Raw genomic sequence first — 64772 nt, 5'->3', positions numbered from 1 at the left:
CACTTTTCCCTAGACCACTTGGGAAATTTCCTACTGCTTGGTTTCTCCCAGTCTTCTCTTTGCTCCCAAGGGGATCAGTGGTATATTGAATACAGTCAAGGCTCCCCATTTTGCAGTCTCATGAGGAGAGAGGATGGAAAAGCAGGTGAGTTAGGGTCAGACAGATGGGATCCTGGGCCTTGGAAGTAGCCTTAAAAGATCATGTGGTTCATATACGTGCCTTTGGGCAGAGGAATGAATGAGTTAGGGAGAAGCTAAACCTCTAGTCCTGAGGCCCCACAGCCAGACTGAGAGGGCCTTGGGTAGGCCTGAAGCTTCAACAGATAGCAGTGACTGGACCCTGGCCATTCTTGTGCCTCAGTTCATTGGTAGCCATTTGGCTCTGGACTCACACTGTCTGATGTTATGTCTCTGCCATCTTTTCTTAACCTTTGCTTGAGCCTTTCCTTGTATCCAGCATGGTGTTGAGCACATAGTGAGTTCAGTTGTTTGAACAGAAGAAAGAGAGAAGAGGGGGAGTCAGGAATGCAAAAGAGACTTAACAGGGAAAAAACATGTGGGTCATAGTATCATCTATTTATAAAGCTGCTGATAAAATGCCTTCATGTTCCATCATCATAAAAGCCTATGAGGCAAGCAGAGCAGGTGTTTATTTCACAAATGAGAAAACTGGCTAAGAGTTGAGCTTCCAAGAGATACCACAGATTGAACTAGAGTTTATGGTTCTGAGTCGTACTCCCTCTACGCAAACACTTTATGTTTGTGTGGGTGATGCCCCCTTTCCATCCGGTGGGTTTTGTGGTTAGGAGGGCTCGGACTCACCTTTCACCAGTTCACAAAATGGGTAAGGTTCATCCCTCGTACCTCTCTTTTCCCTGTGCTGCCTCTGTGAGGCCACACACACTTGGGACAGGCCATTGCTATCACTTGGTCAGATTGATGTAAAATTGACTCATGAGAGACCAGCTTGGCAGCTACTGCTTTGGCTTCCAGATTAAGGAGTCTGGGTTTTGCCTCCCTCGTGAATTTTTTCCTTCAGGTTTTAAAGCCCCCCAACCCCCCTGATCCTTTTTTGGGATTGAGAAACCTGAAGCTAGATAGTGATGGAGCATTTAAAAACAAAACAAAGCAAAACACTTTTAGAGTTAGAGCAGCAGAAAGGCTTTGGAATGAAGCTGATCGAGGTTTCAGACCCAGCTGTGCCGTCTATTAGCTGTAGCTCCGGACAAGTCCATCATCTCTCTGAACTGATTTCTTCATCCCTAAAATTAGTAGTTCCTCTGTTGTAGGGCTAGTGGGAACTAGAGCTGTGTGCACAGAGAATGGCATGTAGTGAGTTTTCATTAAATGTATGTTATTAGTGTTATCTCCTGTGTGCTGTCAAGGGATGCACCGTCCCCTGATGGCTTTGATGAGCTGAGAACAGGAACCCCCAAACCCAGACCTGGCTCTTGGGAAGCTCACCCCAGGGCTGTAGAATCTGATGCATTTGTACTTTCCCAGGAGAAGGGAGAGGATGTCTTTAAACTTCTCACTGGCTGCTGGGCCCTGGGACAAAGAGGAGACAAGCCCCAGGGCCGAGACAATCATGTCTTTATTATCTCAGATGTCTCAGGCCTGTCCCCCACACAGAGATATATGGCCGGGAAGGCTAGCTCCATGGCCTCGGCGTGACTCCAGCTTCTAGGAATGTCTGGCTGTTTTATAGCAAAACAGGATCACGCACAACAGCCTAGCATCCAGGCATCTCTGCCCCAGCAAGCTCATTCTATCCGCCAGCTTGTAAAACAGTGGGACCTACAGCAGTGTGACACAGGCTCCGTAGCTCTTGAAGTCTCAGCAGCCTGGTACGGGCATCAATCCTGAGCCATGGCAAACCCATCTTAGGCTCCAGACATAGGGCCAGCAGCTGTGGCCTGGGCATACCCCAAGAGCCACCTTTCAGACCAGCCCTGCCTGGCTAGTTTTTCACTTTAAAGCCATGGGCTGCCCCGATTCTAGCTTTCCCTCCCTTGACCCCCTTGGGGAGCAGCTGCGGGGAGCCACTGAGAAGGCTTGTTTACAGATGCACTTGGCACAGGATGGAGAGACTAGCAGTGATGAGTCCTTGAGTTCCAACTTGCAGCTGCTTCCAGGTGCTGGGGGAGCCTTCCACTCTGGGCCCCAAAACGAGTCCACACTGTTGTCTTTGGCTGAGGCTTCAGGAACTTGGGGATGAGGAGACTAGAAGACAGTGTGTCATATGGTTGTTCAGGGCATCATTTATAACAAAGCCATGTGGGCTGGCCTTCTAGGGAGGCCTTGTGCAGGGACCAGGGGTCGTGGACTCAGATCGAGGCTCTTCTCTGGGGCCTTGAAAGGGGAATGAGGTCCTGAAATCCAGGGACTAGTTGTGGGTGGAGATAGTTTAATCCATTCCCTGTCTCCTTTATTCTGGAAAAGGAAGAGCCCAGAAAAATAGCCATAGAGCTGTAGAGTTTCAGAGCTTTAAGGGAATTAGAGCTCTCTCTCTGCTACCTTTTATCAGGAAGTTAGTCCACCTTGTACCTATCTAGTGCTTTGTAGATGGTTGGGATGAATTTTTTCTAGCTTGCATGCCTCAGTTCACTTGACATTTTTCAATGCTTTCTGCTCTCTAGGCACCTATGGTAGGAGGTCCAGATCCCATCCTCAGGGAGCTCAGCATCTAGAGGGGATACCAGCATCTGGGCAGCAATAGTGTATGTGATGCAGTGTGGCGTGGACCTCAGAGGAAGCACAGGGTCTGTATAAGGGATACCAGGTCTTTTTTCTGTGAAGTATGTCCTCTGCCCAACTGAAGTCTGGTTTGCCTACCTTGAAACATCTGCTGGCTTAGAATGGGAGTTGGGGCAGCGGCAGGTCCATTCTCTGATGTTAGTAACAGCATTAGTGATAGCTGATGACTGAGCACTGGCTGTATGACAGGCAGTGTGCTAAGTGCTTTATATGCTTTATCTTCTCGATAGCTCCGTGAGATAGGTACTATTTTTATTCATATTTTAATAACTGAGGAAGCAGGTTAAATGACTTGCCCAGGGCACACAGCTAGGGAGTGGTGGAGCTGGGATTCTAACTGAGATTGATTCCAGAGCATTGAAACCACTAGACTTTCCTTGGCGGCGGTGGGAGTGGGGGTGGGGTTAAGTATTAGACTAGCCAGTGGGCAAGTGATGTGTATAATTTGAAAATGCTTATTTTGACATCACTGTTGCTTTGATTTGTTTTTAGTCACAAGATGTATTTTGAAATGTCAGAATTAACAGAAAGCAGGGGTTTTGCATTTCTGAGGCAGGGGGCATAGACTAGATGTTGAGAAACTCTTTCTTGTTAATGAACTGATGCCCCTGTGAGTGAGCTGTACTGAGTGCTGACCCTTGAGGGCATATTGGAGAGAATGAGCCCTGCTTTTCCCCTCACTATGCTGGGGTCACCTTATCAAATTGAAGCTCACTATGGTTGAAAATCAGTGCCTTCGTAGCTTGAGGACCAGAAGTCATATGCCATATTGAGTATACCCTAGATTCTTAGAGGAGAGGGTTGGGGTGTGTGTGGAGTGTTGTTGGTGAATGTCTGGTTATAGTAACTGCTCCAGATGGAAAGGGGAGAATGCCTGTTGCAGGTCAAAGTGAAGGGAATGGGAGAGGGAACTATTTTTTGGACATCCTCGTGCATTATGGCTCACATCTCACAAGAGCACTTTGAAGTGGTACAAATGGGGAGGCTGAGACTCAGAGGGGTTAACTCATATGAGGTTACACAGCTAGAGACGGACCTACAGGGGCTCATCCCCAGATCTGTGTGATTTCAGCACTCTGGCTTTTTCCACCATGTCATGACTGCACTTTTGAAGAGCAAGTCTCAAGTCCCCTCCTCCTCCTCCCTTCGATTTGAATGATTGAGCTGACCTCCTCTCAGCCTCCTCCTTTCCAGGCTGAAGCAGTCCGGATTCACAGCGGCAGCCCCACATCCTCTCGGTCACTTCTCTGGATCCACTCCAGCTCCATGATGAATCAGGGGCAACAACTCGCCCTGTCCTGGCTACGATAACCATCAGCCATTCCTGAAGCTTCCCAGGTGGCTCCAGCCACTGTCCAAGAAGATGGGGGTGGTGCTGGAAGGAGGGAGGAGGGATGGGGACACTCAGAACACACCAAGGAGAAGAGTGACCCAGTAAATTCGGGTGTCCTCCAAACCTCATGGAACCAAGAACCAGTCTGAACCTACAGTGCCCTCCTGCACACCTCTCACATTCCCTCACTTTTAAAGAGCCAGGAATGCTGGCCGATGACTCCCATACCATCCCTTACAGCCCTTCCCAGGCCATGGAGCCCTTCCCCATTCGGTGCTTCGCTCATCTTCCACTGTCCCTAATGTGGGTGGCAGGGGAGGAACTTATATAGAGTGGAGGCTTTGGCATTAGAGCTGGGTGCAGTCCTGGCTCTGCCATCCCTTCCTCTCTGTTTTTTACAGACAGGGTCTAGAGGGAAGTTAACTTGCTCAGGCTCCACAGGCCATCAGCAGTGGAGCTGGAATGAGAACCCAAGTCTCCTGATGCCCGGAAAGAGGCTTTATGAGGAGAGAAGGGAGAAGCAGCATCTACAGGGCTCTGGTTAGGTGTTGGTTAAAGTCCTACTGCGGAATCTGCTTGTCTCTGTGTACTCATGATCTGTTTATTTTCCTTCAGTTTCCTAGTAAAAGATCTATTTGAAAATTACCTCCCTTTTTTGGCTGAACTGAAGGGGAAAAGATCTCATCTACACATCTATACCTTGGTCCAGGTTAGCTGTTCCAGGCTAGAGCAAGGTGTGGGAGCAGTCCAAAGAGGGTTCAGACTGAATTGTCAGCCCCTTCCTGCTGTGGGCAGGAACCTAAAGTCTGTCTGGCAGGCTCAGAGCTGGGCCAAAAGTCATCTGCCACACCAGCCAGGGCAGGGGATGGCAGGGAAGGCTGCTGTTTCCAGCTATGCAGGTCCAGCCTTCCTCACCCTCCCCTAGAGAGGAAGCTGTGTCTACGAAGTGATATATAGGCCCAGCAGGGGAGCAGAGTTCAGCTGAGACCCACTGGACACAGGCAGTGCTGCTTTGTGGGGAGTGGGGGAGTGGGCTTAAGGCTCTGAGGCCCTTTGGCCCAGGAGGCAGGGCTGGGCTACCAGTGGGCTGAGGGGGATGGAGAGGCTTAGGGCCGGGAGGAGGGGCTCCGGTGGCACGTTACATCTGAAGACCTGGGCTCTAGTTTTAGACACCTGCCTCTCAGCTGGTTTATTCAACCAGAAATATTTATGTTTGGCTATTTGCTTGTGACCATGACATGGAATAGTGCTGGTAAAGTGGAGGTTTAGTGTGGGTTGGACCCACAGTTGGTAGGTGCTCAGTAAATGGTACCATTGAATACTGATGAAGCCACTCAAGGACAGCTTCCCAAAGTTGAAGTTCCAAGGAGGCTCTAGTTCCTGGCTTTGCTCTAAAGTCATCTTTATCGTTAGCCCTGGCAGGAGGTCTGTGAGGACCTGGAGAGCAAGGAGAAAAGGGCTACCTGGGTAGGTGAGGAGCCAAATTGTGGGTAGAGAGTTTGGGTCAAAAAGGAGCTGCCCCTGGACTAGGGCTGATGAAGGTAGAATTGGTCTGGCATCAAGAAAGAAAAAGCATGAGGAGGGTCTTGTCTGGGGTCTGGATTCTCCCAGTGTTTGCTGAGTTGAGCTAATTAAGCCAGAGGGGTCATTAACTGGTCAAGGACCTGTCTGAGGCAAAGCTCGTTCCGGGCCCCTCTTGCCTCCCTTAGCATCGTCTCCCCCATTTGTTAATCTGTGGGTCTCAGTTTATTTCCTCTCCTGGGTCTCCCTTTGCCATCTGTGTGTTGGGGGTTCTACCTCAGCCTTTCCAAGTCTGGAGGGTGCTCACTGGGTCGAGGGACTGCCCACAGTCTGCCCTTGCTAGACTGTGAGCTCCTTGAGGGCAGGGTCCAGGTTTGAATTGCCTCTGGGCTTCCATGTCCGGAATGAAGCCTCTGATCCTTGGGTCCTGACCAGAGAGCCCAGCCCGCCCTGGCCTCAGTTGATAGGCTGGCCAAGGTGGGCCAAGCCTGAGTTGGGCCCTTTCCCTCACAGGTGGCATGGGTGGGGGTGGGGTGTATGTGCTGATTCAGAATACATGGTTCCTTGTCTGGCTTCCTCTTCCTGGCTGGCCCAGGGCTTAGGAACAGTGGCTGTCTTTCTGGGGCAGTCAGGGCGCATGGCCAGAGTGTGCTCTGTCGGGCACTGTCAGCTCTTCAGCAAGCCCTGGTCCTCCTCTTAACCTGGAGAAGGCCCCGGGTTATTGGTGTTGTTCTTGGCGGACCACCGGTCCCTCAGCAAACAGGGAGGTGAGTGTGCACCCGGCCCGGGCCTGTTTGTTTTGGCTTCACCAGGCGGGGGATTAGCTCAGCTGGGCTGCTAATTGCCTCCGAAGTGCCGGCCGGGATGCTGACAAGGGCTGGGTCTCTATTCCCCTCCTCCCCCAGCAGGCACTGTGCCAGGCTTGGGGGCCTGGCCCAGAAGGGCCCCCCTTTCTCCCCTGTCAGCGCCTGCTTGGCCTAGACTCTTGAGATGCGGGCAGGGGGTCACCAGTGCTGGTGGCTTAGAAAGGAGTGGGGGAGATGCCTATGAAGTCATCACCTGGACTAGACCAGGCCACGCTCCCCACACCCCTCCCCCATATCCCTGAGAGCACCCCCCACCCCCCTTCCTGAATCAGACTTCACTTACCTCACACCTCTTGAAGCTCACCATTTTCCTCTTAGGAAGCTGCTGGGCTCCCCTGCCCAGATGGCCCTCCACCCTAGTCACTGCCCCTAGGTCCCTCAGCCTCCTTGTCTTTCTCCCTCTTTGTTCATCTGTTTGTATTCCTACCCTCTGCCTTTTCCACACTCAGATTTCTTAGCCTTTCTTGCCTCCCTCCTCAGTTGCTTGGACCCCCATGCTTTCCCTTTTGCCTTCCATTTTCCTGTGTTCTTTGGCTCTTCTTGGTCTGTGATTGACCTCGACCCTGCCCCTGGTTCCTCCAGACTTCCCTTGGACTTTTTGCTGTCAGGAAGAGGCTGTGGGAAGGAGATTGTCTTCATCACTGCTCTCCTAGGGACCTTTGGTCCTGAGCCCTGAGGACGGCTGTCAAGGACGGAGCCTCTGCATCCCAAGTCTGGCAGCCTTGAAATCTAGATGTCGTCTGGGCTCCTTCCGTCCTTACAGGTTGGAGCCTCTGGACCCCGCTACATGCCCTTCCTAGCTCTGACACTCCCCCTCCACTTCTGACTATGCTCTCCTTGGCCCTACTCCCTGTCCTAGCCCTGTGTCTCTCCCCCACTGGGACCTTGGTTCAGCCCCTCCAGCTGGTTCCTAGGGGCAGCCTTGCCATAGACCTGCACGCCACTGCTGGGTATCCTCACCTCTGGGATTCTCTGCTTTTCTCCGTGGTGATTTCTGCCCTGAGAGATCTTGCTTCTGCCCCCTGGGATGGGTCCAAAGTGGGACCATAGTCTGGGCACTGCCTTCAGCTCCTAACCTGTTCCACAGTCTCTGCTGTTCTGCTTTTGACCCCTTTAATCTTATAGCTACCTTAACTGCTAAATTCCTGAAAAGGGAATAATATCTATACTAATAGCTTCCACTTCTTGAGCTCTACATATATTATCTTATTTGACATCCCCAAGAAATAGGTTCTCCTATTATTTAGCCTCCTTGAAGATGTGTGTGTTGGGGGGGTGGGGGGGGTGGGGGCGGCGGCTGTATTACAGATGAAGAAAATTAGTCCCAGAGAGAGAAAACGGGTTGCATTAGTTCCACATAGTGAGGAAGTTAGCATAAGATTCACACCCAGCTCTGTCTGATTTCAAAGTCTGGATCCTTTTCAGTTCTAGAAAATGGTTGAGTATAGACATCTTTACCATTTTGCTCCACAATCTGGACCCTCTACATCACCAGTCCCCTTTCTCTGCCTTTGACCTCTTGATTTGAGGATGAGGTGTCCTTTTCTGTCCACCTGTATGCACTCTAGAACCCACCTCCTCTGCTTGCTGTTCTTCCTCACCTCCCCATTCTTCACTAACTCATGTGTGCCCCCTGCTGTCCTGAAAGCACTTTTTCTTCAGCCCTTTTACCCTATTAAATTTTTGGAAAACCAAGTACACACAGCCGCCTGTTGGGCTTCATGCAGCTAGCTGTTCCCAGGTTGGTGTGGATTTACTGGAGGGGGAGAGGGCAGGCCATGGTCTCCCTTGGTGAGGATAAAGACTTCACTCAACTGGAGGTTCCTGAGAAGCCACTCTGGGTCTCCTCATCGGCAGGGAGTCCACTGGCTGTGGCTTGTGACTTGAGTTATGTGATGCTCTCCACACAGACTCCTCATCCTGACTGGGCTCTAATTCTGGAGTTTACTTCCAGCCACAGGCATTGGATCCCTCTATCCATGGGCAAGAACTAAGTTCTTTTCCATTGTTCCCTACCTCCCGTATCAGCACCCACTTCACTGGAACCTCCTCTGTCATTTTATTTGTCCTTTCAACATCACTCAAGAGATGTTTTGATCTACTCAGTTCAGGCAATTTAAATAGCTGGGCATGGCTCAATGAGGTGCTAACAGTGGAATTTCAGATGCCATGCAGGTGGTCTTTTCCTTTGTGGTCCTCAAACCAGTTATTCAGAAGAAACAGCAAAGGAGGTCCCATGTTTAAAATTTTCTATTCTTTATCTGTTTTTCCATGTCTTTCCCCAAGTCTTTTTTCCCCCTTATACAAGAAAAGTCACTGCTGCAAATGCAGGATAAAGAAATAATCATTTTATCGTGCATCACACTATGTCATGGGGATGTCACAATGGCAAGGAGCTTAGTATAAAAGTTGGATGATGGGATGGGAGCAGCAGAGAGAGGTAGCAGCATCCAGAGCTGGGGATTGTCCACCCCTAGGCCTCAGAGGGAAGGCATCACCTTTGCCTTGGGATAAGATCAGTGGAGAGTTTGTGGGCAGGACCCTCTGGCCAGCTTCTGGGCCCCTGTGAGACCCAAAAGTTGTGTGCTGTGTCTGAGGCCTATGCCAGTTCCTCCTGCCCTTTATTTGGCTGTTTGGAGCTGTGTGTGTCCAAGGAAGCACCATTTTCCTGGGGCTTTGGATCTGTTTTGACCTTTGAGGTGGTAATGGTGGTAGAGCTGGGCTGGGCAGAGGTTCCAGAATTGGTTTGATTAACACAGGCCATGACCCTTCAGAACCCCTAGAGGGTCAACTTTGAGGATTCCCCCAGGGAGCCAGAAAGGTGAAGGCTAGGAATGGCACAGGCACCTCTCCCTACTTTGTGGGGCAGTGCCCATCACAGCAGCATCCAGCCTGGACCCACTGTTCCCCCCACTGCGGGGACAGGACTTGGGGATGGGGGAGAGTGGCTTAGCCCTATTCTCTGGAGGGGAAGGGTCCGCACTTCTTCCTTTGTCTGGGTCTGGCCTCTGCCAGTGAGTGGTAGTGTTTTCCCTGGCGCTGAGCAGACAGCTGAACTGAGCCTGCCAGAGGAGCAGAGGGCCCAGCTGGGTAGCTGCGAGGACACTTGGTGGCTCAGCTTTCATCCACATTAGAACAGCCTGCCCTAAGATTCTCCCCACATTCAGCCCCAGCATCTCACTTGGTTTTGGCCTCCTTCTTGGATGGACATTGAGCAGAGAGCTTGGCTGGGGTCCAAGGATGTTGACGCTCTCTTCAGTGGGAGCCAACCCAGGAGGCACAAACCACAAGGCCTCGAGCTGAGTTTCTGCAGGCCAGATCCTGTATTCTGAATCTGGGACTTTGAACTGAGGCATTAAACCAGGAGTCCAGAGCACTAATGTGAGGCAGTTTGGAGACTGGGTTGGGGTGAGCGGGAAGCTTCCCTGATAGCAAGTTCCCTGGTGAAGGGGAAGTAGTTGGTCATGGGTTGGGCCTTTGTTCTGTACATCCTGCTCCCAGAAGTCTGGGCTGGGCTCCTGATGGTTGGGCTGGTGCACAGGGGACCCTTCAGTACCCATGGTCCCTGGGGGGTCCTGAGGGCAGGGGAGGGTGCTCAGCTGCTGAGACCTCACCTCCTCAGCCTTCCAGCTGCTTACCTCACCTTCAGGGCCCATCCTGCCCCTGGAAGCACATGGCTCCAGCTCAGCCTATGGTCTATGGCTCCTGCTGCTTCCCTGCCCCTTTTCCTTCACCTTGGGCTCCTTCCCAGGTTCAGACCCAGGGACACCTGCAGCTCCTTGTCCTTGAGTAGAGGAGCCAAAGGAGGAGGCTTGGCTGAAGGGCTTTTCTGGCTTTGCCTTTCCATTTAGTTTGCTGAGTGACCTGGGTAGCCATTGCCCTCTCAGCTGTAAAATTGGCATAAGAATCTCCTACCCAGGGCTGCTGTGATCATCAAATGAGATGCTCAGTCCAGGGCCTGGAACATAGTATTTGCTCAGTAAATTTGTTAAGTGAATGAAATAATGGGTGGTAGAGGACTTTTTTTTTTTTTTTTTAACATTCCTTTTCTTCTCCATGTGTATGTTGGTATGTGTGTGAGACTTTCTTTTTCAGTTTCACAGAGGAGCAGCACCGTGAGGAGGCGACTCGGATGGGGAGGGGACATCACTGTGAAGGCCCAGCTGGGACCTCTGCTCCAGCATGGCAGCCTCTGCTCCCAGCTGGGAGGGCCTGGGGGGTGGGAGGAGTTTCCCTCTCTGAGGGGGGAGGCTGGGCTCTGGATTGGACTATAGTCTTCTCTTGCCCCCCACCCCAAATGCCCTTCCTGCCTGGAAGGCCCTGCAGAGATCAAATCTCCAGCTGCCTGTGTGAGGGCTCAAATTGACCGCTTGCCCTTGACCTGGTAGCTGCTCATTCCTTTTCAGGGGGCTAGAGAGACAAGGCTCCCAGGCTCAGGCTGCCAGGGGTACATGTATGTGTGGGTGTGGAGAGTTGTGAGCTCTTTTTTTCAGGGAGTTGCACTTCCATCATGATGGCACCAATTTCCCTGCTGTTTGGCCACCTCCTTCTCCTAGAAGGCAGGGTCAGTAGCCATGTGGCTGAATGCTTCTCATTACCCGCCTTAAGTCTGCAAGTAGAAAAATGGGGACAGGTAACAACTGAGTGGTCAGCAGCAGCTGCCTGTGGACAGCCAGAGGCATGAGCAAGGTCCCTTTGGTCAGTGACAGCCACAAAGGCCCAGGCTTTGGGGAGGCCCTGGTTGGTTCCCTTGGGGCTGCCTGCCTGGTTTTGGCAATAAATAACAGGAGGGCCCAAAAACCAAACCAAAACAAAAAATACAACCAGTATCTTTTGGGGTGGGTGGTGGGGGATTGTTTAAATTATCCGCCTTCCCCGGGCTGCTAGGTGGTTGCTGGGTACATGGCTGGCAGGCAGTCATCGGCACGTGTGCAACTCTACGAGCCGCTGACACTGCCGGCACTTGACAAAGCAGCACCAGTGGAATTTGCAGCTGCAGCGTTCAGCCAGCTCTACCTGTGCTGTGTGGAAGCCACGGCCACAGCACAGCAGCTCACAGCCATCAATGGCCTTGGACGTCTTGTTGCATGTGCGGCCCCTTGTGCCCAGCACGCCGCTGCGCACGTCCTGCTCGCAAAAGTCTGGGCTGGGCTCTAGGTACACCAGGTCCTCATCCGTATGTGGCTTGAACTGTGCGTTGCGCGGCACAAGTGCTTTGGAGGAGCCCACTCGGCGTGGCTCCACTTCAGTGGCACCATCAAACTTCTCCTTCAGCGTGTGGCCCACCTGACGGAAGGGTGGCACGGCTCGCCAGCATGTCTTTACCTCACAGGAGCCTGATACCCCGTGGCACTTGCACTCCACCCGCATGTGTGTCAGGATGGCCTGCGGGGAGAGGTAGGGAGAGGGGCCATCAGGAAATGTCAGCAGAGGCTGGGGAGGGGCCCTTGGGGTTGCCTGCCTGGTTTTGGCAATAAATAACAGGGCCCAAAACAGACAGTGTGGCATGCTGTAGAAATGGAGGGAGATTTACTCTTATGCTTCCTTTGTATTAAGCATCTACCATATGCTGAGCTGGGCTAGTAGGAAGTGTTGGGGACAGATGAATGAGATGTTGTCCCTGCCTTTGGGGAACTTGAAGTTGAGGGAGGAGAGAGATGTTAGAGGGCAGTGTCATATGAAACAATGAGTGACAGGGACATGGTGGGGAAGAACATTACAGCTTTAGTCTTCACAGGAACCTTGAAAAGTAGGTATTGAAGAGGCAGATGGCGTCATGGTCAAGCACATGATCTTTGTGCTGACACAGAGGGTTCACATCCTGGCGGCTGCTCATTTGGGGTGTGTGTGGTGTGTGTGTGAGAGGGAGAGATGGATACACATTATGTATATGGTGCCCATACACATAAATATACATATATATATTTATGTGCATGGGTGGGGGCCAGTGGGTGGGGCATGAGTGCTGTGCTGAGGCCACCTATGCTGCTCTGTAACCTGCTCACCTGTCTGCTTCACCAACCCTGCTCTGTCCGTACCCCACTAGTCTGTGGCCTCCTTGCTGCCAGGGTCTGGGACGTGGTCACCATGTGTCCCATTTCCCAGCCTACAGGGGTGCCTAGTGCTGGTAGAGACTGAACGAAGGTTTTCCGAGTGGCCGTGTATATGGGTGAGGGGGTGGGGCCCTGCCCATACCCACCCCTACCCCAGTGGCGATGGTGGTGGGCAGGAGAGCCACACTACCTTCCTGCCGGCCTCATTGTTGTGGAGGTTCATGAGAGCCCGGCTGGACGAGGCCCCTTTGCTTCTCTCCCGCACGTCCACAAACGACTGTGAGAAGGCCACGCCATAGGCGATGTTGTCGGAGCATCCTGACCACTGGAAGCCTGGGCGCGGCGGGGCGTAGAGAGGGCCACGGATTAGTGAGGGCCAGGGCCTGGGAACACTGGCCTCCCACACCACCCACCCCCTGCACTCACCTTGTGGGCTGACTCCTTGTACTGTTCGGTCACAGCCGCACTTCTCCAGCTCCCCGCTGCTGCATGCTCGTGTCACTGCAAAGGCCACACCTGCTGAAGAGATGGCGTATACGAAGGCCGCCTCCCGAGTCCCTGTGGGGAGCAAGAGGCCAGGGCTGGGTCCCAGTGCTCCTCCTGCACACCCTCTTTTTTAGAGGGGGGAGGGTTTGTGAGGCCTGAATGGTGGAGGGCCATGGAGAGAGCAGGGCAGGCGGGACTTGTGCCAGGCACCGTGCTGGCATTTGTTCTCATACCAGTAGCTGAATATCCTTACTATCTGCTCTCGGGTCCTCATAAGCACCGATCATTTAATCCTCAACCACCCCATCAGGTGAACACTGTTCTTAGCCCCGTTTTACGGAGAGGCTAGGCAGCTTGTCCAAGGTCATAGAGTCTGGCTTCAGTGCCCGTGCTCTTAGCTACCGGGGAATACTGGTCGCACAACTTCTCCAGAAGATGAGAAGGAAGACAGAACAGGCTTGGAGGGGTGTTGGGAATTGATTTACCCAAGACTTCAGAGCTATGAAGTAGTAGAGCTGAACTATAAACCCAGGCCTGGTTTCTTCTAAAGCCTGTGTTCTTTCCCCTGTCCCTCAGCTGCCTTCCTCCTGAAGCTGGGCCCATTTCTGAAAATGTGTTAGGTGTCCTTCTAACAACAACTTCTACCACTTCCCACAACTACTGCTGATTGTCGGATGCCTATTGGCACAAGCCCTCTACCACCAGAGCTTTACCAGCCCCATTTTACAGATGAGGAAATGAAGGTTCGGAGAGTGGTAGAACCAGGACTCAGTGCACAGGTCTGTCTCGGCTGCCTGTCCCTTCCCTTCTCCATGGCTCCTTGATTCTATATTGGTGTCTGCACCCCCTACTCCCGCACCACCTGAGTAGGTGGCTGTGTCCTCCTAGGAACTGCCTGTGCAGAACTGTGCTCGGGGGGAGTAGCTGCTGTGGAGTGTGTGCGCGCGCGCGCCGTGCATGTACATGTGCATGTGCGCATGTCTGGCTGTGTGACCAGACAAGTCCTGCTCCTCTCCTAAGCCCTGTGAGGGCCTCTGTGTGCCCGTGACTGTCCTTCTGTCTTTCGCTGGAGCGTCTGTCCGCAGGAGTGGAGGGGGCAGGTTTTGGCCTTGTGGTTCGCAATTAACTCCGCGTCACCCAGGCCTGTGCTCTCGGCTGCTCCCCCAGGAGCAGCTACTGTGGTCAGATGGAAACAATCACCTCCTCTGTGCCCATGTCTGTGGACAGAGACAGCAGAAGCTAAGCACTAGGGTGGGAGGCAGCACCGTCTCCAACGACTCGGGACTCCCTCTTCTTGGTTCAGGTCTTGAGCTGGGGATGCTGCCTACCACAACTCTTCATTGCCCACACCGTCCCAGCCTGGCCACTTTGGGTCGGCAATGGGGTGCATGGCTGGAGCAATGGGGCCTTGACAGCCTGAGACTGAATCTTCTCCAAGTTAATTGAGGTTAATAGCAGGATCATGTTGGTTGGTTTTGTGCTGTGGCCGCCCAAAGAGAGGCGACTTCAGTTTCTGGTATTTCTGGTATTTCCAGGCCTGAACCAGCACAATCTTTGCCCCAAAGACCAAGGGGGAAGGGAAGTAAAATCAGGAGATGTGGCTGATGGGACCCAGTGGGGTGGCCCAGTTCTTGGCCTTGCATGGTTCTGTATCCCTGCTTCCCTTGGCTTTCAGCAGCCCCGGGTCCACCCCCAGCTCAGGGCTGACCTCCTCCCCTGAGCTCTGGTAGCTGCTGAGGTGCAGGGCTCCCTGTGTCCCTGTGAGGTTGCTTAGGGAGCCCTCTGCCTCACCCCCTGAACCAGTATCCGTCTGCTGGACTTCAGGTCTCCCTTGGCCTGACTCCTTGGTCAAGGACAACATGGTTTACATAGTTTGGGAGTGGGCCTGAAGAAAAGATTCTGGAAGGAAGATGATAGTAAGAGCTAAAGCTCTAGAAAGGTCCCTATGCACTGGGCACTGTAAGCACTTTGCTTATATTAGTTTATATATTCTTCACAACAACTCTATGAAGTAGATACTTTTAACCCTCATTTTACAGATGAAGAAACTGAGGTACTGAGTGGTTAAGCAACTTGTTCAGTAACACCCAGTTAGGAGTGGTGGGGCCAGGATTTGAACTCAGTCTGGCTCCCAGAGCTTTCAACCTCGACATTATCCTGCCTCATGGAGGCCTGAGCCCCCCGGGAATACACAGGCAGTTGATCTCTTCCACCTCCCATGTATGAAGTCGAGAGAGCTTCCTTAGGTCGACCCTAAATCCCACGTGCTGTAGGACAATCCCAGATTCTTTTGTGGGTTCTTTACTGGGGGATTGTGAGTATTGGCCTCTGTGTCCAGCCTGGGAGGCTCCAGAAGACCTGGAGAATGTGGTCAGGCCACGTAGCCCCTAAAGCTGATGAAGTGGCTCCTGTGCTCTTTTCCACCTGGTCCTTGATCCCCGCCTTTGACTCCAGTGCTGGGGCTCCTTCAAGCTCCTCACCCCTGCCTGGAGTCTGGGTGCCCAGGCTGAGGCCTTGCTTGCTCGTGGAGGATCCTGGCTGGGCCTGCTTTCCTCAGAGGCTGCTCAGATGTAGAAAAAGGATTGTGATATGCCTGGGAATGTAGCAGTGGGGAGTTCCATGGCGAGGTGGCAGATGACTCCTCTTTGGTCAGGGGCCTTCCCCGTAGCAACCACAGGAGGAGGCTCTTGTCTTTTCCTGGGATGGTAGAGCCAGGCCAGAGTAAAGCAGAACTCTCTAAGGTGCTAGCAATCACCCTGCAACCTTCTTTCTTTTCCATTAAGCCATTTGTCCCTCCCCATACGCAAATCCCTTCTTCTTACTGTTTCCTCTTCCCAGAGCACCCCCCTTCCCTGGCTCCACAGGTCCAAATCCTGTGCGTCCTCCAGTCCCCCTTCATTGCCATCTTTTTCAAAGTACTGCCTGGGGCTGGGAATTCAGAGTTGTCCTATTGATCCAAAAATAGTTACTCTTTCTGGGAGCCTACACTGTGCCAGGTCCTTTCCATATTTTGTCTAAGGCTCACAACAACCTGCAACCAACTCTCTCCAGCTCTACTCTATAAAGGAAGAAAGTGAGGCTCAGTGGCTTGCCCAGAGTCCCTTGGCTGGTAAGTGGCCAAGTAGGAACTGGAACCCAGGCCCACGGACTCAAGGCCCAGGCTCCTCTGGCACGTTGCATGTGATGTCTCTTCCTGACGTTGGAAAGTAGGACATTTGAGCAGAAAGGAACGTTTGGGGGAGAATGGGCTGAGACTGAGTTGGACTGGCAAGAAACCCATGGACACGCTGACCCCCTAGGCATCAGGACAAGTGTTCCAGTGGGAGTGAGGCAATGGGCATAACTTGGGCTGTTTCTAAAGCAGACCCTGTTGGAGTCCTAGGGAGGTGGGGCAGGACAGGCTTTGGTCTCAGAGAAAGACCTTATCTCCCATCTTTTCCCCACCCATGCCCCCAGCCTGTTTTCCAATTTCTGTTGCTTTTCTCTTATCTGCAACATCCACCTTTTCTTCAAAGCAAGTTTAGGAAGCCTCTTTGGATTTAAGAGGCAGTGTAGGACAGGGCAAAGAGTAAAGGCTTTGGAGGCAGACCATGCCATACTAGACTCTTACTAGTGGTGTGGATTTCCTCCCCAAGCCTCATTTTCCCAACTCTACCAGGGGGGCAATGATGCTGCCATGACAGGCCAGGCCCTAGCACTCCTTCTACATTTCCTCCCACCCCTACAGACTTCCCAGGACCCCAGGCGCTCTCCTCACTGTGCCCACCCTACTTGATCAGCAATCGGGCTGCAGACTCTTTATTTTCTACTTGTCTTATCTGTTTGTCTGGTCTCTGCAGCCAGACTGGAAGCTCCTGGGCCAGGCTGTCCTTCAAACTTCTCCCCTGGCCTCCCAGCACAGGCTGGGCACAGAGCAGAGCCTTCACAGCTACATAGAGACAGAATCGGATATTGGGAGAGAGTTCAGGTGCTTAGCCAGGCAGGCCTGCATTCTACTCGAGTAGCTCGCTTTCTAGATGTGTGATTTCAGCTTTCTTGTTCATAAAACAGGGCTAATAATAGGACTTACCTCATCAGGTGGTTATGAAGACTGAATGAGATAAAATATGGAAAATATTTAGTCCAGTCCCTGGCACATAGTAGGCACTTGATACATAGCAGCTATTGGGATTATGGCTGTGGCATTTTATTCATTGGTAACCAATATTGGCTGGGCATACACACTTTGAGGATCATCAAGTTGACCATGTCTTTGCCATTGGACTATAAACTTCCTTAGGGCAGAGTTACTTCCTCCCTCACTTGCTTGCTCCCTAACTGAACATTTATGATCACAATGGTGAGAACACAGATTTTAGTCACAACCCAGGACTGAAAAGCACTTACTTCTTAACTTCAGCCTGGTGTGTCCTAGATGGGTGGCCTGTGGGAATAGAAAGAGGTGGGGCTCTGGAGTCAGAGATAGGCCTCCCAACCATAGCAGACAGAGCCTGGAGGGGCCTTAGGGCTCTCTTGGGACAAAGACTTGATCAAGGTCACAGTGTGAGACAGCGATTGGGCAGGAGGAGGTCCAGTGCTGTCCACTGATGGAAGACAGTGAGTTTCTATCACCTTTCTCACTTCTCCCTGTCCTGCTCAGGCCAGCGCACTCTGACCCTCAGCACACCCTACTCACCATTACCCTTGAACCCCGGTCAGGCTCTGTGTCTCCTCCCACCCTCAAACCCTTTCATTCATTCAACAAATATGTACTGATTATCTGCTATGTGCAGGAACTCTTCTAGGCACTGGGGTCAAGCAGTGACTAAGCCACACAAAGGCCATCTCACACCTGGCACTTAGTGCCTGTCACCTCCCCTTTCCTGACTGCCCCAGATGGCATCTCTACCCAGTTTCTGGTAGTTTTTCAGCCTAAAGCACATGGTTTGGCCCTAAATTACATATTGGCCTCATCACTCACCATTACTGCACTGTCTGTCTCACCTCTGTAGGCCAGGAGCATGGGTGGCCTCCACTGTTTGGGAGTGGAGGGAGCATGGAGTTGGAGGCTGGGACTTGGGACAATGCCCCTGCAGAGCATCTCCTAGGCATCATCTGTCTGTATCCTTACTGGAATCCTAGGATTGTCCCCATTTTATAGGAAGGCGGATACTGCGGCTTTTAGAGAGGATGCACCTTGCCCAAGATCTCATAGCCAAGAAGCGGCAGATACAGGATCTGGGTGTGTCACTACCCTCTCCTTGCTAAGCCTCTTTTTCCAGCTGTCATAGGGGAATAATATTTCACTTCACAGAGCTGTGAGGATGATTTGATGCAAGACAGCATAGAGTAGGCCCTCAGCAAGTGGTGGCTCCTTTTCTTCTCTCAGGCATGGCCCTGATCCTGGGTGGGATCTGTGAGTTCTGTGCTCGTTCATGGTCTGAGGCCATGACCCCATCCAAATAGCTCATGTATGTGGGCTCTGGCCAACCCCCCAACCCCAGGAGCTGGGTGTGTGTGGGGGTTGGGGGGGTGGGGGGTGGCAGTGAGAAGTCTGCCCAGGCTGGCTGTTGCTGCTGCTGCCAATGACACTGCCGAGGATGATGACAGCAGCTGGCAATCACTGGCAGCTCTTCTGGGGCAGGGTCTACTCAGTGCTTCACATGCATTGTGCCATTGGATTTTCATGGCACCCCTATGAGGTAGGCACTCATGCTGGCATCGTTGATAGTAAGGACACCAAGGCTGGAAGGAGCAAAGTCACGTGCCCAAGGTTATGCTTGCCCATGCACCCCTCCATCTTCCTCATCAACCCCTGGGCTTTCTGAGAGCCTCTACTTTGTCCTCAGGCCTTGGGATGGACAGGTGAAGAATTTTCCATGAGGAAGTTTATCAGAGAAGAAAACCAGAAGTACAGAAGTGGGGAGATGGATGGGTGAATGGGCAGAGCTTGGACTCCTCTGCCAAACACAACTGATGTCTGCCTAGGGTGACTGGGCTGGCCTCAGGGTACCCTGACTCAGCTCCAAGGGGACTGGATGCTTGATCAAGCCACTCAGGCTTTAACCTGGGGCAGTTCCAGCCTGGCCTGGCAGGATTCTCAGTGTCTCCCAGAACTTGCTGAGCCAGGGGTGGGCACCCTTTCCTTGGTTCTTGCCCTCACAGGTAAGAAAGGCATTTCTCTATGGGGTCCTGTCACTGCCTTCAGGCCAGCACTGACCTATGTATCCCCTTTTTTGCCCCTTCAAGTCCTTGTCCCCAACCTTGCTTCATGTCAATAGATGACAGCAATTGACTGTCTCCTCCATGCCAGGCTCTGCTATGTTCTGGAATGGGTCCTGGGCCTGGTGCTGGCTGGAGAAACAGGTAAATGAGACATTGCCCTTGTCTTCAAGGAGCTCAAAGTTTAGTGATGGGGCAGTGGTGGGAGTGGGGAGGCAGGTTTCACAGTTCAGTCCACAAGGTGTAATAAAAACAGCACGAACACAAATGGCTTAGACAGAAATGTGCGTATATATAAATACATGAGTGAGAATGATAAGGCAAATGGGCTAAAATGTAAACAGTTGATGAATCTGGGTGAAGCCTATGTGGGAATTCTTTGTATTAGTTTTGCAACTTTCCTGTAAGTTTGAAATTATATCAAAACAAAAAGTTACAAAAAAAAAAAAAAGCAAGGACAAAGAGCTTTAGAGCCCAGAGGAAGAAGCAGGCACCTGCCTGCAGAAGCCAGGAAGGCTTGTGGAGGAGGGAACTGCTGAGCTGGTAGAGAAGAGGGGTGGGTACTTGGGGCAGAGGAAATGGCATGTGCGAAAACATGGAGGTGGGAAAAGCCTGGCATGTGAAACCCTGCTGACTTATCCACCAATCCATCCAGAACACATTCACTGAACACCTACTGGCCTGTGTTGAAGGGCTCAGTCATCTGAGCCTAGTATCTGGGCCTCATCAACTGGGCAGCCATGAGTTCTCGGCAGTGGGCACCACCATCCCAGGAGATTCTCCACTACCAGGCTGTTTGCTGGGTCTCCACTTCTTTTTCAGAGCAGTGATGTTAACAATGCCAGGCATGATCAGGCCTTTTTGGCCCCTGCCAACTCCCAGGAGAATGGCTTCCAAATTTCTATCACAGTTGGTCTCCAACAGCATTCAAATGGCATGCCACAAGTCTGGCAGCCCTCACCGTCTAGGACCACAGGTGCTAAGACAAAGGTTGGCCCAGGCAACCCCTTCTTGCTGCCCGCGGCAAGTCAAAGGGCCCTCTGGACTGCTGTGGCTCAGAAGTGTCAGTTTCATGTTCAGGGAGTAGAAAAAGAGGACACTGGTTTAGAGCACTTTCCTCGAGCGCAGGGGCTTGACCTGGCGACCTCTCCAGGAGCCTTCCCAGTTCCAAGGGACTTTCTCTATGCCCTGGTCCACCTTCTTTTGGCTTAATGCCTTCTCATCTTTCTGGTCTCAGCTGAGAGCACTACTTCCCTGGGGAAGCCTTCCCTGACCACACCACTGCTGGCCAGGGGAGGGGTCACCTTTGTTCTCCCACAAGCTCCCTCATGTTCCCCCATCGCGGCATTTTCTCATTGTGAGAAAGAGCACACACTCTGGAGCCGGTAGCCTGTGTTTAAGTCCTGGCTCTGCCACTTTCTAGCTCTGTACTGTGGCCAAGCTACTTAAACTCTGGTATGCCTCAGTTTCTTCTTTTGCAAATATAGGGGCCTAGCTCAAAGGGCTGGATGAGTTAGTATTGTTTAAAGCACTTAAAACAGTATCTGGTCCACAGTTAGTGCTATTGACATAAGCTCCCCCTCCCTCTGTGTCATGGTTGTGTTACCTGTCCGTCTCCCTGGAGACTGTGAGCCCAGGAGGACAGGATCCGGGCATGGTGGGGGGTTGCTGTATGGCTCGTCCAATGTACAAGTGAATGAGAGGGGCTTGAGTTAATGGCACTGGGCCAGGGGTCTGTCCCAGGAACCGGGGGCCGATTAAGTCCTTTCCCCTGTGGGAACCTCTGTTTCTTCCTGAATAGAGAAGGATGGTAGTTCCTCCTGCTCACATGCCCGTGAGGTCACTGAAGACACTGCCCGCTATAAAGTGCCACACAAGCACACAGCAGCTGCCACCCCCTCTTACGCTGTCCCCGCCATAACCTCATCTTCCCCAGCGTGTCCAGCCACTCTGGTTCTTTACGCCCTTCCGTTGAGCAGTGGTTTCCTCTTGATAAACGACTTAGACGAGTCCAGCCACTCACGAGCATGCTGTTCTGCACCCAACGAAATGGTGGTCTCCCCTGGTGTCCCCTGGCCCAGGGCTCGGACCCCTGGCACCGCTGGCCCCCCAGGGCTCCCAGCATGCCCTACCCTCACCTTGTGTCACCACTTTGCCGAAGACGGGCAGGGAGTCGAGCGTGGAGCAGTTCCAGCGCCGGTTCCGGAACTGGTATTGGCATTCCTCGATGGCGAGCTGGGCACCGCGGCGCACCGAGTCCATCACCTCCAGGTTCCGCTTGCACATCTGCACCTGCCTCTGGATCAGGCCCTTGAGCTTCTCGCACGTTTCTTCCTCCGAGATGCTCCCCACTGATGACAGCTTGGCCAGGTACCTGGGGAGAAGGCAGTAGGAGGTGGATGCGATGCAGAGCCGGCCCCACAGCACTGCTCCCCTACTCTCCCATTCCCAGGGCAAGGCCTAGGCCCGAGGCCTGGTTTCTGGCAATGGGTGATTGGTCTTGGCTGCCAACTTCTCTTTGGATCCAGGGATAGGCCCCCTTGCCTGGTTCTGGGAGGCCAGAGGGGTAGGAGTGCTATGTTCCACAAGAAGTCCCCCCCATGAGTCGGCCAAAGCAGGTGGCAGCACTCAGAGAGAAGCTGACAGCCCCCTACCCCTACGCTGTGGGCTCCCTCCCTGTCCTGGGCAGCCTCTGGATCAGTTTCTGTCCCTCTGATGTTATCCCAGACACAGCCCATGGGCTCCAGCCTCTCCATGTAGAGATGTTCTTTAGTCAGGAGGCTGGAGCCACTGTCTGCCTAGGCAGGGACGCCAGCGACCCAGGTGACTTTCCAGCTGCAAGGCCTCACCGCCAGCCACAGCCCATGAGCACCAGATGCAGATGTGTCATTGTTGCAGTGCTTGGAGGTGGGACAATGAGGACATGAAGGACTTAGGGATGGGGTGGGAGAGGGGACTTGGAGAGGGGACTTTCAAAACCCTTTTGCCATGTGATCTCCTCAGCATTGAGTTTTACAGCCTGAAGATGGGGGTAAGGGTGCCCGCCCGCTCACAGGCTTATTGTGAGGACCACAGGGAGGTAATTCAGGGTATGGTGCCCCCTGACCAGGTGAAAGGGGCAAAGAGTGGCTTTGGTGGAGGAAGGAGGGAGCATGACTACTCGTTGAACACCGTGTGCTCTGCACAGTGGTAGTGCTTCATCCTGTGGCACCCTCAACACAGATCTGTGAGGTAAGAATTATTCTGCCCACTTTATGGATTCCCAAATGAAGCCTAAGAGGGTGATACATCCCAGGTGACACAGGTAGAGTGCCAGAGCTGAGCCTCATGCATAGTCCTCGTCTTGGCCCCGTCTGGTGAAGGGCACTTCCGTGATCTGGGCGAGGAGGCAAGGGGGCCTTGGGCAAGATGCAAAAATGCTCCCTGGGATGGGAGCCGAGCTGGGGAAAGGCCCTGTGGGGAAGAAGCAGCCCCACTTTCAAGGAAAGGAGGCTCCCATGAAGGAATGCCTACCAAGTGCCAGTTAATTCTCAGAGAGGTGCAGCGACTGGCTTACAGTCTCCCAGCTTGGAAGGGCCAGCCTGGACTGGAGCCCAGGTCTGGATGACCCCCAAGGCTGATGTTCTGAGCACTGCCCCTCAGCCTGCCCACTCTGCTTCCATCCCCGGCCAGGGCCAGGTGCACACGGTAGGTGCGAGGACACAGCGGCAGCCTGATGTGGGCGGGGAGTGGTGACTTGGAAAGGTCTCCCTTCCTTTCCCTGGCCTCCTTTTGCATTTGTTTTGTGGGAAGACGCATCTGCTCTCCCTCCCAGGGCAGGGCTGCTCGGGCTGCCTTCCTGGTTATTGGAGGCACAGCAGAGTGTGCAGAACCCCAGACTTAAGGCATGCTCCCTGACAGGGGGTCTGGTGCAAACACTTCCTTTTACAGGCGAGCACCCTGAAGCCCAGAGTGGAAAGGAAGAAGCTCAGGCCACAGACCAGTAGTGGACAAAAGCATGAGTGCTCAGCTGCCCAACTCTGCAAGAGACCAAGCTTCCCTCCAGGAGCTTGCCCAGCCTCCAGGATCTCCCAAGGGGGTCACCCTTCTGGGAGGACACTGTTGCATCTGATAAGGGGAGCTGTACATTTTTTTTTTTTTTTGTCCTAGGAAGCATCAGGGAGAGCTGGGGCCAGAGGGCTGGGTCTGAGTCCTAGGTGTGTCCTTCAGATCTGTGTGGCTCTCTGGGACTAGTTTCCCCATCTGTAACATGAGGAAGGACTGGTTCCACCTACATTAAGGAGCTATTGTCAGAAGCAAACAGGATTCTACGTGTGAGAGATGGTCTGACATGGAACCAGAGGCAATAAGGCAGGAACTTGACATTTGTTTGCTAAATGAAGGAATGGTGACCGAGTGGAAAAGTAAGCAGAAAGTTTTATTAAAATATGAGAAGTTTTTATGCCAATGCTAATAAAAATAGCTAACTTTTATGGAACTGCACCAGGAGTGGGCTAAGTTGTTTACATTATTACATTTAATCCTCTGCCAGCCAGTGAAGTCCCATCTTATAAGGACGGAAACTGAGGCACACATAGGTTAAGTAACTTACCTCATGTGCAAGGTCACATGAGTTGGAACCAGGACTTCAGCCTGGTTTTGCCTGACTTCACAACCTTTGATGGAGACATATACTTTTATGTAGTTCAAGGGCTAGAGCTGGGACCAGTGGGCAGAAGCTGCTGGGAGCTGGGTTTGGATGGGCTGTAGTGCAGTCGGTGGGCTGCATAAGAGCTGTTGGACTCTCTATCCCTGAGGTGTGCAAGCAGTCATGGACTGGACAGTGCGATGGGTTTCAAATCTGGCTGTGCATCAGATGTTTATGGGTTTGTTGAGCCCCACACCAGGAGGGGCCTGGTGGGCAATTGGGTTTTTAATGCCTTCCCAGGCATGGTTGTGCAGCCAGGCCTGCACTGGCCTGGACAGCAGTTTGGGGACGCTCTTGGTAACCACTGGTGACAGTTCCTGCCCTGCTTGAGGAAGATTTGATCCTGGGGCACCGCTGTCCTCCTCATTGCTTCATTGACACCCAGAGACATTTCATCTGACGCCCGGCTGTGGGGCCTGCCTGAATCTGGCTTTCCTTATCTGTAAATGGCAATAAGGTCCCTATCCCAGGGGGCTTCCGTGATTTGATATAGGCCAAGCTTCGGCTCTCAGCTGGGCACAGTGTTGGCACCCGGTGACTCTGAGGCCCTCCCCCTGTCCTGGCGGCATGTGTGAGTGGGAAGTGGGTGGCCTCAGGTGAGACAGTCCAACCTAAGCTTGCTCCCCCGAGATCCTCCCTGTCCTCTCTACCAACGTCCTCCCCAGAGGATGCATGGACAGAGCCGGAGCCCCTCAGAGGGGAGGCAGGGCAGGAAGACGTCTGTGAGGCAGGGGTGACTCCTCAGCAATGTCTGGGTGCTCCCCCTTCCTCTGCCAGTTGAAGGAAGGGGTCTCCTTTGGAGCTGGTCCCACCTTGGCCTGCAGGGGGCGCCAAGAGCCCAGCTACTGGCGATGGGCCAGGTCCACTTTAGGCCACAGGGGTCCCTGGGTCAGGGGACAAGGAGTTGGATCCCACTCTGCTCAGACTCAGACTTGGCTGCCAGGACGAGGCTGGGGGGCTTCTATTCCCTCTGCTACGTGGGTGCACAGAGCTGGCCAGTCCCCTCTTGGCCTCTGCTCCTTCCTGGCCCAGCCAAGGGGGCCAGGTTAGCTCTGCTGGACCCTGGATCTGGAGATAGGGATGTTCAAAGGCAGGGGTTCTTCCAGCAAGGGGAGCAGGCTGGGGAGGCCTGGCTGAGTCATAGACCCACCGTGTGACCTTGGGGCTGCAGTCCCCCCCATGGGTACAATGGACTGTGGTTCTGCATGGCCTTTCCCACTGGATGAACTGGTTGTTGTCTTTCCACAGGCTGGAACGGGGTGGGGTCCAGGCCTTGGAAGCTGGAAGCTGGAGCCTGTGCCATTGAACAAGGGGTGAGATGGGCAGGATGACCTGCCCACCCCACCCCCCACCCCCCTACTGGGCCCAGACTTCAACAAGGGAGACAGGCTGAGAGGGTAGTAGCAGGGATTTAGGGGTGGGCTGCTGGGCTGCCATGGCCGTGAGTCACTGGGACAGCTTCCAGGGAGAAGCTGAGAAACTTCTTCCGCCGAGGAGTTTCCCTGGCCCCACTCCTGGCACCGATGCCCACCACCCCCAGCCCCAGCCCCAGCCTTTATCTGGCACAACAGCTGTCCCCTTCCATGCCACATGAGGCACGGCCCCGCCCCCACCCTGCTCTCCCGGATCCCAGGGTCTTGCCAGTGAAGGGCTGGCACGGAGTTGTGGGGTGTGGAGAGTGTTAGGACCCAAGGCACTGCAGGCCCTTGCCCCCACCCTTTCTTGCTTGTTCTGGAATCTTGCTTGCTAGGATGCTGGGCCTCATCTTACCCATGAGTAAACTGAAGCCTAGAGAGATGAAGTGACTCGCCCAAGTCACAGGGTTAGTGAGTGGCCAAGCTGGGATCCAAACCCAGCTCTGTTTTCTCACCTCTCTTTCCACTGGACCCCATCTGGCTTCAGGGTCTGTCCCCAGCCTCCCCAGCGCTTAGCACAAGTTGTGGCACAGAGGTGGTGTTTAATAGATCTCTGTGGCCTGGCTGGGGGGCTTCATCCTGACTCGGTCCCCTCTGCTCACCTCCCGACAGAGGACTCAGGTTTGGGAAGAGCAGGGGGTGAGGAAAGAAAATGGGGCTACCTCTGGGAGCCCCCGTCTGCCCCTTGCCTTCCAGTTTGCCATGGGCTTGGAGACCCTGAGGGCTGGGCCCGACTGGTCCTGCGGCCCCAGGAATCCCCTGCCTGGGTCCTAAGGTGGCTCATCCTTTCCCCCAGAGACACATGCACCAGGCACTCATCCTGGAGCTGGGCCAGGCTTAAATATTGACTGCACAAGTCATTTCTCGGGGAGACTGAGAGGAGGGGCGTGATTGGAGCTGGTGGCTGCTGGGCTGGGCTGGGCTGGGCCTGTGGAGGGTCCCGGCCACCCCTGCTTCTTCTCCTGCCCTGGATGCATGGCCCCAGTTTAGGTTTCTTCCTGCCTCTGCCGACTACGGGCGTACCAATTTGCCACCTGCTGCCCAGGCCGCCCAGGACCGTAGCCATGGCTGTGCCATTGATCAGGTTACCCGGCCGGCCCAGGCTGCCCCTGCGGCTGCTGCCAGCCAGCTCGCACCCTGATCTTCTCAAACGGAAGCTGCAGGTCCTTCGGCTCCTCCCAGGAGGCCCTCCCAGTGCCTGGCCCGTGCCTTCGGCCTGCAAGGCTTGAGGGCCCTGGCCCTGCCAGGGAGATCAGATCCTCTCAGCCACCTGCTGTTTTCATTAGAAACTAAAATTAGCTGGGCTTGTCCCAAGCTTTTCCAGGTTTGCCTGCTTTTAAAAAAAAAATATATATATATATATATACACACACACACACATACATACATACATACATACATACATACATATATATATACACACACACATAAATTCCTAGAGGAAAATCTGTATCCTCTGGCTTCTCCCCTCTGCCTGCTCTGAACATTGAGCGGAAAGAGCATGGGAAATTGCTGGAGCATTTAGGCGGCCAAGCAGCCCTGCTGTGGGTCCTGGCCCTGCGGGTGACCGGCTGGGGGCTGGGACGCCGGTCTGGGCCTCTCTGCCCCTCCCCGTGGCCTCCCTGCCTGCCCGGGCCACGTTTAGAGCCTCCCCAGGAGCAGCCATGACGGCCATGCCAGGGTGGAAGGGGGCCAGGCGGGAGAGAGGTGGAGCCGTAAGGAAACGTGCCTACTGGACACAGAGTCACCCTGGGAGACGCGGGCCGGGGTGAAAGCAAAAGTGACCACAGACTCCAAGCAGGACCATGTTCTTAGGGTGTGTGTGTTTGCATGTGTGTGTGTGCGTGCGCGTAACCCAGTTCCCTGACATCCTCACCACACCCACTGTCTCCCGACTCATTTTCAGACCTTGGAAAGTTTTATCACCGCAGACTCAGTATCCTGCTGCCCTCTCCTCCATGCCCCCCACCCCCAGTCCCCCAGACCCTTGTCCCTCAGCGTGGCAGGTAGCCTGGTGCGCTGGATAAGGGCATGCACTGTGGAGCCAGGCAGATGGCTTCACATATTGGCTGTGTGACCTGAGGCAAGGCTGTGAACATCTCTGGGCCTCGGTGTCTTCATCTGTAAGATGGGGATGACAGAGGTTCATGGAATGGATCACGTGTATATAAAGTGCTTCACACAGTAGGCACTCTTCCTGCTTAATTATCATCATTACTAAGATGCTCACCATCATCTTTACTACCACCACCACCATCGTCATCACCTCCATCCCAAAACTGCCCCACAGTCCCTTGAACTCCCCAGACTGTTTGTTGTCACAGGCTGCAGGGCTCTGCTCCTCTTTCTTTTGCCCGGCTCTGCCAGCCCTTCGACCTGCGTTCCCCACCTGTTTTTCAGTTGAGCTCCCCTGCAGACTGGGACACACTCCCAGTGGGAACACCATATCCCTTCAGCCCTGATTCCCAGTTGCAGAGTTTTGATCAACTCTCCAGACGGAGTATGCTGAGTTAGAGACCATGTTTCCAAGTGATTTTGACCCACCAGTGAGCTCCTCTGGGGACTGGGGGAATGAGTGATGGGGTGGAAGGGGTGGTGCTTTTAGGAGACCAGGGGCTGGGGACACCAAGGTGAGAAGAACAGGGACAGTGAGACCCAGGAATGGCTCAGGTGTGCCAAGGGGTTGGAAACTGGGGTAATATTCAGTGACGGGAAGAGTGGGACCTCATGCTCCCCTGCCACTTTTGCTATTCAAACAGTTTCATGCCTCCAAATAGCCATAGTGCAACCTGGCAGGTCCCATCACCCCCATTTCACAGATGAGGAAACTGAGACTCAGAGGCATGTGTTCAAGATCATACAGTCAGTCAGGGCTGAGTCAGGATTTGAAAACAGGCCACTCTGCCTCCCAAGCCTGGAGATGGGCTGATCTGGACCCGGCTCCAAAGATGGCCATCCTAGTTTGACAGTCAGTGGCCAGTGATAGAGGTGGTCTGATCCTTCCATCCTTCCATCTGCAAGTCTTTCTAGAGCCCCATGTATTTTGTGAACCACAGCGAGGGCCTGTGGTTAGACAGCTTCTGGACTGCTTTCAGGAGTGGGGGGTGTGGGAGGGTGATGTGTCAGAGGTCACGTGGCTGCCTGGGCAGTGTCTGGGCCTGGGGTCTCTGTAGCTGTTGGGCCCATGGAAGGTCCCCCCCAGTGGCCTGAAGCTGCTTGATGGGCAGCCAGTGAGGAGGGGCTGGCTTTGGAGATGCTCAGGGTGGTTTTCCGGGTGGTGGGTGTTGTCTGCATCCACCCGCTTCCCGGCCTTAGGATAGCTCTAGGGTTTCGATGCCCAGGCCAAGTACCCTTTGCCAGAAGTGCATTTCCCAGGTGGAGGGAAATGGGGACCTTCTCTGGAGCTCAAGTTCCCCCTCCTGTGCCTTAGGCTCTAGTTTCCCCTCTTCTTGTCTCCTGGGATCCCCCGTTCCCTTTACTCCCCATCCTTAGAGACTTCAGCACCCCAGTGTGCTTTCTCTTGGCTTTCCAGTTGCCATTACTTCCAGCACCCTGGTGCTCCAGCTTCCTAGATTTCACCTCCAAGGGCTCTGTGCCCCAATTCTGTTTCGGAGTCTCCTTCCATTTTCCTCCTCACTGTATTTGTTCCCAGGGGAACTGATGCCAAAAAGCAAGAATTTTTTCTTTCCCCAGGGCAGGTGTGGTTATGGGTGTGAGGGGGTATCAAAATTAGGGCACCTCCTAACTGCACCTTGCCCGCAGAGAGCTTCTTCTTTACAGAGAACCTTCCAACCCTGCATCCCCAGGGTGCCTTTCCTGCCTTCAGGGCCCTCGAACTTCAGCTTGGCTGAGGCAGCTCTGGGGGTGGTGAGCCAGGAGGGTGGAAGGAGCCCTGGTTGAGCTGCCCAGACCCAGTGCTGGCTTCCTGGAGTGAGGCTCAGGCTCGGTGCCCCAGGTTCCCAGTGAGCTCCTCCGCCTCGGCAGATCCTTCCTAAAGGCCCAATCCTGGGAGAGCCTGTGGATGTAATCCTCCCTGCTCAACGGGGGCAAATGAGAAAACTTTGGTTCCTTCCTTGCTCCAGGTACTCATCACCTTTGGCAGAGAATGGCTGGCTAGGGGTATAGGGCCACAGAGCTGCTTTCATCTGCTACAGAAAAAGTTCTGGAAAGACAGCCAGATCTGGGGTCAAGCTCCAATTCTACTGCTAACATGCTGTGTGACCCTAAGTGCCTAGCATGAGTAGGTCTTGATGTGTAAGTGCTTGACGTGTGCCTGGCTCAGTGTCCCCTTCTGTCCAGGGAGGGGTTGATGCTGGTGGTCCCCATGAACCCCTCTAACGCCGATATCCGTGATTCGGTCCTCTAAGCCTGCGGTGCTAGGAGAGCTGGGCGTTACTACTTGAGAGGGAATGTGCTGCCTTCTCCAGCCCTTGAGGGAGAGTTCCTGACCCCCAGTCCTGGGGTTACAGGACTTGTGAACAGACTGAGAAATCGGGTCACAGCAGGAAAAGAGGCCCCTCTAGTCCCCTTGGCAATTTCCTTGGGGCCTCCCGGCGGACACACTCGTTCCTCCTTCCACCTTTGCCTTTCCTTCCCTCTCCTCAGACCAGGTCCCCTCCACTGCGGGGGCTCTGCCTTGGCCAGGGAACTTTTTAAACATAATTTGGTTTCACATTTTCCAGAAGATGGGGGAGGTGGGGAGGGGTTTGGATGGGGAAGGGGAGAGCGGGTGGGGTCACGGCAGGGAGCGAGCCTTCTGCCGAGTTTGGCTGCATCACAGAAGACGCAGTTCAGGACTCGGAGATAAAACCTGGCAACCCCTGTGGAAATCTGGAGCGCAACCATGGGGTCGCAGGTTCACCTTCCAGCTGGGTTTGCCAACAAACGAGCGGCGCTTGCAAGGTCGTCTGCAGTGGGGGGATGACTGGCGGGGTCGACGGCAGGCAGCTGTCATTCCCGCCATTGGCAACCTCGTCAACTTCAAGTCCGTGCCGGGCTGGCTCCCAGAGGGAGGAACAAGGGGAGGAGGCTTTTGGTGCAAACACTCAGCTCTCCAGATGCACCCACAGGGCCTGAGGTGAGCGAGTTTCAACAGGCTTGGGGAGCACCGCCTTGTCAGATGCCTGCTGAGTTGCTCAATTGTTAATCCTGGGTTGAGGGAAGAAAGTCAAACCAGAGCAGACAGCTGGGTCGGGGCTGCTGCCTGAGCAAACCCCTCAGGCAGAACCTGGTCCGGGGGCCCCGGGATGGTGGGGTGAGAACGCGCTTAGCCTGGTGCAGAGGGGTCTGCCCTGGCTGAGGAGCTGCAGAGCTGAGGCGTGGGGCCACGCTCCCTGACAGCTGCTTCGGTGTGTTTGACCATCACCTGAGACTCCCACTGACTCGAGGTCTCTGAAGATGGGGTCTCATCCGAGGATAACTTAAAGCATGCTGTAAAGAGCAAGTCCTTCTTTCACTCATCCATCAAGTATGGACTGAGCACCACGGCATGTCAGATGCGTGCTCGGCTCTGTGAGGACATTCAGAGGTGGTGCCACAGCCTCGGCCTCGGATGTTTATAACCTTGTAGAAGTAAAGAAGCAACTCTATTGGACTATATGATATGAAGCTTTTAAAAATAGGGGATAAAAACCAAGAGGTCTGGACATGAGAGAGCAAGACAAGTTCAGGTCCTACTTTGATTTGCAGAATGACCTCGGGGAAGTCGCTGCAACTTGGTCCCTGAAGAGGTGCTGAAAATGATGCAGATTCCCCTCCCCTGAAAGAGGGGAGGGAGGTTATTTGGCTCAAATAAGATAATGGATATGAAAGTGCTTCGTAAACCACTGCTTCCCAAATGGGGTGATTTTGCCCCCCAGGGGACATTTGACAAGTCTGGAGACATTTTTGGTTGCCACAACTGGGGGTGCTGTTGGCATCTAGTGGGTAGAGGCCAGGGATGCTGCTACACATCCTACAATGCACAGGACAGCCACCCACCCACACACACAGCACAGACTATCTGGACTAAGATGTCGGTCAGGGGGTGGGGGAGGGGCAAAGGGGGAGTTGTTGCTTGGTGGGTATAGAATGTTTATAAGATTTGGGAATTTTTAATTAAAAAAAAGGTCAATGGTGAAGTGGTTGAGAAATCCTGGTGTAAACTGTAAAGTACTGTGGTCGTGTTAGTGATTATAATTCAATGCCCAGAGCCATGGCAAGAGCTCTAAGGAGATGGGATTTCGCTATTTAGAGGGGAGGGAGGGATTCTTTTTGGCTGGGGACCGAGGAACACTTCCTGGAGGAGACGGGCTACACCTTTACCGTCGGGGCTGGCACTGCACATCTGGGCTGGCTGTGCTCCACACCTGGCCCAGCCCTTTGGGCCTAGAGCACTGGGCCTCACTCCACCCATGGCCAACCCCGCTGGGCAAGCAGGCACACGGGAGCTTGGCACGAAGACACACACCTGTAGGGATGAGACCCAGTGAGGAGCATGCCAGCCTCCTTGGCTTCCCTTGAGTGGCACTGAAGGGTGCTCCCAGCAACAACCTTGGCCAGCAGGATTTGCCTGGGAGCCAGGCCTGGCCTCCCTGGCTCTGTGAGGCTCTTGCAGGGGCCTGGTTGAAGACCAGGGTAGGCAGGATCCTTCCAGTGTGACCTGTTCAACACCATAGGATCCAGCCCGAAGTCCTGTTCCCTCCATTGTCTCCAGGAAAGGGACCCGGCTCCCCTGGCTCACTGCCAGCAGCAGCCATGGCTGCCATTGTGTTGGGGGGCCTGCTACTGTGCTTGGCACATTAACATGCATGAGTGCATTCTTTCCTCGCAGCCCCCACCGCTCACACCCTCCAAAGGGTGTGTGCCATTTTACAGACGAGGAACCTGAGGCTCAGAGACGTTAAATAACTTGTTCAAGGCCACTCAGATGGTAAATGGCAGCACTGGGATGGAACTCCGGGTTGTCTGTCCTAGAGACCCAGTTCTTAGCACGTCTGCTGGGCTGACGCTCCTCAGCCTTCCTCAGGTAATCCACAGTAATGAAACCTTAGCTTATCTTTCCCCAACTCTTCCCAGTACTTCCATTTGGGTTCAGAGCAATCTATCAAGGACTGTGGCCCACATGGGGTAGAGACCCACCCAAGGCCCCCTTGCATATGGTGGTGACCTGGAACCCGGGTCTCCTAACTCAGCACAGCCCCAGTGCTAGTAGGGGATGGGGGAGTGGGACATTCTGAAACTTTTCTGAAGCCCAGGTTCGTGGCAGGCCAGACCCCTTGAGGGCAGAATCCAGGCCTGCAGGATTTGGGGCCTTCCCACAACGGGCTGTTTTTATCCGTCTATCCCCCCTTCGGTGGTGGGAGCTGCCACAAGCTGTCAGCTTACTCTGGGTGCCAGACAAGAGTCTAATCAACAACTTCCAGCTTCTCTGGGCTTGCCCAGGCCTCAGGCTGTGGAGCCCTCCCAGCTCCAGATGCCATCCTGCCCAATTGCTACATGCAGTGGGACACCTGGTCCTCCTGCCAGGCCACCTGCCCTTTTAAGACAACAAGACAGCACTGGTTCTTGCAACTGGCCAGCCGACTGGCCCTGGCTCCAGGGTCTGGGAGGGGAGTGGACACCTGGGCTTGCCCTTTGGTGAAAGCTGCCAGCCATCGTCTTGGGGCCAGGCCCCCAGCATAGCTCACACTTGAAAAGACACAGTGCCAGCTGTCATGCCTGAATGGATATCTGCTTGCTCAAAGCTTTTCCTTCGAAAGGCAGGTTTTGGGTCAGATGGCGCTGTCATTTCCTAGCCTGGTGACCTTTTGGGCAATTACCTCTCTGATCTTCAGTCTTCTCATCTGTAAAATGTTGTCAGGATTTACATACTGTAGACAATGCAGGGGGAGCTATTATGATTATTAGTGCCATGACTCTTTAACCTCCAGGCCAAGCGCCACCCCCACCCCCCCCAGTTGTTCCAGTTCACACGCAACTCCCTTTCCTCTGACAGCTATAGCATGTGCATTCTGTCCCCACTCCATTCATGGTTTGCTTTTATCTTGTCTTACTTAGACCCCACGCTCCTTAGAGGCCAAGCTGTGGCATTTATTTCCCCTCAGAGCTGGCCCAGTCTCTGGCCTGGACATGGAAGTTGATAAAGACAAGGCAAGTGACCCAGACTTGGAACGTGCCCAGAGATCTCTTCTGCATCCCAGCCTCTCTGCTTTGGTAGGGTCCTGGGAAGCCCCTTATTCCTCCTTGCCATGGGCTGAGCAGAGAGACCCTTGGCTTGCAGCCCAGGGTGGAGCAGAAGTGAGCTGGGGCATCCAGAGACCTACTTCGTGGCAACCTGAACCATCACCGTTGCAGAGAACAGGTTTGCCAACCTCTCTCCTCTCTCTAGGCCACCCCTCCTTACCCCACCCCCCAGGGTGCAGGCACAGGAACTGAGCTGTTGGAATTCCCTGTGGTCTGCGTGACCCAAAGCTAGGGCTGCCTCCTGGCTGGGGTTCTGGGCTTCGATGACACTGAGGGTGGGTGGTGACACCACCTAGACCACACGGGCTCAACTTTGGGATGGCTTCTGGGAAGGGGCTACGGTGTCACTGCCTGGGAGTCAGAACACTCTAGTTCCAGTCTCAGCTCTGAGCTTGGGCAATAGCTTCCCCTCTCCAGGCCTCAGTTTCCTCAACTGAGCTTAAAAGCCTGGGTCACACACTTGAGTTGCCACTTTTTTCTCTACCTCTTTTTTTTTTTTTTTTTTTTTTTTTTGCAGCTCTTGCCTCTGGGCAGGTCAGACCTAGTTCTTGCTCCTCCTGATGCTCAGACTCGCTTTGGAGACCCCAGCTCCGAACCTGTGCATTCGAGACTCAGCTCCGGGGACCTCAGGCTTGCCCAGGTCCAAATGAGCTCCCCCCCAGGCTCCGTGACCCAGGTCCAGCTCACGGCGGTGGTCTGCAGGGGGCAGTGGGAGGAGGGGGGCGGTGTCCTGGTTTCTGTACGCTCTGCCACTGCTCCTGAAGTGTTAATCAAATTAAGGCTCCAAGAAAAACAAAAGCTCCGCAGCCTACTTCAGGCTGCCTTGAAGCCTCTTGCTCTCAGAACAGCTGGGAGAATTCCACATCACCTCCGTCCCCCAAGCCCTGGGTGGCTCTGACCCCAACTGAACATGCTCCTCCAGCCTGCAGGGCCCCGGCAGGCCACAATGACCTCATAGCAACAGCCAGTGGACACTCGGGGCAATTTCATGGGAGATATTTGTTCTTTGGTCTTGATGCAGAGAGAATTTTTTCCTTTCCCGCTGTCTCCATGGAAACCCCACTACACTGCTGGCTGTCCCCCTTCCCACCTCATGCTTTTCAGATCAATATTGGAGCTTGGCTCCCCACTGGCTGCCCACAGCAGATGGGGGTGAGCTCTGGGCAGGAGGAACTGGGGCCAGGGTTAAGCCTGGGACATGAGGGGCAGTCACAGAGGGGGTGAAGGAGTCCAGGATCCTCTTACTCCCAGGTTAACCCACTCACCCCTCAGTGTCCCTTCCCTCCACAGAACCCTCTGCACCTTCCAAGGGAGCCACCTGAGCACAGGCCCACTCAAGGAAAAACAGACAGGTTGCTGCCTGTGGTCATCACCCCTCCTCCTTAGGTGAGCCACAGGGAGGTGGGGGGCTGTTGTCCTCTTTAAGGGCCAGAGTTTCCTCCTGCCCCAGGGAGACCCAAGGCCCCGCCAGCACCAGCCAGAGGCTCTCGGAGACCCAGCGTCCCGGCCCCTTTCCTCCTCCTATCTCTGCCCCCGGACACCAAGCAGAAACAGGTCCCTGCACGCCTCTAGCCCGGTCCGCAGCGCGGCGCAGCCCGGCGCGGGGAGCTCGCTCCCGGACTTCTATGGATTAACCTGCTATTAGGTCCCTGAGCCCTTCCCCGTAATGGGCTTCCTCAGCGACCTGTCAGCCCCGCCTGGGCTGCGCCCCGCGCCCGGCTCCCAGCCCCAGCCGCCTCCCCGCGCTCGCACCCACCAGGCGCCCCGGGTCGTGTTTGGGCGCGGACGTCGCCGCCGCCGCCGCCGCCTCTGGGCTGGAAGCCCGGCCCGGGCAGGGGGCGACCCAGGGGCTCCGGAGGGAGGCCGGGGCAGCGGCGGCGACAGCGGCGAGAGCGAGCGAGCCTCCCGTCCCGCGCCGAGACACCTGCCGGGCGCCCCCGCGCCCGCTGCCCCGCGCCGCCTGGCACCGGCCGCTGCCCTCGGGGCCTGCCCCTCCCCGCCCCGCCAGGCCCCGGCCCGGCCAGGTCCCGGCCCCACTTACAGCCAGTTGCTCGCGGCAGCCGAGAAGACGGCGAAGACCAGGAGGCGCAGCGAACGCAGGCACGAGCGGGGACTCATGGTGCCGCCGCGGGCGCCCGACCCGGGGCAGCGGCTGCGGCCGCGCGGGGCCTCCCGTCTGGGCGGCAGGTGGGCGCCCCGCGGGTGGGCTCCGGGCGCGGCGGCGGGGCTCTGCCTCCGTGCCTGCCGGCCGCCCTGCCCGCTGCTGCGCCCGCTGCCCGGCGCGGACCAGACTGTCAGCGCCGCCCCAGAGCCGGGATGCGGCGGCGGCGGCGGCGGCGGCAGGCGGGCGAGCGGGGGGGCGGGCCGGGGGCGGGCCGAGGATGGGGTTACCTGGGCGGGCCCAGTGGGCCGGGACACCCCCCGGGGGCGGGCCGGAGCCGCGGCGGCAGTGGCCGCCCAAGCCCGCGGGACTGGGCTTCTCCGGGGGCCTCCCCGGCCGGGCGCTTCGGAGGACTGGGGGCCGGAGCGCGCTCCGGGCACGCTCGGCTGCGCGCCGCCTGGCCTGACCCGGCGAGAGGCGCGGCGACCCAGCTGCCCGGTCCCCGCCCGGGCCCTGGGGACAGGCGGGCACAGCTCCCCCAGCCCGCCGCTGTGGGCACTGCAGCGCCGCCCGGGCCGCCCCCCTCACCCCCCTCACCCCCCTCCGGCGTCTCGGAGCCCAGACCCCGGCCCGACCGTGGCGGACGGACTGAGCGCGGCTCCCGCTCGCGCGCTCTCAGTCGCTTGCACTCCGGACGCCCCGGGCCGCGCACCCTGGAGCTCGGTGCCACCCGGCCGCCCCCCGCCAGGCCCCTCCCTGCCTCCCGGCTGGCGCGTCCTCAGGCCCAGCCCCTCCCTGGCGCTCACCTCCCTCCGGCCTTCCGGGAGCTGGACGGGGCCTCCCCAGCTTCGGGCAGCTAGGGACAGCGGCGCGAGCCTGCGGGAATCCGAAGCCTTGCTTCTGGCCAGCCGCAGGATCTGGGCGCGCCCTAGGCAGCAGAGTCTGGACCAAGCCCCTACCTCACCGAGCCTCCGTTTTCTCATCTGAGAAATGGACATAAGACCCTGGGTTGTGAGGATGGAAGAAGCTTAGGGAAGGTCTCTTTTTAGCACGCTCACCAAGTCTTACTTGGCGATTGGGTTTTCTGCCTGCTTCCTGTGTTCATCCTCCCATATCGTGCACACTCAGCACAGTGTGGGTGGCTGAGATGCTGTGTAGTAAATGCATGAAATGGAATGGGCTGCAGTGGCCTGTGCCTAGCTGGTCCAGTGAGCTCAATCCCACACCATCAAAACCAAAATTATTATCTTCCCATCCCCAGGTCACAGATCTGATTCTGTGTTCCTGTCTCCACTGTCTCAGACTGCATCCCACCGAACTTACAGCTACTTAAAGCTGGAAGGTTGGCTTATCTAAATGGGGAAACTAAGACAGAAAGGGACAGGAACCAGGCCTGTGCTCTCACCCCTGTCCTGTGCTCATCACTGTTTCAGGAGTGTGAGGATTGCTCCCACAATAGGGGCTCATGTTTGTGCATTGGGATGCTGCCTTTTGCTCCAAAGGGTCCCCCTGGGCTCAGCACAGAGCAAGGGTCCAGTAAACATTTGGTATTGAAGCTGGGCTGGGCACAAGGTGGCAGGGATTTGTAGGGCTGGGCAAGAGTACAGATGGAGTCTCATATGCTATATGTCTAAATATTTGCAAGTTATAAATCAAGCTAACAAAATGCAAAATAAAATATGTTCTATTCTACTACCTTGGCAAATATGCTTTCCCAACAATCTGGAAGGCCAGCTTCTAATGCAGAATTCTCAGATTCTTTGGTCTTTGCCCTGGAGCTCGATGGCTCAGACAGGAGGCCCCCAGAGCCTGGCCTGTGGCTCCCTCCTTTTCCCACCTCTATCTCTGTCCTGCCCTGCCAGGGGCTTTGTGCACATACAGAGAAGAACATCTCAGTCTGCACATGCAAGCTCTGCCTACACCCTGCAGGTCTTGGGGTGGGCACACCAGCAGGGCAATCTGCCTTCAGGAGGAGGGGCCTGGGGGACTCAGCAGATCCTGGAAGTGGGTTTGGGGCCATATGGACAGGGAATCCAGGGCCCTAGGTATCCAGAATGTGTGCCAGGGGAGGGGGCCCAGGCTTCAGGTGGGCATGCCTCCACTCCTGGTTCCACTGTCTCTTCTGCCTGTGGTGAGAGGTTTGCTGGAAGAGGGCCTGTGTGTGGGACCCGGGGCAGGGCCACACTGTACTGGCTCTAAGGGCAGCACTGAGACTGAACTATTTTGAGTCAACATATTTGCTTCCTGTAGCCTCATTGCAGTATGGTGTAAATAGTAATAGTAATAATTTAAACAGCCACACACAATTACTTTAGGGTGCCCATAGATTTTCTTCCAAACCAGGACATTTTTGAGAGTGATAACGATGCTAACTGGAAAGTCGCCAGGGTATCAGGCAGAAAGCGGGACTGTACCGGGCAGACGAGAACATATTCTGCTGAAACAGTGAGCCCTATTTCCCCATTTCACAGAGGAGGAAATGGAGGCTCAGAGAAGTAACTGACTTGCCCTAGGAAAGTGGCAGACCTGGGACTCTAGAGCTGTGTCCTCCAGCCCCACAGCACATGCTCCCCTGAGCTTCAGTGTCTGTTATCTGCCAGATGGGGGACAATGTTACCTGGCTTGTCTTTCCCAGGGCTGCTGGGAGACACACAGGAAGAGTGGGCGTGAGTGTGTCCTGTGAGCTGTAAGGAGCTGAGCCGAGGCACAGAAAGGGAGCCCAAGGCCCGCCCTGATCTGTGATAACAAGAGGAGGGGCCCTTTGGCCTGACTCAGTGGAAAGTCTGCATGGGAATGTCTTTTAGAGGAAATGCTTGTCTGACTATCAAGAACAGTTCAACTGTGAAGATATAAATACAAATCAATTTGAAAGTTCAATTGTCAATGGCTCTTTAATATGTTATAAAATATCATAAGAGTAGCAAACGCTTATCTAGCTCTTCCTATGTGCCAGCCACTGTCCCAAGTGCTTTGCCTGCGTGAGTCCTTTTCACATTGGCCACAGCCCTAGAAAGTTGATGCTGTTGTTATTCCCGTTTTACAGATGGTGAAGCTCAGGAGCTGCTCTACAATGCATTAATGTATATCAACAACCCTATGACATAGGTGCTATTATTACTCCCATTTTACATAATGGAGAGAGTGAGGCACAGAGGCATTAAACAGATTCCCTGCAGTCACACAGCTAGTAAGTGGCACAGCCAGGGTTTGCCTGCAGGCGGTCTGGGTGCTGAACCACCCACTAAACTGTTCAATGGATGTGAGCTGTCCATGTGTACAAATAAATGTCTGGGTCCAGAGGGGGAGCTTGTAGAAGCTACTACAGAGGCTGGCTGAACCCCTTTCATTCTGAAGCCCCTCTCTGTTCCCTGCACATTCAGTGAACCAATTCCGGTACACATCTTTGTTGAAGGAACCAATTCCTTAACTTTCTGAGTGGCCCATTTTGGGAATGAGTTCTCCTTCCTTCCTAGTAAAACTATGAAAATTCACCGAGGAAGGGAAACTTGGCCAAGTTTTTAATCAGAAAGAATCACATACACCATGTCTAAATTATCGCCAGCTCTCAGTGAACAGGTCCAAAGCAGTGTGGTCGGACGCGTGTCCAGCTCACGCCTAGAAGCGCCAGGTAGTGAGTGCCTGAGCCGAGGGCCCTAAACATCAGCTGGTGATTGGAATTTCCAGCTCAACTTCTCAGATTTTTAAGGTGGAGCAACCGAGGGCCTAGGCTTGAGGTCTAGAACAGTCTTTACCCTATACAGCCATTTTTCAAGAAGATAAAACATAGAAGGTTCCTCCTCTGCCACCACGGGCTGCACTGTCTGGCTTGGCTGGGCGAATGTGCCCAGGTTTCTCCCCCAGAGTTGTCCACCCTAAGGCCCCGGCCAGGGAAGGAGTAGGAAGTCTGCTATTAGTCCCTGCCGGCCACTTGTGTTTAGGCGGCCCTGGACAAGTTACTGTCCTTCTCTGAGCCTGGCATTTGCTCCCCAAAGAGGCTTCTAGGACTGCAGAGAGGCAGTGAAATGCACCATCAAGTTCTGGTGAAGACCTACATTTGTTCCCAGCCCTGCCAGAAACCGTTACTCCCTGAACCTCAGTTTCCTCCTCTGCACACTGGGGACTATAAGAGCTGTTGTGAGGAATCTGTGGATGATATGTGCAAAGCCTTCTGCGCACAGGCCCGGCACTGAATAAGGTGTCACTGTATTTTGTTCTATGGTTTAAACCAGAGTCACACACACTGGTGGTCTGCAGATGGGTTTGTATGGCTCATCCAGTGTTTTAAAAAATATGAATTTGTTGACTACATTTAAAAATTGGGAGATTTCATGTAAGAAGCTGTATCCCCAGCTTCTCTTGAGGCTGTTCTCGGCAACATGGAACTTGGGTGAAGAAGAGTGACATGCTCCTTTAGACAGGACCACATCTCTGGCTGCTCCTCAGGTCCCTACAGCCCTTGCCGGAGCCCCATGGGGAGGAGGGACTCCAGCATGTGCTGAGCATCCGACTGTGCATCGGAGATGGTGGCAGCAGCCGTGCCTGCCCTTCAGGCTCAATTTGCACCAGAACTTATTATTTTCCCTATGTTGCCCATGAGTAAGGAGAGGCTCAGAGACTTGGGGTCAGTCACCCAAGATAACCTGCAACCAGGTTTTCCAATCGGGATCCATAGTCACTTTTCTCTTTTGAGGGTTCTTTGCCCATCCTCAGACTAGCCTGGCGATGGATTAGGAGGTGGATTTAGGAGATGTGATAGCCATGGCTGTGGTCCCTCCTTTATCTTCAGACCCGCCCTGGGGGTTGTGGAGCTGGGGTTGGGGCATCCAGTATCAATGCATACATTAGAATTCTTAGAATAGAGGTCTCCCGCCTAGATATAAGATGGCTTCAGGTTTCAAATATTTTACAAACACATCAATAGAAGAGAGTACTAGTATAATGAACCGCCTAATATGCGTCACCCAGATCAGACAAGTATCAATATTTTGTCCCATTTGCTTCATCTGCTCTTTTTTTTTTTGTTCTTTTCTTTATTCCTTTACTGAATTATTGCAACACATGCTCCTGATATCTTGTCATTTTACCTGTGTGTACTGCAGTGTATGTCTTTAAAATCGGCCGTGTGCTGGAGCCTGTTGGTTCTGACTTCCAAGAGCTGACTGCACTCGACTCTTCCCAGCTCTGTGTTCAGTGATGCCGTGTTGGTAGCTTGAAATCAGCCATGGGGGAGGATTTAGGTCATGGAAATTGGCAAATGCCTCAAACCGGCCCCCCAGCCCCGAGCTGGTTGTTAACCATGTACAAGATACCACTGTCTAAAACACATGGACGTTGTTTTCGTCCATAACCGGCATGCTATCATCCTGCCTCACAAAATGAACACAAACCCCCTAATCAAATCCCCCAGTTGTTTCAAATATGACTGTTTACAGATTGTTCTAATCAGGATCCAAAGAAAGCCCACCTGTGACATTTGATGGCTATTGCCCTTAATTTTTCTTTTTTTTTTTTTAATTATTATTATTATTATTATTTTTTTTAAATCTTCATTTTATTGAGATATATTCACATACCACGCAGTCATACAAAACAAATCGTACTTTCGATTGTTTACAGTACCATTACATAGTGGTACATTCATCACCCAAATCAATCCCTGACACCTTCATTAGCACACACACAAAAATAACAAGAATAATAATTAGAGTGAAAAAGAGCAATTGAAGTAAAAAAGAACACCGGGTACCTTTGTCTGTTTGTTTCCTTCCCCTATTTTTCTACTCATCCATCCATAAACTAGACAAAGTGGAGTGTGGTCCTTATGGCTTTCCCAATCCCATTGTCACCCCTCATAAGCTACATTTTTATACAACTGTCTTCGAGATTCATGGGTTCTGGGTTGTAGTTTGACGCCCTTAATTTTTCTTAATCTAGAGTTATGTCCCCCTACCCTCACTTGAGGCTTTTTTTTAATGCCCTTGCTACTGTGGACGTTGGGTTGGTCGAGCTGTAGAGGGCCCCCACCTTGCGTTGGCTGATTGTGCTGTCATTATCATGGCCCTCTCTTCCCATATTTGCTAGGTATGTTCCAGAATCTCAATAGATTCAACTCAACTTCTTTTTTTTTTTTTTTTTTTTTTTTTTTGGCCAGCAGACTTCATAGATGGTGCTGGGTCATACAATTAAGTTTTCAAAGTTTTTAGATGATTTTGTGATGAATGAAAGTCATTGAAAAGCTTTTCAAAATTTATGGTGCTTTTTAATTTTATCAGTAACAGACACTAAAAGTGCATGCACTATGGAATCTTTTGCTATTAAGGACGGGTTGTTGGACTCAGGAAATCTGGATCCTCTCTGATTGGGCCTTGCCAGTCCAGACAGGTCTTTTTACATTCTGATCTCAGGGGTGCAGAACCTACAGTTGCCTTTGGGAGTTCCTCCCAGGATGTTGTCACTTGGTCAGATATTCCTAACTCACGTCTAACTTCAGCCTTTCCTGCTTTAGGTGAAGCCCATTTTCTCTACCTGGAACCCTGGAATTTCTCAACCTCCTCTCTAGCACTGAGAAGAAAAACAAATCAAAATACCCTGTGATTCCAGGAGTTTAAATCCTGTACTTGAAGCAGTACCCATTTCACCCTGGAGCAGTATAACCCTATGGCCCCAGTCCATGCCCAGGAGAAGCTGTGCATCACCTCCTCCACCTACCTGAAGGAGGGGCTCCTCAAGGATCAGGGCAGAGGGCATTCACCTTACTCATTGTCCAGGGGTCCACCCCCTCATATACCCTGGTTGGCAGGTCTGGGGTCTTCTCCACCGACCCAGCCTCCAGTCGGCCCGGGCTCCTATCCTGGATGGAATCCTGGATGCCACTTGCCTCCATCCTCTTGCCTGCTCCCTTGGGCACTGACCCTGACTCCCTGAGTCAGCTGGGAGATCGTCTTTCCTTCCAGAAGCAGAGCTTTGGTGAAACCGCCTCTTAGGGCCAAGCATTCTGCTTGAGTCTTGAAAATGGCTTGAGCTGGAGTGATGAGGGCTCCTTTGGGAATCAACGCAGCATCTGGGCAACACGGAGCCTTCAGCAGCTCTGTGCCCTGGGCCAGAAGTTTGCATCTGAGCATGCGTTGAAGCTACTGTTAGGAGAACAGCTGTATTCAACAGGACCTGGCCTCTGTGGGAAGGCCCCATTAGATCCATCTTTTGCACACATCAGAACTCGAAAGCAGCTCACTGCCCTGAAAGGAACTTGGGGCAGGCAGTGCAAACTCAACTTTTTAATGTAATTACCTTCGGGAAGGAAATCCGAGGAACTGGGAGGAACTCAAAACTAGCCCTGTAGTTACCATTAAGAGGGAGGCAAATAGCCTAGGAGGTCTTAGAAACCTGTAATCCTGGAGTCTCAGAGAAAAGGTCTGACTCATAAAGAAATATGGAAGGTAAGTTAGAAGAGGAATTTTGTCAAGTTTATGGAAAAGGGGAATGTAACTGACAGCTAAAGATTACTACAGAATGTGCCAAATTGCTCATCAATGTTTATTTCCTTGACTTGTTTAATAAATGGATTCCTAAGGTGTCAATAAAGAACCAAATTTTCTTAGACATTCCCAAGTGGAACGAGGATGCTAATCTGTGTTTCATGCCCATATCTGAAATCTGACTTTCTGGTCAAGGAGGCAGTGATCCAGGAGACAGCTCCTGGTGGCCTTCTCATCTAGCAGTAGCCCACCATTATGGCCGGGAGGCAGAGCCAGGGCCCTGGGGTCAGCCAGTCTTAGGCTGTGTCTGCTCTGGCCCTCCACTCCCCCTCCGATCCCCCTTCAATCCCCTGCATCCCCCCTCCATCTCCCTTCCCTTTCCCCTGCCATCCTCCCCAGCCCCCACAGCCCCCTCCATCCCCCCTCCAGGTGACCCCTTCCAGGTATGCTTCTCCACCTGCTCTTCACAGGGCTGATTCCCTTCAGGTCTCGGCTCACTCGTGATGTTGGAGAAGGCTTCCTTTGGCTCCTGGTTACCTGTTCTCTCTCAGCCCCCGGACATATCCCTCGAAGCACTATCTACCTAATCAAAGTGCTTACCAATAGTTTTTGTCAAAACCCCTGTTTAATGTCTCTCTTTGGGGAGGTATCTTCTCCAGGAGGGCCAGGCCTGTACCTGTCCTGCTCACCGAGCCCTGTGCACCTGGCACATGGTGGGAACCCAGTAAGTGCTGAGGGAATAAAGGAAGTGTAAGCCTCAGTTTCTTCATCTGAAAAATGGGCCTATGAGTCCCTTTCTTTTAAATGTGAACATCTATACCTGCCAAACATTAATAGCTTTCCTAGCCTCATCTCTTGCAAACTTCTCAGAAGAAATAAATTATCTTTTGAATTGCTAGCCTCAAGAACCCAAATCTCAAAGGAGAGAACATAAAGTTGGTATCGTAATTCTGGAATGATTTAGATGTCCCTAGTTTCTGCCACAGGGGAGTGGAGTGAATGACCCTCTGAGCTCTTGAAGGGAAGGAGTCCTTTCATCTGGGGATGAGAGAGCTGGTTTGCCTGCGTGTGCAGAGTCCAGGGCCGGGCTGTGGAATCGTGGAGGACTGGGTGGCTGGGTGGGGCTCCACTGTGCCCTGGTGTGGCCTCTAAGCTTCCCTTAGCCTTTGAGGTGGAAGATAGGGTTACCCAGAACACCTGCCTTCCTAGTCTAGTCGGGGAGACTTCCTGGAGGAGGTGACATCTGTGTTCAGACCTGAAGGATTGGTAGAATTAGCTAGGCACAGGATGAAAGGAAAAGTGTTCAGATCAAGGGAACAGCCTGTGCAAAGGGCTGGAGGTGGGATGATGTGACGTATCTGAGGCCTGAAAGAAGTTTAGAGTGGTGGGAGGGCAGAGGTCGGGGTGGGGGGAGGTGGTTGAGTCATATGACAAAGCTGGAAGGGGTCAGTAGGAGCCAGGGTGAGAGCGGAGAGGAGGCCACCCAGCACACGAAGGAAGCCCTGGAGGAGGTAAAGCTTGTGGGATACTGTGCTTACTTGTGTGTGTGCGTGTGCGTGTGTGTGCGTGTGCGTGTGCGTGTGTGTGTGTGTGTGTGTATAGATGCGGGGGCAGGGGGACAGAATCCTAACCACGTACACAGACACCCAGCCGGCATCCCCGCAGATGCAGACACCCCGGCACTGGAGTGTCAGAAACCCGCCCAGGCAAGAGCAGCTGCTTCTAAATCAAGGCCCGAGGCAGCCAAGGGGCCGGGCTGGGTTTGGGGGCTCTGCTGTATGGCCAGAGTGGGGGCAGGGGCCGAAGGGGGCTCTTGGGCAGGGATCCTGGGCCAGAATGAACCGGCTGGTTTGGGGAAGTTTATTTTGGAAGCTGGGATGATGCAAAATTAAGTGGGGAGGAAAAAATAGAAGAGGCAGCCGGGGGTCTGCTGTGGCTGGCGGGGCTGAGCGAGTCGGGCTAGAGGAGCGGCGCTGGGTAAACAGATGGAGGTGGCAGCTTTTCTGCATGTCCGCTATAAATACCCCGCAGCTCTGCGGATCCTGCACGGGTTTCCTGGCACTTGGGTGTGGAGATCAAGGTGAAGACAGGGGGTGCTTCCGGGAGCGGCAGAGGGTGGCGAGGGCACTGCTTAAACCCCAGCCCCTGGGGGTGGAGTGGGCACCGGGTTGGAGGCCGAGGCACTCAGCCAGTCCCATCACCTTTCTGGGCTTCGGTTTCCTCTCCTATAGGACAGGGACAACATTGCCCCCCAGGCAGTGAGATAAAGGAGGTAAAGCAGTGTGGCTCCTGGCACAGGGACAGGTCCTTAGCCGCGCACAGGAGACACCGTCTCCAACTCTCACACCTCTTAGGTGCTGGGTGACCTGGACGAGTCACCTTGTCTCTGAGTCTCAAGGCCTTCATTGAAAAGATGGGGGAGAAGAATCCCGGTCTGGGTCTGGATCTGGAATTGTGGGTGTGGCAGGAGACCACAACGCGGGTGGGCAGGGCTGGGCTCTCCCCCAGCCCCCTGCAGCCCCCATGGGCTCTCTCTCATCTCTGCAGTGTTATAGCACGTACTAATACCAATTGCAACGATAACAGCCATGCTCATGCGCTGCAAAGAATTTCTCAGTCCATCCTCCAACCACCCCCTTGGGTAGATAAAGAACCGGAGGCTCAGAGAGAAGGCTCTGCTCAAAGACCACACTGCTGGAAGGAATGGAGCTGGGACTCACAAGTTCATTTGTTCAGTCAATAAACAGACACTGAGGATCAGCCACGTGCCAGGCCCTGGGCCAGGTGCTGGGGATTTAGTGGGAAACAAGACAGCTCTGGTCCCTGCATCTGGGGCTCACAGCCTCAGGGGAGGGGCGTGGACAGGTTATAATCAGCGAACAGGGTCATACACAGCCAAGCTGCCAGCCCCCAGTGTAGCCCAGGGGCAAGGGTAAAATGCCAGGGCTCCCCCTGGTCAGAGTCCCATTGCTGAGCTTGGCATGCAGATGTGGTCTTGAGGGGTACCTGGGAGCCCATGGGCTCTCTCCCACAGGCACAGGGGCCCTCATTCATCTGCAGAGGAAGGAGCACTGGATTTGGAGTCAGGCAGTCCTATTGTTCCAGGCCCTGCGTCTTTAACAGATGTGTTTGGGCTCTACTGGCCTTGGCATTGGCAGGTACCTGCTGAAATGAACTAGGAACAAATAAATACAGCTCACTGAAACATCCCCTGAACACTGCTCTGTGCAGGACTCATGCCAGCTTCTGGGAACCCAGGGCTGATTAGGCTGCTTGGTGGGAAGGGGATGAAAGCACTACCTTGTACACATCCGTAAGGCCTCTCACAGTGTAAGAAACATTTCCATACCCACCCAAGAGCCCAGTGAATTAGGCAGGGTGGGCATCATCGTTCCCATTTTACAGATTAGGAAACTGAGGCTTAGTGAGGTGAAGGGACTGGCCCAAGGACACTTGGCTGGGACATGGCAGAGCAGGGCCTGGAACACAGGACTGCCTGACTCCAAATCCAGTGCTCCTTCCTCTGCAGATGAATGAGGGCCCCTGTGCCAGTGGGAGAGAGCCCATGGGCTCCCAGGTCCCCCCCAGGACCACATCTGCATGCCAAGCTCAGCAATGGGACTCTGACCAGGGGGAGCCCTGGCATTTTACCCTTGCCCCTCACGTCCCATCATGAAGGTGCCACCTGCAATTGAGGATGCAAGGGGCTCTGGGCAGGGTTCTGGAGACCCAGGTCTGTCACTTAGAAGCTGGGCCATGGGGACCTGGCCAGCCTCTCTGGGCCTCAGTTTTTCTCCCTGTAAGAAAGAAGGGTTGGGCTTGATGATCTCTAGGGGTGAGTCGGCTTGGATGCCCCATATTTCTCCTCCAGGGTGCCCTATGGGCTTGTCCTTGGTCCTGTTAAGGCATAGTTGGGAGCAGGGGTCAGTCTGAGACTGAACCAGGACAAGAGTCATGCTAAAGCCCCCACTGGGAGCCTTGGCCTCACGTTGGCCCTGAAGTCTCCATCCACAGCAAGCAGGGCTGGGGGCCCGGGAGTGAAGATGACCCCTCAGGCCTCTGAGATCCTGGGATGAGGAGAGGGGGACCAGGGCCTTTGTTCTCTTTCCCGTCCCCTCCCACCCCCCAGCTCCCACCCCCACTGACTCTGGGACAGTGTTCCTGGGCAGCTGGAGAGGGACCCAGCATGTATGGCAGCGATAGGGCTGTTCATAAATAGTCCAGGTTCTCCTCTTCCCAGATCCACGGTAGGAATGCACGTTCCACTCCCTTGAAGTTAGGTGTGGCCATGTGACGGGCTTTGGCCAACATATGGTGACAGCAACTGGCAACCAGCAGGACAGGAGCAGCCTAGATGCCGAAGAGGAGAACCTGGAGCAGAACTTCCTCAGCCCACGGGCAAGTACACTGAAGAAGAACTAACTCTTTGTTGTTTTGAGCCACTGAGGCTTTGGAGATGTTTGTTACTGTAACATAACCCAGTGTGTACTGACTGATATGTTCTGGAGGAGGAGGCGGATGGAGCAGCAAGAGAGAGTGCAGCCTTGGAACTGACTGGTCAATCCTTTCTCCCTCCCTCCTTCCCCCTCCCTCCCTTCTTCCCTTCCTTCCTGTCTTGTCGTTTTTTCATATATTCATCCATTCATCCAACTTTCTAGACAACGATTCAAACCCAACTCTGCTTGACCATGAACCCTACCCTCTCTGTTGCATCAGGATGACTCTTTGGAAAAGACACATCCTTTTCTCTGCCTGCCCAAATTTTCTCTGTCCACAAGGGCTTGCTCAATCTTCCTTCCTTTGGGAAGACTTCCCTGACCTGCTGGGGACTGAGTGGCCCTCAGGGCCCCGACCACAGCAGCTGGTCACAGCCTGGAAGCACAACTGTACTTTCCCAGAGAGAGCTGGGGCATTGTGGGAATCTGCTAGCAGCAGCTCCAGAACCCTGATTGCCTGGAATGGCCCCAATGTCACATATCTGTGACCCTTATCCTTGGCAGGCCTCGTGTGTGCATTTTGGGTTTGGCAAATGTGACCACCCTAGACATGTCTCCTTAGCATCACAACCCCATGCTTGACCCCTCCAGGGTTCAGAGGGGCCTCGGGCTGGTCTAGTGGTAAACACACAGGCTTTGTAGACAAACAGCTGGGGCTTGAGTCCCTTTCCACCTCTGTGTGGTCTCTGAGCAGGACTTCTCATTTCCGAGCCTCGGTTTTCACATCTGTAAAATGGGGCTTTCCTCAGTTGTGAAATGGGATGGTGAAAGCGTGTGCAGAGCCTGTGTGGAGTGGGCATGGAATAAATGGCAGCTGCTCTCACAGGCAGCAGCACTGGGCATCAAACAGGACCTCACCCAGGGGCAAATGTACAGACACTTGGTGGCAGATGGCAGGAACGGGAGTTATGGTGGCAATTGTATTTTTGAGTAAATCCAGTTCCTTAATCCCTGGACTAAATGTTGGGACCAAGATCAAGCGCATACTTCAATTTACATGTGTTAGGAGAAGAGTTCTTCTTTTCTAAAACTCCTCTGAGGTAGGCAGAGTACGTGCATGATCTCTTGGCGCCTCCCATGGACTTTGGAGCTATCATTAGCCCCATTTGACAGACAGTAAAACTGAGGCTCAGAGAGGCCAGTGACTGGCCAGGGTCACCCTAAATAAAGGACAGAGCGGGGACAGACTCCAGTTCTGGTACCCCCTGCCCTGACTCCTGTGCTCTTTCCTGCATAAGACGCTGCTCAGGCCCCGGTGCTGATCACTTCCTCCACTGTTGCCGAAAGCCGACGTCCAGTGTGACACCCGGGTGGCCTTGACAAAGCCTCTGCTCGCTCCCACAGGAGGCCGGCCTGTGCCCCGGGGCTGGGTTTTGGCTGCTTCCCCAGCCTGAGTGTGGCTCAGATCTGCTTTGGGGCAACTGGGTCAGACTCCCTGGGGGCCCAAGGGCTGAAGGCAGGAGGCAGGCTGGGGACCAGTGGGCGGCAGGTGGTGGTGGCACTGGAGCATTCCTGAATTGGTTCCCCACACCTCCTCCCTCCTCCCTCCTCCCCAGGCCCTTTTCTCCCCTTTCAGCCCCTTCCAGCCTCACCAGGGCCACGGCACCCTCACCCTGGAGCCCAAATCCCTCTTCCTCACCCAGAGGAAAATCAACTTGAGGGGCCCTGGACGTGATCCAGTCCACATACCCATTGCAGAGATAAAGAAACTGAGAGATTGGAATGGTGAGTTGCCCAAGGATTCCCCGAACTGGGAACCTGGGCTCCAGACTCCCAGCCCAGGGCTCCTTTCTCTATATAATACTAGGATGGTCTTATTTCCCGAGACACTGGTTGGTTCCCATGGGAAATAGAATAGATGATCTGAAATCAGAACTGTCAAGGAAGATTTGGGACACGCCGTCAGCCTAACTGTGCCACCCGGTGCCTCCCTGCCTCCGCCCCACGTTAGTGACTGGGTGCATGACTGCTTCCGGGCTGAGGGGGCAGGGCAATGCTTAACCCAAATCCCCAACTCCCCAGGGGGGCATTTCATGCAAGGTGGCACCTGGGCAGGGGAGAGATTTTGGAGCTGGGGACATTCCTGGCTTCCCTCTGGTCCACCTCCAGGCCGGCCTTCGGGAAGGCTGACCAGAGCCCTTGCGCCAGCCCGGCCCTCCTCAGGAGGCTGTTTCCGGGCCTTCCTGTTGCGGTTTTGACTCTGGAGAAATGCTCCGGCCTTGAACTCATTGAGGGCCGGCCCCATGTGAAGCCCGAAGTTTGTTCAGCCGTTTTGGGCTCCTGGTGGCCGGGAGCTCGGCCTTAAGCAAAGTCCAAACTGACCGCAAGTTTCCAGGGTGATTCTGGAGCGGATGGGCCTATTTATATGCAATGGGTGTTATATCACCACTTCCCTCCACGCTCAGTTTTGGAGGGTTTGTGTCCAGGGAGAAGCAGCACAGCCTCCTTTCCGCCATCACCCAGGCTTTCCTGGCCCCTCAGAGTCGGGGGACCGTCGGCCGGCGGGAGGCAGTGCCGTGGAGTGGTTAGAGTGCAGATGCCGACAGACTTGGCTTTGAATCTTTCAGGTCTCAGCTCAGTGCCACCTCTGCCGAGAAGCCTTCCCTGACCACCCTGGCCCCAAGTTTTTGGTCCTCACAGTATTAACCACCATCTGAACTACCTAGTCGTTTATCGATTTTTCTTACTGTCCATTTCCCTGACTGGGATGGCAGCTTCTTGCACAGGGGCTGTATCTGTTCACAGATGTATCTCCAGTGCCTAGAACAGTGTCAGGCACACAGTCGGCACTCAATAAGTGGCTGCTGAACAAATGCATGGATGAGGTGTGTTCCTTCCACCGGTGCTTCTTAAACTTCAGGGAGCATAGGAATGATGCAGGGTGCTCGTTAACCCTGCAGACGGGGGACCCCAGCCCAGAGAAGCTGATTCGTGTGTCTGGGGGAGGCCAGGCATCTGTAGCCAGTCTGGAGTCACCCTTGGGGAACACTGTGTCCAGGGGCCCTGGACCCCAGCTGGGTCTAGAGCAGGCTAGGGCTGTGCTGAGGTGTGGGCCCGGCTCCCTAAACACCCAGTCTTGGGGGTCTCAGGGGGGGGGCCTTGACAGGAGGAGGAGTCTTAGGGGACTCAGTTGGGGGTTGGGGGATAGACTTACCCACTAGGTAAAGCCAGGCTCTCTCTCCACAGGCATTTGTATCATCGAGGCACTTTCTTATAATTCTTTAACATCTGTTTTCTCTGTTAGGCTGCACGCTTTCCAAGGGAAGGGATCAGTTGGTCTGTAACTGCCCTTGGATGTGGGCAGGCGGGAACCTGACCTTGACCCTGGACCCTCTCCCGCTTGCACCCCATCCCACAGGGTGAGGAGCCCTCCCAGATTCCATACCACACCCCTTGCAGCCCATCCTATGGTTCCCAGGATGCTGGAACTCATTCCCCCAAAGCCTGAGCCCACTTCCAGGGCCCATGTGGGCCTCTTCTCTGTGCCCATTGTCCAGGGACGAGGGGTGGCTCAGAAGCCAATGAGGCGCCTGGACAGAGCATGGATGGGAGGCGGGTCCAAGCTGGGGGTGGGGAGAGAAGGGGCAAAGGCCAGGGCTGGGGGCTGCAATATATTCTTGCTCTTGGATCTGCAAAAATTCATCCTGTCCCCATTGCATTCCCATTGCCTCTCCTTGTAGCTTCTCTACTTCCAGCCTGCACCCCACCTTCCCCCTTAAAAGGCAAATGGCGGGAAGGGATGGGAAGGATGGAAATGCATCACACTCCTCATTTATGCAGGGCCTGCCTCTGTGTTCTGGGCTCCCTTAAATGTTCATGTTTCCCTCCTGGTGCCTAGGGCCCTGGTATTGTTTTCTCCATCCTATGACATGCAGAGTGGGGAGGTGACTCGGCAGCAGGACCACATGGCAGCAGGACCATTTCACACCTCTGACTCCAAAGCCAGTTCTCACAGGTGGGGAAAATAGCAGAACTCTGGGGTATCGGGTGGGTGCATGTGCTGGTGAAGGCCCATTTCTAGAATGGTGATGGGATGATGGGGGAAAGGGGTAGGTGTGGCCCCGAAATTTGTCCTGAAGAAGGCAAGGACAGGTCCCCGGTCACACAGGAGGATTGTGGCCAGTGGGGCATCAGCAATACCGAGGGACGATATGGGTGCACTTCTGACCCCCATATTGCCTGTTGGGCCTCCCAGAGCCTCCCCAAATAAACATGCCGGCTACGCAAATGCAACGTCAGTTTAAAGCCTGATTCCTTTCCAACCAGGTGGCTGCCCTAAAAGCGGGTCTCACAGCTGGAGGAGCCCCCTTTGGGCCAGGGCACCTGGAGCCAGCCGGGGTTTAACCATGGGCCAGGCGCAATGCTGACTTCATCGTCATGACAGCCCAGGGGCTGGCAATGATTACCATCCTCAGGTATGCATGGGGTGACTGAGGCTCAGAGAAGTGAAGTGACTTGCCTGAGGTCAGAGCTGCAAGTGGCAGAGGCAGGATTTGAACCCAGGTCTCTCTGGCTCCAGAGACCAAGGGCTTGTCCTCTCCACCTTTCTGCTGGGTGTTTGCTGAAACCTTGGGCACTGCAGCTGGAAGAGCCAGGAAAGACAAGTTCTGACTCCTGGCTCCTCTTGGCTCCCAGACCGAGCAGACGTGAGTGTATGGAATGGTGGTCCTGTGGGCGGCTGGGGTGGACAGGGAGCAGCTGGGGGCGGGGGAGATCCAATCTGGAGATGCCAGCCCTTTGCAGGAAACACCTTTGCTTGTTTGGCCAGGTCGTGGGCAGAGGACAGCTGTGTGGGGTGCCTCCTGCCACAAGCAGGAGATGGTTTTGAACGGCAGAAGGTAAACAATTGCCTTGGCTACTTGGGTGTGCCACCTGGGAAGATGGGTCAGCTCCGGAACATTCTGGGAAGTGGGACCAGAGGCCTCAGGTTCCGAGAGTGAGATGGGAGGTGCCCTCCCACAGGGCCTGGGCTGGAGGGCCTGGGCTGGAGGGCCTGAGAGCAGCCTGCTGCCCCAGAAGTCGGCCCCAGCTGGGAAGGCAGGCGCCACCTCCCTGTTGGGAGAAGGGTCCTAGAGTCAGAACATGAGTGAGGTTTCTGTTCCTATCAAGCTGGCGATGTCCTGTGAGATGGGAGAGAAAGAGGGCAGCCAGTTTCCTAATATCACTGTCTCTTTATGATCACATACTGTGGGCTGTCCAGTTTCCATTTCATTTGTTCATGCAACAAACAGTAATTGAGCTACAGGGAACACGACAAATGCAGAGTCTCCATCTCCATGGGGTTCACAGTCCAGAAAAGTTGCATCGGTCTTATCTCACCTTTTGTTTGCAAGAGACTAAAACCCAGATGCAATCAGCTTAACGAAAGAAAGAAAGAAAGAAAAAAAGGTGGGGGAGAAGGGTTATTTAATTGGGAAGAACTTCAGACACAGTGGTACCAGCCCCAGCTGCTCTCTCATCCCTTGGTTCTACTTGTTCCGTCAGAAGCTTGACTCTCATCTGGGCATTCTCCATGGGGTGGGGGAGAGGTGGCCACCCCCACCTTCTCCCCAGGGCTCGACCCTCCTCTATCGACACCCGTATGTCCACTCTGAAATTTTTTTTTTTTTTCAATTGAGGTGAAATTCTCATAATATAAAATTAACATTTAGGACATTCACAGCATTGTGCTGCCACAACTTCCAGCTAGTTCCAAAACATTTCCATCCACCCATAAGAAAATCCCACCCCATTAAGCAGCTGCTCCTCACTCTTCCCTCCCTGGCCCCTGGCACCCTCCAATCTGCTTTTGGTCTCAATGGATTCACCTACTCCACATCCCTCATATAAACGGAAGCAACATGTGACCTTCACTTAGTATAATGTCTTCAAGGTTCACCCACCTTGTAGCATGACTCAGAACTGCACTCCTTTTAATGGCTGAATAATATTCCACTGTCTAGGTTTGCCACGTTTTGCTTATCCATGTATCTGTTGATGGACACTTGGCTTGTTTCCGCCTTTCAGCTATTGTGAATAATGCTGCTGTGAATATTGGTGTATGAATAAATTTCGAGTCCCTGTTTTCATTTCTTTTGGGTATAGACCTAGGAGTGGAGTTGCTGGGTCATATGGTAGTTCTATGTTTAACTCTCGAGGAACCACCAAACTGTTTTTCACAGCAGCTGAACCATCTTACATTCTCACCAGCAATGGATGAGGCTTCCAATTTCTCCACATCCTCAGCAACACTTGTCAGCTTTATTTTTATTTATTTTTTAAATTGTAGCTATCCTAGTGGGTGTGGAGTGGTCATATATCCAACCTTAATCCAGACCCAGCTCTGGGGCCTGGGGCTGGGGGACAGTGAGTGATAATCTACCAGGACTTTTGAAGGAGGGGAAGAAATCATTCTCCCAAGAAAGAGGCAAAAACAATGTGTCTATGACTGGGAAAGACAGATATCCAATGACCATTTCAGCCAGTAATTATTTATTGCAGTTGTGATTGGTGCTACAAAAATGTACAGGGTGAGATCAATAAATGAGGGATCTGATCTGGTCTGAGAAATCAAGGAGGGCTCCCCTGAGAAAGTGACCTATGGAAAGTGATTTGAGCACTGAGCAGCCCGGGATGGGTCCAGGTGGAGGGAACAGCACAGCCATGAGCTGGGTGCACAGAGGGCAAGAGAGGGGAGTGACAGGGTGAGCTCACAGGAGCCTCTCCATGGAGGCGACAGAATTTTGGAGTTTCCTTGAGAACAATGGGGGAAGTCATTGGAGAATTTTAATTGAGGGGTGGCATCATTGAATATGCATTTTATAAAGATCCCTCAGGCTGCAAGGTGGACAAGGGAGAGACCAGCTGGTGGCTGTCGTGGTAGTCCAGGCGGGTGATGGTGGCTGGGATGAGGGACATGACCCAGGAGACAGAGAGAAATGGATGGATTAAAATACATTTTAATTGGTACAGAGTTTCTTTTTGGGGTGGAAGAAAAGTTTTGGTATCAGATGGTGATGGTAGCACAACATTGAGAATGTAATTAATACCACCGAATTGTATACTTGAGAGTGGGTAAAATGGGAAATTTTATGCTGTATGTAAACTGCCAGAATTAAGAAAATAATAAAAGTTTATAGAGTTGTAAATCACAAAGAGTGAATCCGAATGTAAACTATGGACTATAGTTAATAGTATGATTATAATAGCATTGTTTCATCAACTGTAACAGGTAGCACACCAATGCAAAATGTTAACAATACAGAAAACTGTGTACTGGGGTGGTACATGGGGACTCTACTTTCTGTACGATTTTTCTGTAAACCTACAACTGTTCTAATTTAAAAAATAAAAAAAGAAAAATATACAGTATTTTAGAGGTAAAATTAAGAGGAGTTGGTGCAGGATCGGATGGGGGTGAGAGGACAATGAACAGCATAAGGATGGCCTCCAGTTTCTGGTTTGCACAAGAGTCCTATGAAGTGGGGATTATTGACCCTCATTTAACGGCAGTGGAAACTGAGCCTCAGAGTCAGGAGATGGCCTGCCCAAGGTCACACAGCGCCTGAGTGAGCAAGGATTCAAACTCAGGTCTGCCTGTGGTAGAACTCCAGCTCTTCCTCTCTGTGGTGCCCTAGCTACCTTTACTGCCTCTGATAAGACTCTGAGAAATGACTGGCAGGTTTAGAGAGGCTCGGGGAGCCCAGCTACTTGCTGAGGGTGCCCCTGTGACAAAGTGTTACTTGAAGGTTCTAGAAAGTTCACAGCCAGGAGCCAAGGTCCAAGGGCTGGCTCGACAGAGGCCTGGGGGAGGATGACCCAGGAAGGAGACCAGCCTCTTCCACCCCTGAGAGCCAGGATATGCAAAGCTGGGGGGCGGGGGATGTGTCTGTGGCTTTGGGAATTTGGTATCTCAGGACAAGCAGGGATTCTGGAGTCTGGCTGGAGGTTGAATCCCGGCCCTGTGACTTCTGAGCTCTAAGATTCAATTTCCTTGCTTGTGAAACATGTTTACCTCCCAAGGTGATCTCAAGGCTCAGAGATAAACCCTTGGCACTGCGTAGGTCTTATAAATTGTAGCTATTACAATTCCCTATGTGAACCGTGGGATTTGAGTCATCCTGTGAGAATTCTCTGTTGGGGATTCTGGGGTGAAAGTTCCCAGAGAGGGGAATATTGCAAAGGCACATCCCCGGAGTACTTGTGGGAGGTGGCTGGCACCAGTGCCAGCCTGGGTGTTTGAATCTGTACCCTCCTTCTCCTTGGCTCAGTAAAACTTGTGCTTCCTACTGGAAACCTTCTCTGCCCACCCAACCCACAGGGCACCTCCCCTTCAGGCCTTGAATTTTCAGTAGACTCCGACATTACACAGCTGTCTTCTCGCTGATCTGCCCTCCTCCAATGGCCCCTTAAAAAGCAAGACCAGGTGGAGTTGCCACCCAGCAGTGACTTGGAGTAACTTAACTTCAGGGATCCAGAGGGGATAAGAACGTCTTCCCCAGAGCCTTGTTTTAAAAGATTCAATTAATGTAGGTGAAGTGCCCAGTGCAGCAATAATTAGTAGTTCCCGCTTGAGTTCTCATTATAGGTTTGTCCCTGTCTCCTTTCTAGACCACGAACCTCACAGGGAGGGATTAAACCTTAATGACCTCTGACCACTGGGAGCCTGGCAGGATGCCTGACATGCAGTAAGTGTTTAGTTAATGTCTGCTGAATAAACGTGCTTCCTTTCTTGGTGTCCCTAGCAGTCCCTTGCACATGCTTGAGAGGCAAGGTGAGAAGAGGTTAGAGAATGGATTTTGGTGTCTGATAGACCTGGGTTCAAACCGTGCCTCTGATTCATGCGATGTTCCAAGTTACCTCACTAAACCTTAGTTTCCTTATCTGCAAAGTGGGATTAAAAGGCCACCTCCCAGCGTCTGTGATGATTCAGTAAATCACATAAATAATACATGTGAAATGCTTAATACAGAACTTGGAACATGATGGGAACTGCAGTTAGGATGATTAGTCAGCCAATTCCCAATTCCAATGCAGTGGGCAAGTCATGGGTGCCTGTCCCAGTATCCCTCTGCCTGCCCCTTAACCTTGGTTTGGGTTTGGGGATCCATGTAGTTCCAGGGACTCCTTTTCTGGTGCTGTGGAGGGGCTAAGTCAATAAGTGCTGATCTGACTTCCCCCAGTGGCCCCTCAGAAAGCAAGACCAGGTGGAGGGGCCCAACCAGCTGAGTGACCTGGAGTTACTTAAATTCATGGTCCTTCAGGTAAGAACATCTGCTAGCAAAATAGAACTCTAATAGAAGAACTCTAACAGCAAAAAATCTACCTTTTGACTCAGTGATTGGTTTCAGAGTTGAGCATGTGAACTGGGCTTGTCACATCAGAGTGAACCTCAGGACATTTGCTGGGAATTCTGGGACAAAGATGCTTTTCTAATTGCCTACTGAGCATAAATGAAGCAATCTTTCTCTTGGAACTGCAGGTGGGTGTCTTGGGACTATAAGGGGAACTAGTCTTGAAAAAGGCAGCTGAAATGACAGAAAGAAACTGAGTTCTTGCTGGCACTGTTAAGCTGCTGGATCAAGCCTTTCCTGAAGGACTTTTCAATAATGTGAGCCAATAGATAGCCTTTGTTGTTTAATAAACAATTCAATTATTTGAATTCGGTTTTCTGTTTCTTGTAACCCCAATCATACTTACAGATACACTCAATATGTTTCTCCACCTTGTGTAGCTGTCACTTCCTGTCCATGGGTGGGGCGGCTTCAGCTGAGGCCACATTTCCTCCATTAGCACATGGACTCTGTGAGAACCAGCTGACGCTGCTGCCTGTTGGAAACCAGACCACCCAGGAGCCAAAAGATTATGGAAACATAAAGAAAACCAGAGCAGGGAAAAATCCAAGCAAATGCTTCCAGGATAACCAAAGAAAAAAAAAAAAAGTGGTGGCAACCCTAATAGCAAAATAATTGATGTCCACACTCAAAGCGGGTAGGCTCCTGATTGAGAGGGTGTACCCCAATCTGAATCACCTGAAGGGTGTGTCATTCTTCATCCCTGCTGGGAGTGCTCACTGCTTCTGGTTCCCTGGAATTACCTCAGGGGTTCCACCTTCCTTTGGCTACAGGTGGGCAGGCCATATAAGCTGGGCTAATCAGAAGCTCTGTCACTGGGCTTGAACCTTGAGTTGAAGGTAAAAGAGATTGATTCCTCCATTCCTGAGGTGGGATCCTCAACATACCATTCCAGTTGTGAACCCAGGGTTGTACCTCCTGCTTGCTAACTTCCACAACGTCCCTGGTTCCCAGGCCTGGTGCTCCAACTCCCTGTGGATCTTGTAAGTCCCACGTGGCCTTCCAATATATTTCCTTTTGCTGAAGTTAGCAACGGGCCATTTCTGTTGCTTACAACCAGAGTCCTCTGATATACCTGCTTAACAAGCTGTGACAAGGTGGAAGAGGGGTCTGTCATCAACGGAGAGGGCTTGTCAAATGCAGGCTGGTTATTTCTCCACAAGGCTTTGGTTCTCCACTCCAGGGATCTCCTCTTGAGAGGGCAGACACTGGGCACCGGGAAAGGTCCTCAAATGAATGCATGCTTCAGGCATTGCCTGCAGGCCAAATAAATAACACCTATATATCCATGCTGAAGTGATGACTAGAATACAAACTATTTTCAAGGAATTCTTGAATCCACAGAAATTTTATTTTGTTGTATCATTAGGTAGTTTTTCGTGTAACCAATACTAAATGCAAACTCTGGGAAAACGCTGACGTGGAGAAGGGACACGCCTCTGAATATGTCAGGACCACAGCTGTGTGGGAATGAGGAGCCGAAGGCGTCCCTGGCCGGACCATAGCAGTCATCTGTTCTCCTGTCCTCCCACGACCCTGCTTCCCACCCTCCAACGCTGCGGCCTCAAACTGCTCTGTGGGACTTGCTCTCCTCACAGCCACCTGGGCAGGGAACGTGACTCCCATCTGGCCAATCAGAGCGTTGTGTTTCTCTGGTAACAGTGATTGGTCAGGGATGGACAAATGACCCAATCAGAGACAGTGAGAAGCCTCGCGAGTTTTGCTGGGGCCGCCGGGAAGGAGACGGCCCTTCGGGCTTGGAGGATTTAAACTTGAAGAGGCGCGAAGGTTTGGGGCCACTGAAGGTGACTCTGAGGGGAAACCTGCCTGTGAGGGGAGCCAGCCTAGAGGGAAGCTGGGTCCTGGTATAGCCTCAGGTCTCGCCAGCCCATCCCTAGGCTCCTCCGTGACAGAAGCCCAAGAATCCCTTCCGTTTAAGCCACTCGGGGCTCCTCAGGGACACGCGGGAGAAGTAATGCTGGAATTCCGAGATTCATTTAGAAAACCATCCAGTTGTCATCAACCCGGAGGGATCTGCCTCCGGAACAGCAGCTTTCGGTGTAATTCGACCAAGATGTCCTAGGAAGGGGCCGGCTTCCCTCGTGAGGTGTGAATTCCACTGGGACCCGCCCCACTGAAGGGGGGCCCATTTTAAGGTTGCCAGATTTAGCAAATAAAAATACAGGACATCCAGCTAAATTTGATAAACAACAAACAATTTTTTTTTTTTTTTTAGCATATGTCCTATGCAATATTTGGAACATACTTATGCTAAAAATTATTTGTTGTTTATCTGAAACTCAGATCCAGCTGGCACCCCTACCCCGTTTATCTGGAGGAAGCGAAGGCACCCTGGACAAGTTCGTTCCCAAGATGATGATGACCAGGAGGAGGAGGCAGGCACCTGGCACCTGAGCTGTCACTAGATGGAGTGGGAGCCTGGGGATGGGAGCGGTGACTGGGGAGGAGCTGAAGGAGGAGAAAGGAAAGAGAGCAGAGACGAATGGGGTCCTGAGGGTGCCTGCAAGTGGGAAACCTGAGGCCCAGCAGGCAGACGTGTACTTGGTGCAGCAATCCCTGGGCTTGAAGGGGAAGCTTTCCTGCCCACACCCTGCTCCAGGAGCCATATTTGTACCTCATGACTCCCCCCAGCCACAGCTGATTGGACAAGGACAGGCCCCTGACCACAAGGGCAGCTAATCCAGGGCCAGCAACGTTTACTCTGACTGGAGAAGTGTTGACCTGGCCTGGACAGATTCCCATGCTTGAACTTACAGACTAGAAGAGGCCGAGGCAACCGGCAGTGGGACCTGAAGCTGGTTGGAGATAAGGAGAGAGGCTGTGTGGGGGGCGTGTGCAAAGGGGAGTCCTGAGGGAGGGAAGCTGTGCCTATTTAGAGGCTGCAAGGTCAGGGAGAGATACAAGTGGTGTGTATGGTCAGTGCCTGGAGAAAGGCCAAGGGGGTTTATGGCAGCGGGGTAGGAATAAACGGCCTCAGCCTCCATGAGGTCAACTTCATAACTGCCCCTTTTATGATTTCCCTGAGATCTGCCATCCATTGCTATTCCATGTATATCACTGCATTAACACACCGCTGTCCTCGCATTCTGTACTTCCTGCTGGGACCAGAGATGACATGTCCAGGTCAGAGGGACAGCTGGGGGCAGAACCCCTGGAGCTGTGTAAGAGGAACTGACAGGCTGAGAAGCATTAAAATTCCAGAGAATGACTGGGTGCACAGGCCTAGATTTCATGGATGGTCCCACCTTTGTATGGCCTGCAGACTTGAGCAGGAAGGCAGTTTCTTTGCAGTATCTTTTAGACGGTGCCTGGAAAGGGCTTGTGGGGGATGGGGCACAGGTAGAAATTCAACTGATGCTCACTGAGCTCCTTCCTATGCACTAGTCTCTAAGGCCCCAGAGATGCCCCCACTCTTAAGAAGTTTCCAGTCTAGTGGGGCATAGACCCCTAAGGAACAAGTCCTGTGTCTTGGTAAGGCTAGGGAGATACAAGTTCCTCCTGTGACATAGAGGAGGAAGACTCCAATTCTGCTGGGTGGTTGAGGAGGGCTTCCTAGAGGAGGTGGCCCTTGAGCAGGGCCATGAAGGATGAGTAAAAGTTTGCCACGGAAGCAGGCAAGAAAGGCGGTAGGAGAGAAGGCACTGAGAAGTGAGTGTTCTCCATGCGTTTAGGCAAGAGCCATGTGGAGTTTGGGAGAGGGGGTTGGATTAGAGATGAGGACTTGGGGGTTGTCTTTCCAGAGTTGACGTGTGGATGAGGCTGGCCAAGGAAGGGTCAGAGCCCAGAGGGTCATGGGCTGCTGCTCTTGGGGTCAGGCAGGCATGTGAATGAGCCAAGTGGGTCAGTGTGGAAGAGATCTTGTGGCCTTCTGCGTCTGACTTCTGTTTAAAAAAGTCACTCTTAAAAAAGTCATAGTGCAATGATAAAGGACAAATGTCCCTGTGGCCAGCTGGAAAGCCCTTGGGCTGCCTAAAGCAAAGATTCTCGATCCTGGCTACACACTAGAATCACGAGGGGCGCTTTTAGAACTCTGGGTGCCTGGGCCCCACCTGGGAGATTCTGACTTAATTGGTCCAGGGTGGGGGCTCAGATGATACTATTTTGCTTCCGAGATAACAGTGGGGTTGAGAACCACTGGTCCCAAAGGAATACCAGTTGGTGCCTTGCCAGGCATTCGTCCTCCTAAATCTTTTGATTTTTCAAGAAAAGCCAGAAATCTGGATTTTTCTGTGCTCTCATTTTTAAATGTTGGCTCAACTTAGAAAAAAAAAAAAAAGCCAGGATTGGGGAGTGCTTACTGCAGTCCTTTCGAAGCCCCTTATCCTTACTATGTGACTGTTTTCTCCACTTTGCATGTGAGGATACAGAGGCACGGAGAGGCTGTGTAACTTGCCTGAAGTCACAAAGCCAGAAAGTGCCAGACCCAGGTGGCTGGCTCCAGAGCCTGTGCTTTTAGCCATGGAAACCTGGCCCAGCAGTTTGTGACCTCTGGTGGGTGAGAGAGAGGAGAAGAGGGCCTGGGGCAGAGTCCTGGGTCTGCAGGATGAGAAAGAAGGGGTTTGGGAAGGAGCTGACGAGAGCCGGTGAGCTGCAGGTCTGCTGCTGCCAGATACTAGTTGAATGAATGAAGGAACAAGCCCTTTGCCATCTGTGGCAGCAAGGGAAGTCTGGCATCTCTGAGGCCCCATGGCCCTGCCCAGGGAGTGGAATTGGCGGCCCAGCACCTACGAGGCTTGGCAGGTTCAGACTTGGGCCTTCAGCAAGGGCCCTGGTTGTGCTGGCTCAGCTGAGATGCTGCAGATAATGGGCCTCACCTGGTTGGGGAGGGGGAGGTTTGCAGGGATGGGGGGAGCGTTGCTGCAAGCTTTGTTTGTCATGGTGACTCAGGGTAGGTCCTCATCTGGTGGCAGCTGTCACAGCTCATGCCCACAGGCTCCAGGTTGGCCCTGGGAGGCCATCTCCATCTGAGGCTGGTCCAGACCCACTCAGAGATTCTGATCCCGGAGTCACCGTAGAAGACGGTGTTATCTTCCCTCATGCTTTGAGGATGGGGACAGAAGGGCACTCTGGGTAGTAGGCAAGAGAAAGTTCATTCAGCTTGGTGAGCTGGGAGAGGAAAGCTGGCCTTTTCTGTGGGCCTACTATGTGCACAGCACTAGGTTATGTGTCTTTGCATCCAATTTCTTACTTTTTATGGTAATTTGGAGGGATCAGTGTTATCTCCATTTTACAGGCAAGGAAGCTGAGACTCAGAGAGTTGAAGTGACTTGGTCAAAATTTCATGGCTTATAAATGTATTGGGGATTTGAGTCCAGGTTGTTCTGATTTTAGAGCCCCCCAACCTCACCCTGCTCTGGAATTTTCACTCCACCACTTGGCTGTTTACCTTCTTAAGATGTGGGCTAAGGCTGCTGTCCTCAAAACCTGCCCAAATCCCACTCTTTCTGCACCCCAAGGCCTTACTGCCCTGGCCTGATGGGTCAGGGCCGTGTACCTTCTGTAACAGATTTACAGGTCAGTAGACACCTCAGACAGGCACGACCAACAGATGACAAGTATACAAATATGGGCATTTATACAGACCAGCTGCAGAGAGCTTTGGGGTTGGAGATCATTAACACAGATCAAATCATATGATAAATCTACAGCCATTAGGACAAGGATCACTTAAGTTTAAAAAAAGAAAAAAGGAACACAATTATAGGTATTTATTTTAGCTGGGTAGTAGTGATTAATTTGTTTTCCAGCTAACATTTAGCTCCATAAAAGTGGTTTAGAAATCAACATTGTTGTCTTTTCACTCTACTAGGAGCTCCCCTTCCTGCCCCTCTGCAGACAGGCTAGCCAGGTGGCTCCTGGGCCTCTGTCTCTCCTGTGTGGCAGCGTCGCTTGGCAGCCCCTGCTTGTCTGTTCAGTCCTGCTGGGGACAGGCACAGACCGGGTCCAGTTGAAGGCCCCACCAAGTGGAGAATCTGAAGATGGGTGCTAGAGAGTTTCCTGGAAGAGTGCCCTGGGCCCAGGCAGAGGCATTTCCCAAGAGGACCCCATTTTGTGGGGTGGGCTGGGTAGCAGGTAGCTGGAACCCAGGCCCCAAGGGGAGGGAGGAGGCCTGGCCAGGCCCCTGTGGCTGCCCACAGTCTTCAGCCAGAGCCCAGCTTCCTGGCCTAGCATTCCAGGCAGTTTGCCCTCAGGCGCCTGTCCACCACTGCAGCCTCCTCCGCTGCACCCCATGCAAGCACACCTCCATGCCTTTGCATGGGCTGCTCACTCTACTAGGATCACCTTTCCTCCCTTGCAGGGATAACCTGGGTGAGCGAGCCCAGACTGGGGTAAACACACAAGTGTGCACCTTCCCCCTCCTCCATATGTGAGAAGCACAGCCCTCCCTGCTCTGGGAGAACCCAGGATGATGGAAGAGGTACAACATCAAGCCACAGAATCCTCTGGTCTAGACTGATGGAAGAAACATCTGAGGCCCATGGTGGAGGCTGTTGGTTGGATTTTGTCTGTCCAGCACCCAGGATCCCTGGGGATCCTCCCCTGCCCACTGCAGGTCTGTGTGCTTTGCATTAGGCTCCTCCCTCTTAGAGATGGAAGAGGTGACCCTCCTGAGCCAACCAGGCCCTTGTGTTCTCAGCCATGGGGATGGGTGCAGTGATGGGCTTGTGACCCAATCAGAGCCATTGGGGCACAGTGTGATGTTGCTGGGGCTGCTCAGACAGACTCAGACCCTCTTGCTGGACTCCAGCCTGAGACTCAGCAGAGCCTGAGCCTGGCTTTCCAGCCTGCCTTCCCCTCTGTGAGCTCCCTGTAGCCTTCTAGTAAATGCTTTTGAACTTCAGGAGGCCAGGTTGAATTCTGTTACTTGCAATCAAGGAGCTTGAAGGGAGACATCCCTCAAATCTAGAAACGTCCACCCCCACTCCTGGGGCAGAGGAGCCTGAGTACTCTTCATCTGCAGCTGGACAGACTGAGCTGCAGGGCCCCAGTGGGGAGGGCAGTGTGGTGGTGAAGGATGCAGGGATCAGCTGGTCCAATCCTTGAGTGCTGCCCATTGCCCAGCTCCAGGAGCAGCCTAGGCCTGACACCCAGAACTTTGCCTTTCTGCTGAGGCCTGGGACTGGGCATGATGGGGCAGAGGAGAGGAAGGACAGACTGCTACCTTCTAGGCTGGCACTGTGATCAGAACCACATTCTCAGCTGCAGGGTCCCCAGGTGCCTTGAAGTGGATCCACAAGTGGAGAAAAAAGAAGGCCCCGAAACAGCTAAGAGTAGGAGGGGAGGGGTGGACAGATGCCTTTCCCCAGCAGAAAGGGGAGGTTGGAGTTGTGGGGGAGGGGAATGGAAAGAGCGTTGGCTCTGAGCTGGATGGGTTTGGGTTTGGGTCTGAATCCACCTCTGCCACTGATCAGCTCTGAGAGCTTGGGCAGATCGCCTCACTGAACTGGGCCTCAGTTTCCTTGTCTGTAAAATGGGAATAATCCACATACCTCTTGGGAGTATTGTAAAGATGTTAAAGAAGGTGAATCGTGTGAAATGTTCAGTCTGGTGCCTGGTGCAAGCAAGAGTCCATAAACGTTTGCTTTTATTGTTGTTACAAATTGGATTAATTTCACAAGGAACGTAATTATAATTCCACTTCTGAGCTGAGTGACCTTGGGCTTTCTCTGTTGGTGTCAGTTTCTTTATCTGTAAAATGGAATGAATAACATTTCCTACTTCAAGAACAGTCATGAAGATTAAAGGACACAACACATGTAAAGTGCTTAGCACCATGCCTGGCATGTAGTAGGTACTAAATGTAG

The 64772-nt window shown here is 53.3% G+C and overlaps 2 protein-coding genes across 2 annotated transcripts; one reads left to right on the top strand and one right to left on the bottom strand.

Moving 5' to 3' along the window:
- Nucleotides 1-8851: 8851 nt before the first annotated feature.
- WNT4 (Wnt family member 4) lies at nucleotides 8852-35854 on the bottom strand. The gene is made up of 5 exons (XM_037828243.1): nucleotides 35584-35854; nucleotides 21356-21591; nucleotides 12957-13088; nucleotides 12721-12863; nucleotides 8852-11862 (listed from the first exon to the last, which is right to left on the bottom strand). The coding sequence occupies exons 1-5, from the start codon at nucleotides 35658-35660 to the stop codon at nucleotides 11395-11397; spliced, it is 1056 nt and encodes a 351-aa protein (XP_037684171.1). The 5' UTR covers nucleotides 35661-35854; the 3' UTR covers nucleotides 8852-11394.
- LOC119514511 (basic proline-rich protein-like) lies at nucleotides 35659-36630 on the top strand. Its single transcript, XM_037810312.1, has one exon. The coding sequence runs from the start codon at nucleotides 35659-35661 to the stop codon at nucleotides 36628-36630; it is 972 nt and encodes a 323-aa protein (XP_037666240.1).
- Nucleotides 36631-64772: the final 28142 nt, after the last annotated feature.

The sequence above is a fragment of the Choloepus didactylus genome, chromosome 2 (genome assembly GCF_015220235.1).
Source record: "Choloepus didactylus isolate mChoDid1 chromosome 2, mChoDid1.pri, whole genome shotgun sequence".
Lineage (NCBI taxonomy): Eukaryota > Metazoa > Chordata > Mammalia > Pilosa > Megalonychidae > Choloepus > Choloepus didactylus.
This window is presented reverse-complemented; position numbering and strand designations above follow the sequence as displayed.

Coding starts and splice junctions, on each gene's coding strand:
- LOC119514511 (XM_037810312.1), top strand. CDS start 35,659: ATGGTGCCGCCGCGGGCGCCCGACCCGGGGCAGCGGCTGCGGCCGCGC.
- WNT4 (XM_037828243.1), bottom strand. CDS start 35,660: ATGAGTCCCCGCTCGTGCCTGCGTTCGCTGCGCCTCCTGGTCTTCGCC. Junction 21,592..35,583: donor GCTGCCGCGAGCAACTGGCT/GTAAGTGGGGCC, acceptor CCTTCTCCCCAG/GTACCTGGCCAAGCTGTCAT. Junction 11,863..12,720: donor ACAATGAGGCCGGCAGGAAG/GTAGTGTGGCTC, acceptor CTCTCCCCGCAG/GCCATCCTGACACACATGCG.